The sequence below is a fragment of the Aulonocara sp. 'chitande type north' Nkhata Bay genome, linkage group LG11 (assembly GCF_057382095.1).
Source record: "Aulonocara sp. 'chitande type north' Nkhata Bay isolate Kocher_YH1m ecotype deep benthic linkage group LG11, A_spYH_male_GT1.1, whole genome shotgun sequence".
Lineage (NCBI taxonomy): Eukaryota > Metazoa > Chordata > Actinopteri > Cichliformes > Cichlidae > Aulonocara > Aulonocara sp. 'chitande type north' Nkhata Bay.
In genome coordinates this window covers 8250200-8322288 of record NC_141354.1, presented here as the reverse complement: position 1 = coordinate 8322288, position 72089 = coordinate 8250200, and the positions used below count along the sequence as shown (strand labels likewise).

The following is a 72089-nucleotide window of genomic DNA, read 5'->3' as shown; positions in this document are numbered from 1 at the left end:
CCTGGAAGCAAAGAGAGCGGAACTGACGAAACAGAATTCAACCCATGCAAATTGGTCTCACACGCCTCGCCACAGAAGGAGGCTGGCAGCAAGTGAATGCCTACACTGCAGCCGTGGGGGCCATTTTATTGATTCGTGCCCTGTTTCGACAAGAGATGTCACTTGTCAGTAATGGTAGGGGTACTGACAGGTGAGGAAAAAGTAATGGTAGGGGTACTGACAGGTGAGGAAAAAGTAATCCCCCCCTACTGCTCCTCATGATCCCTGCTAAGCTAGCTGTAAACACCTCCTCTCGTTCACTCTCAGCATTAATTGATTCAGGGGCTGAACAGAGTTTTATTGATCATTCTTTGGCTCAATCTTTAGAAATTCCGCTTGAACCTCTAGAACGTTTTGCAACTCACTGTCCTTGATAAAATACACTCTCTAACATCACACACAAGAGGCTGTCTCACTCATTCTCTCCCTGGAGTCTCCACTCCACCTCCAGACCTCCAGATCGCTCCAGACTGCACCTCCAGATCCGCCTGACCTTTCCTCCATTCCCGCTGTGTATCATGACAGGTTTCCTGTAAAGATCTTACAACGTCGCTACCACCTCACAGATGTAATGAGTGTGCCATGAGTGTCAGCCTGCCACACCTCTCCCCACTATTAGATTATACAGTTTGTTTAAGCCTGTTTAAGCCTAGGTGTTTTTTTGTGGAGAAAAAGGATACAACACTAAGACCATGCACTGACCTTTGTGGTTTAAACAAAGTTACTGTGGAAAATAAATATCCTCTGCCTCTGTTGTCTTTTGTGTTTGAGTTGTTACAGAGAACAACTATCTTCAGTGAACTGTATCTTTGCAAAGCCTATCACTTGTTAAGGATTAGGGAGGGGGCAAGAGGAAGAAGGCCTCCATCTTGACCTTACACCCACGACTCCACCATCCTACCACTGTCTTGTGTGGTCGGATCCCTCTCGTGGGAAATAGAGTCAGCAATTCAAGGTTCCGGTCCTGGAACTGATTCCTAGGCTGTCTCAATGTGCCCACCTCAGTTTGGGCTAAGGTACAAACTGGGGACAAAAATGTACGTATGTTCCTGCCTGCACTGAGAACAAGTCCTCCAGTTCTTGTCTTGCAGGTTTACCAAGGACCCAGACTACACCTGGGCGTCCCTGGTCACACATCGCCCTTGACTTCATCACTGGCTTGTCTCTCTCAGGAGGTAAAACAGTCATTCTAACTATTATTGACCGCTTCTCTAAAACTGCTCACTTTGTCGCTCTGCCCAAGCTTCCTTCTGTGCTTTAGATTGGAGCCCAGTTCAATCTCAAGGCTGGTATGAATGTTGAGAATTCTGCTGAGCTCTTGGCACTGAGGTTACCATGTTTTCTAGTTTCCAGCCAGAGACAAATGGCCACTAACCAGGGTGGAAGCAGCCCTGCGCTGTACTGCCTAATCAAATCAGTTCAGTTGGAGCACGCAGGTGGCTTGGGTAGAAGGATGTCGAGAGACCAGTGGCGGATGAGAACCCTTTGAGTCATCCCTCGGGTACCAATGACCTCTGTTCCCAGCTGTAGAAGTTGAGCATGCTGCCCCATATGTCCAACACTATCTTAACTCTTTTAAGATAGTGTTGGACATATGTTGTCAAAGAGTTGCGTTTATAATGTTTATGATGCAATATTCTGAACTTGTGATCATCCTGTGATCATCTAACATAACAACTAACCACAACCTCCAACACTAAAACTAATAAAAGCTAAAAATCTTTGAAAATAGATTTTATATAACTACATAGCTTAATAAATATAAAAAATAATGATAATGGAAAAATACAATACTGAAGAGGTGATATTCTGAATCCTCAGCAGGAACACTGCATACGGCGGCTCACACCTTCAAAATAGTGAAAAGGGAAGCAGTTCATTTTGGCTTTCAAATGCCTGTTTTTGGGCGCCCCAATCCGCATGTAAGTACAAAGAAACTAACTTCTGCTACAAGAATAATCCTCACAACACCATGGAGTCCTTCTGTGACTGTATGAAGAAACATAAGACAGACTGTTCAGCTATAGTGAGACAAAGTAGCTGACAGGATCTGGTCTCACATATTTGCAAAGTTTGAGTGGTAAACGTATCTTGACTCCAACGCGGATTTACTTGACTTACTCATTTTCTGTTTAACCTCCTACCCGAACTCTTCCACGACATGCATTTTTAATTTCTCTTTGATATTTGGGCTGATTGGGGCCCGATGAATGTAAAAACAAAGAATTACCAGATTTTTTTTACCTTATTTTTGTTTTTAAGAAAAATAAGAGCCACATGTGAGAATATTCCTTTAAAATTTCGATAGAACAGTAGCAGTATAATGTCCTCGTGAGTGGATATCAGGCCCATGTAGAGCAAAATTGAGTATTTTGGTCTAAATAACCCAAAATGGGATGTCCACATATGTGGACACCAGGTCCTAGGAGGTTAATACTTTGTTTCTTGTTTACAACCCAAATGCTTTTTGATAAACTCAGGTACTTGTTCTAACACCACAGTGATGACGCCTAGGTTCTTAATAAGCATTTGTACTGGATGCTCCTCGATCTGAGCGCTGCTCTATTCTTTTCAGTAGGCTAGCCTCCATCGGTCTCTCCCATACTCCACTAGCCTGGTTTAAATCATACCTGTCTGGTTGCACTCAGTTTATTCAACTCAAATCCTTTACTTCTCAGCCCTTTCCTCTGACCACTGGCGTGCCCCAGAGATCTGTCCTGGGGCCCCTTCTTTTCATTATCTACCTTCTTCCGCTTGGACACATTTTCTGTAAATACAATATCCAGTTTCACTGTTATGCCGATGACACCCAGCTTTATCTGTCCACTAAACCTGATTCTGCTCTTCCCCCATCCTCCCTTACCCTCTGCTTAGCTGAACTAAATTCATGGTTCTCTTCTAATTTTCTCAAACTCAATAGTAATAAATCCGAGCTCCTCTTGGAGGTTTCTCTGTTACTATCAATAACTCGCCGGTCTTCGTTTCTTCCTCTGTGAAAAGCTTGGGTGTCATCCTCGACAGTACTCTATCTTTCAATTCAAACATTAATAATGTCACTCGGTCTGCATATTTTCAATTGCGCAACATTAATCGTCTCCGTCCTTTTCTCACCCCACATGCCACTGCCATTCTTGTCCATAGCCTTGTTACTTCCCGGATTGATTATTGTAATTCACTTCTTTTTGGTCTTACTCAAAAATCCACCCACAAGCTCCAACGCGTCCAGAACTCTGCTGCCCGTATCATCACCAGGACCCCTTCTGTCCACCACATCACTACTGTCCTGCAGCAGCTTCATTGGCTCCCGGTCAAATATCGCATCAATTTCAAAATACTCTTGTACACATTTAAGGCTATTCATCATCTCTCTCCTCCATATCTCTCTGATCTGGTTCAGATCATCGCCCCCATCTCGGTGTCTTAGATCTTCTTCTTCCCTTTCTCTCTCTGTCCCCTCCCCCCATCTTGCCACCACGGGGAGCAGGGCTTTCAGCTGCTCTGCTCCTCGACTCTGGAATAAACTATCTCCTGATTTAAGAAATATCTCTTCCTTCTCTCTCTTTAAGTCCCAACTCAAAACTCACTTGTTCAAAATAGCTCATCCCACATAAACTCTCCACTCCCCTATTTTTAATTTGTTTTATGTCTTATGCTTTTATGATTGTGCAAACTGCTTGCTTTTATGTTGCTTTTATTATTCTACTGTGTACAGTGTCCTTGAGTGTTCTGAAAGGCGCTTTCAAATAAAATGTATTATTATTGTTATTATTATTATGCTATCCCTGTTTTTGTCACGATTGCTCCTCACTGTTGCTCACACTTCTTCATACGGTATTTCTATGAATTTGAGCCTTTCTCACCTTTCCCCTGTAGCGAGAAACGCTACAGGAGTGATTTTAGAGTCTGTCGAGCTCAGTGGGGTGCTCGGAGCTGTAAGCCAGGCCTCATTGACAATGAATATCAACTGTAGCTTTTTGAATTCGCATGCATAAATCCACTAAAGCACTGTGACAGGTTGTGCAAGGTTTTTGGAAAAACTTACATGCCAAGTATTTTACCTGGGAGAAATGGTGCTGGTTTAAAGGTAAAGAGAAATCCTGCTAAATACGATATTTATAATATTTTTTTTTTCTGCAGTAACTTGATTGACTTGCAAAATATTAGATTATCACAAAGAATTCTTCCTACATGAAGGTGGTAAGAAAGCTGGTATAAAAATTGCAACCTGTCTGAGCTGGATTTTAATCCACGCTGTGGTTAGGCCAGTCTCCTGTGCTGCACTGAACTATACAGCAATTACAAGTACATACAGTAAAAACACAGGAGGGGAATTTAAAGGGGGTGCAAGGGCTGTTTGTGCCACTCAGTCACCCGCTAATGAGTAATCAACTTTCACAGCTTGAGTGTTGGGGTGGTAATTCGGGTTGCACACCATGTTCCCGAACCGTGGAGTAGCGATTCATTATCATGGAGATCTGTATAATCAAACAATTAGTGAATTTCTTCTCATCAACAAGGCCTGCTCCCTGTCTGATGTGCTCATGGTTGACGGGAGGGGGCTCGAGGGTGGAGGGGGGGATGATAGTTGCTGACAACTGGTTGCCTCCGTGACGTTCCCTGGCTGTTTTCCAGTTCGGGGCGTTGCGAGGGTTAAACAGCTCTGATGAGCACTCACACACTCTACGGATGTGTCAGACTGAGGAGGAAAACCACTGGGATGGTAATTGACAAGACAGTAAAATGTGAGCGCGAGGGAGGGAGAGAGAGAGAGAGAAAGGCTTGTTTATGGGAGATGAAGGCAGAAAGAAAAGAGAGGCATTTAAATGTTTCAGCCCTCGTTGCTTGTTTACAGCTTTGCTCCTGGAAACAGATTCATTTAAAGCTTTATAGCGCTGGGAAAAGAAAATAAAGCAACAATCTCACAAGATGTTACATTCTTAATACGCCTTGTTATTTCTCTCGTGGCAGCCTTGACATGAGCTCATTCTTTCAATAAGTTGAAAATAGTCTATCCGTTTTGATGACAGCCAGTCTCATCAGTGACGCTTTTTGTATTGAAATCTTTCTAACTAATAATGTGTCATTTTCAGGTAAAAAGTGAGATTTATTAATGTCTAAAGGCAGCAAGCAAGATGGGATGCCATTTATGTTTAGGGCAGCAGCAACACTAATTTGTAAGGAATAAACAGGAAATTACAGGAATAAGAAAGACGATACAGTAATTCACATAATGAGCTGACTTATTTGATAGATTACAAGAACGAAAACGTGTGACCCTGTTGGTCATAGCAGACAGCAATAAATGAATCAATTTACACAGCATCCAATGAAATGAAATCGCAGTAAAAAATCAACATAGAGAGAAATTGAAATAGAAAAGGCAGGACTCTATAGCAGCGCGTCTCACCTTTGTACTTGAATGCTTAAACATAAACGCATGCAGACACACTGCATGAAAGGAAGCGCTGCAGAGTGTGGCAGCGTCGCTAATCAGATTTCTCCATAGTGTCCAGTGTGTCGGGCACCAGGTTACCATTAGACAAACACACGGCGGCTCTCTGGTGACCGCTTGGCATCAGATATGAGAGAGATGGGAAGGCACAGTGGAGAGGCAAAGTGAGAGTGTATGTGTGTGTGTTTGAATCACAGTCACTGTTTAGCCTTCAAAAGATGTTTTGTATGTTTCTGGGTGGAAAACATCAGTCTCCTCTAGAAATATCTCTTCCATTCATTATTCCTGAACCTGCCTAAAAGTAAAGAACTATGCAACCACTTTGCTTATTAGCTAATAGGAAAATGCTAATATTTAGCATTTTATTCCTGTAAGAGTACCTCAAATAGAAACAACAAGCAATTACATGACAGTTGCTGAGCCTGAATAGTGTTGTGCTGCTGCTGAAGTGTCGGCCCTGAACTGACTGGATGAGGCTGTCTAAAGGATCACAAACTGCCAAAAACAAACAAACAAAAAAGAAGCATGTTAAGAGTCCAAACCTCCACCACAGCAGCTCACTCTCAGTTTTGAAGGGAACAGTATTATATTCCATATACATTCAGTTTCCTGTCTTTGTTCTTTTTTAAATGTACTTTAAGAAGTTTGCACTGCAGTAAAATTCAGATAAGAGAAGTAATGACAGAGGTTTACTTTGATTACACAAACGATTACTAGGTGCTGATTTGTACATAACTGGACATGAATAACATGAGCTTTCTATATAATATTATACTACAGTATATTTCTTACTAACTTGACAATATCTTCTTTAAATATAAAACATATTTGGGGGTCAACTTTAAAGAAATGCAGATTTGAAATGTAGACGTGAGGTCTGAGGTCAAGCATAACATCATATTTTGAATAATTCTCTGTATAACATTATAACCTTATGACCACCTGCCTACTATTGTGATGGTCCTACACTTAAAATCATAGTTTCTACTGTATAAGGCCTTTTTTGAGTTTTCAATCAATAAATCATTACGTTGACCTTGAAGACCTTGGTGGATGTTAGCCAAATTTTTAAGGACGGTTAACATGACCTCACTGTAAACTTCGACAATTCTATCAGAAATTATTCAAAAGTTTTTGAGATTTTGTGTGTTGTGGATAGAAAGAGATACACACACACACACACACACACACACACACACACACACACACACACACACACACACACACACATACATCCATGCAAATGCTACCAAAAACAAAGTCTCCTCAGCCAGTGTTGGTCAGGTTACTTGAAAATAGCAATTAGTTAGTAATTAATGATTACTTCTCCAAGAAAGTAATCCTGTTACTTTACTGATTACTTATTTTCAAAAATAATTTGTTACTTTATTACTTAGTTACTTTTAAAAAACATGATACACAATCTGAATACGTAATAAAGCAATAGACCTTTCAGCATATAAAATTGAATCAAATGAAAAAATATCTTTTTAAAAATTGTTTTATTACTTTTAATCTTTTAACTTTATGCACATTGCATCAAGCAAAAATGAAATTATATGCAACAGTCTCTCACAGAAAGAAATGTGTTTAACATTTAAACCTATTTTGTGCATATTCCAGCATATGAAATAAAAGAATGATTTGTGTTTATACTCACTCTTTCAAATAGATGCAAGTAAAACACAGCAATAAATAAATAAAATCAAAGATTCAAGAGATTTAAGAGTCCTGTCACTCTTAAATCTATTTTCACCTGGAGTGGGGTTGGTGGAGGTTTCACATTCCCGTGGTAGCGTGCTAGCTACTTGCTCAGATTTGAAGTTTAATTTTTCTTCCCACGCAGAGTGTACAGGGGACGCTAATGTTTTTGTCAGTTTTTACATTATCAAACTCAAGGTAATGTCAATACTTCCAAGCTTTAAACACTGCATGGTCGTACTCTCTCCCAAACTCCATATTATCCATTGTTGATCAACACACGTCTGTTGCTGCCACGGACGTCACACGCTCGTACGTCATTGTCATGAGTCGCTCTCACAAACAAAATCACAGTTTAGTAACGCAGTAATGCACCGGGCTTACAGGAAAGCAACAGTAATCGAATTACTTTTTTTGAAATAGGAATCCCTTGCTCATTACTTGAAAAAAGTAATCGGACTACGCGTTACTCCCCATCTCTGTCCTCGGCAGAGGCAACAAATAAATAGAAACACTGGAAAAAAACATGCCTGTCAGTCAGTTGTTTTCAACAATCTAAATATATTATAATTTAGACAGAGACAAAAACAAAACAAAATGAGAAATTTCAAAATGGAAAGCTTGTGGCGTCCACTGTTTCAAACAAAGTATCTTTTGTTACTCTTTTTCTTCTTCAGGTCGTTCAACACCAAAAACTGACATGAAATTCCAAATTTTCTTGATACGAAATTGTAGTATTACATTTCATTAAGGAGAGATCGTTAGAAAGAATGAAGATGATTTATTGATGAACAGAATACAGATAAGTGTTTGGTGGTTAAACTGTGATGGCCAGTCACAGCAGAACAGACCCCCAGCTGTGAAAGGAATTAGAGCAGGACACCCTGGAGTCTAGACACTGGTGGTGGAGAAGAAGGTGACTTGAATGGAGCTTGAGCGATGAGAGGTGGAGATGGGGAGGAGGTGGGTTGCACAAAGGTGCCTGCAAAAGAGAGTGACAGATGCAGAGAGAGATTTAAAGTATGCAGCATGAATGCTGATTGGCCTGGAGAAGGCCGGGAGAAGGTGATTGGACTAGACTGGTGATGCCACAAACAGCTTGACAGCGTGGGAAAATGGGAGTGATAAAGCTTAGATTTAGCACCTGGAAGCAAGATAGAGATGAGATAGATTTTCCTTATTGAACTTACGCATAAGCTTCATGTATATACACACATCAAACGATTTGAGTTTTTGTAGAAAATTCATCCTCAAAAAAATGCGCTGTGAAAATCGTAAAGTCGACATCATGAGATGACGAGCTGGCCCTGACGTTTCTAAAAAAGAAAAGAAAATGTTTCATACACATTTCAAGATGTCAGCGGGGCAGTTGGAGCTCTCGTTGACAGAGTTGGAACCACACCTGAGGAGGCAGGCAAATAAATTTAGACTAGCGGCGCACAACTTGAGTTACAAACGCATTTGTTGCCTGTCTGATTGGTCAGATCTGCTTATTTGGGTCTGAAAACTCGAGCTTGGTTCCAAAAAATAAATGCTACAAACTCATCCAGTGAAATTGCATGATTGGTGTGAACAGCTGCATTAAAGTCACATTACAGTTTTGTAGTGCGTAATTCCTGTTCATCTGTTCAGTAGGACAAGAAGACAAAACAAAAAGTTATCCTAGTCTTGTTTCATGCAACTGCATTGACATGGCCATCTCCTCTAAAGTGGTCTATGGATTGAGCATTACCCCAAATGTGCCAAACAATTTTATCAGATTCCATATTCTTGGTAAACACCCATATCTCGCCAGTTCTTGATGATCCCTTTCCTTATTGTCATAAGCATTACTGCCTTAGTAAAAAACAAAGCTTCTCTAGTTGTCGTTCCTCCATATACAGAAAAAACAAAGACAAAAAGAAGCGAGAGAGATGACACTATCTTGGATGTGTCAGCAAAGTCCACAATTTCTCCTACTCTTCTTTTTTTTTTTCAACAAAATCAATATTTTATTCCATGGAGGCAGGAAACCTCTGGAAAGCAGTGCATATTTTCTGTATAAATGTGGTCTGTCGTGTCGTGCAAGGTGTGGTGATTGAACACTGCCAGACAATAAAAGGAAATACAAGCCTTGGAAATCAGTTTCAGTGTTGCATCTCTCTAAAGACTATCTGAAGCTATTGTTGCAAATTATTGTTCTGTGAAATGTATTTCCAGCTGAATATGGGCACTCATAAATATACATTTTCATGTGGAAAAGGAAACAAATTATACCCACTCTTCAAAACTAATCAGCACAGAGCTGCAAATGGAAAAACACTGTAATCTCAGATGCAATAAAAAAACGCTGTGAAATGAGCAGAACAGGTGCATAGGTGAACCCAGATAAATATAGCCTGGCTTGATGAAATAATTTCTCTATCTGTCCTGGATAATAACTCATTATGTTAATCATAAGCCTTATTAATCATTTTCTCATTCGAACTGTCAGGATGTGATTGTCGCACACGGAGACAGTGTGAAGTACAACGAAAAGATTCGCCTTTTGCCATTCATCAAAGTCGTGTGGGCAAAATGATTTGAACGTCAGAGCGGAAATCAGCGCCAGAGCTTCTGCCAAGCGTTAGGCCAGAGCCGTAATAGAGCCTCATATCTGCAGCGCTAAAAGACAAAAGAGCAATGGTAACACATTTGCAACAGTATCCAACTCTGGCTATTAGATCCTGATGGTGCTGCAACAAAACAACAACACAACAGGAGTTGCATCAGCAGTAGCCAGGAGAATATCTGTGTCTCTGCATACTGTATGTGCTTTCCTTTGCATAGACGTGTCTGAATGAGCGAGTGTGTGGCATCAGGCTCATATATTGCAATTGGCTTATTGTGAAAATGCCCTACTGGGGTGGCCAGCTGTTCTTGTGCCCATAAAATAGAGGCAGGAATGTCTGATGGGATGAAGGAGGCTGCAGAGACATCGAGGGAGTCGCACACACTTGCTTTAGAGGAGCAGATGTAGGACGCACACACACAAACTGTACACATACATAACCGGTGCAGCACACAGTGTAGTCTTGCACATGTTCACACAAAAAAGAACTCCCACAAACACAAACACAAGCACACAGAACGCAAAGTCGCACACGCAACCTCAAATGCACACACAGAGGCAGTTTGATGGAAAAACTCATGCAAAGACACACCCACATTTAAATATACTTGTATTAGCACATGTGATTCAGCTTTACACACTTGCATCTAAATGCACACACACACACACACACACATACATAGCGGCAGCAGCAGGCGAGGTGGTGGAGGCGTTATCGGTCCATATCTGTGCTTGGAGCCACAGCAGTCTCCAAGGCTGCTATCAGCTCCCCCATTATCTCTGTCTGAGAGTGTGGTGGAGGAGGAGGAAGAGGAGGACAGCAATGAAGACTGGCCCCCGTCTCTCCACCAGCCAGCTCTCCTCATGGCTCCTGTGCAGACACACACACACATGCTAGCGCACACTCACCACCAGCTCGTTAAGAGGGCGGAAATGAAATGTCTGTCCCCTGAGTCGCCCGAAGAAGCAGAGCTGAGCTGCTGTGGCACAAGTTTGGTGTCTACAACAGGCATCCACTAATAAAACTACAGACAGGAAGAGAGGAAGATAAGGAAGGAGGAGAGATGGCATGAATAGGAGTAGAGAAACACAGATGATGAAAGAAAGAGAGAAAGGTAGAGGGGGGATGGTAGCGGGGAGGAGAAAGGGGTTCATCCTGCTGCATCCAACCCTACCCCAGGTCTCATTAACTTAATGGTCTCTGTGGAGAGAGGAGGGCTGAGAAAGAATGGAGGAGAGGAATGGATGTGCAATCTGTGTGCCATGTTTGAAGCTCTACTAAGACCTTAGTCTGGGCCCATAGCTGGATGGTCTCTGGTTAGTTTTGTTTCCATCTACCATGGATACTGAGCACAGGTCTGCTGACAATGCTTTTAGGTCCAGTGTGATGTTATTCATCTATTTGGATATTTATTTTTGTTTGAATCTTTAGTTTCCTCTGTTGCATTGATTATCAATTTTTACAGAGACTGAGGGTCAAAACAACAGCGTCTCAAAGTTTGCACTTCACTATGGGCTGAATGGTAGCTAAATACTGCATCTTTGCATTAAAAAAACATATTGCTACAATGAAGCAAGAACATGAGGATATTTGGGTAAATGTGTCCCTGTAGAACAGCGGTCCCCAACCCCCGGGCCATGGACCGGTACCGGTCCGTGAGTCGTTTGGTACCGGGCCGCGAGAGTTGAGGCTCAGGTGTGAAATGCATGGTTTTCAGGGTTTTTATCGGTTTTTAGCGTTATTTTGTTATCATTTTTATCGTTAACTCAGTGTCCCTGGGTGTTTTTCACGTGTGTTATGAATAAATCTTCTTTTTTCCGGTACCGGTGCTAGTTTTATTTTGTTGTATTTATCCGCGACACCTTAAAGGCCGGCCCGTGAAAATATTGTCGGGCATAAACCGGTCCATGGCGCAAAAAAGGTTGGAGACCGCTGCTGTAGAACACGTAGCATATGTAATCATCATTCTTGCTTTCACACTGGTCAGTACATAAACATTTACTGTTTGTGTGCTTTGTTTGTTTGAAATGTGTTTTTAAAAAGTCTTTTTGTAAAGTCACAATTTTCTTAATCGAGCAACAATAAAAAAAAGTTTCAAAACTTATTGGAAACTCCAGTTGAAAGTTAGTCGGAGAGCAAAGGTGAATAAAATTTCATTTTTATGAGCGTCGAGAAATTTTTGCAGGAAGGATGTGAGCGTAAGGTGCCTGTTTTTTGTAGCTATCAGCCATACAAGGTCAAGGTCAAGGTCAAATTTGTTTATACAGCACATTTCAAACAGCCGATGCTGTACAAAGTGCTTAACAATATAAAAATGTTATTAAAAAGCAACAAAGGTCTACTTTCTCATAAATCCATAATAAACAGCAACAAATTGAGTTTTGCCTTGTGGTACTTACGGTGGCCCCAAGAGGCCAAATGGACTGCAACTTAAGAAAACACCAGCAATAATAAAAACGCTGCAAAAGCACACAAAACACAACAGAAATAGGAAAAACAGAAACGAAACAGGAAAAAAGAAAACAGAAATAGGAAAAAACAGATTTCCAAAAGCACAAGGGAAGTGTTTCTGAGGAGACAATAACCCAACAGACCAGTTGCAGAAACCAAAATATGCGCTGGGAGACACTTAAAAGAAGTGGAGGATCTATCGGTTTTGTGAGGAAAGAAAAGATGAGAGGTAAGTGTGTTAGCCTAACTATTAGCCTAAAAATCTGTCATCAGTATTATATGAATCATGAGATTAAAACACACTTACCTAGCATGTTTTGGTTCCTGCCACTGGTCTGTCATGTTATTGTTTCCCCAAAAACACTTCCCTTGCTTTTGGAAATCAGTTTTTTCCTATTTCTGTTGTGTTTTGTGTGCTTTTGCAGCGTTTTTCTTATTGCTGCTGTTTTCTTAAGTTGCAGTCCATTTGGCCTCTCGGGGCCACCGTAAGGTACTTGAAGAAAACAAAAGCAAAAAAAGCCCATGAAAAACCCAGAAACACACATTTAAACACATCATTTTGCAGAATCAAGACAAATATTCCACACTAGGAACAGCATGACTGTATGTAAACATTAATGTTGTCTCAGCTGTTAGGTGTTAGCTAGATGCATGCATTTCTGGTTAGCTGATGTGGAAATACTTCTTAGATGTAACTGTTATTAACTGTTACTTACTAATATAACTGCTTGTAGACTTCTTTTAACATCTATAGCACCACAAGGCAAGCACCACCTGGTTTCCAAAGGGAAAAAAACACATAAATATAAAAGATTAGATGGTTTTTCATGTCTGTGTCGTCTTTACAGATGGCTCACTCACTTGAGTGTCACAACACTCTCAGTTCTTTTGTGCTGGTAACACAGCCGTCACTGCTGACAGGGTATCAGCTGGTATCGTCTGGACTGTCCAGCCACTGGCGCCACACTTACAGGGGCTTTTGCACGACCTGAGGTCAGACAGGCAGACACTCCGACAGGCGGCTTTAAGAGGGCTTCTGTTGGGAATATAGAAGCAGAACAGGTAGAAAGGCTGCTTCCTGGCACAGTGCTACTGCGCCGTAACATAATGTCATTATTGTGGTTGTAGGAAGGAGAAGAATTAGATTTGCAAAGACCAAAAGCCAGTCACTGGGGTTATTGACTGAAATGCTGCACTCACCATGGCAACGCGTCAGCTTTTTTCGCGTCCTCCCCTGTTTTCACTGCGCTTTCCGCGACACTATTAATCAGAGGTGTCAAATAAGTGTAGCGTGTAAAACAACCATTCGGTAATGTGAACTGGGATGGAAAGATCGTTCTTCATTTTCTAACTCTTTGCTCTGGTCTAAAAAACGATAACAGCTGCTGATGTGAAGCATGACAGGGCACAGGCCTCTGAAAGAGACCGAGACAGGCACGCCGAAGAATGAGACGGATGACAGGCCTCAAACTGTTCCACAGACATCAGGCTGCCACTTGGCAAGAAAGTGTGCAGGCTAGTGCAGATGAATGGGAGTGGGAGGGTGCTGAGGAGAACAATATTCAGTGTAGAGGGACCGGTGAAGGAGGAAGGTGACAATGCTAGAGAGCCCATATGAGCAGAAAAGCTATAATTCATGTGAAATGTAGAGTGAAATAATTAGTCATCGCTGTTTAAAGCACCTTGATCACAGCTGTGTAGGTCTAAAGGGGGAAGCCTCTTCAGAGAATTGGTTTTCCACCAATACAGCAACTCGCTGCATTCAAGTTAGCATTTTCATACCCAAGGTTTTCTGTAAGGTAATGCGACACAAGCAAACAAACGACACACTCCTTCTCTCTCTCTCTAGCTCTCTCTCTCTCTCTCTCTCTCTCTCTCTCACACACACACACACACACACACACACACACACACACACACACACACACACACACACGTAAACAAAGCCACACTGGAGGGACCATCTGACAAGGCCAAAGTGATGTTGCTTTCAGGGGACCGTGAGTCGGTCCCTCCACAGATGGGCCGGGGCCCTGCACCCTCTCCCTAATGCTCCATTCTGCAGCTGTGTGAGATTAGCTAGGTACCATCAATGCTAATTTGTGCTGATACAACCAAAACTTTTATTGAGATGAGGGGGGGGGGAAAGAGATAAAACATACACGCACACACAAACACATGCGGGTAAACTGAAGACATCTCCTTGAGTCTGCTGCAGAGGATGCACCAAAGGTATGCTCTGTACAGAGGCCAAGGTGGGCATTTAAATACATAATTATACATCATTATAATCCATCCATCCATTATGAAATCTTGATGTTTTGATTAAATTGCCAGATCCTTTTAGAAGCTCTGTAAGCTTTAAATCATGTAATTGCATGGTATTTATAGTGCAGTTTTGAATGATATTTTCATATCACTTTTGTGTTTTTTCAGTCATACTGATTCATTTATGCTCTTGTATTTCAACCCAGTCTCCCATGTAACACACATTTATTTAATTAGCTGTCACTGCTGCATCTACAGTGTTTTCCTTTGAAAAAGAGAATGAATGAATGAATAGATGGATGGATTTTAAAACTGAAAACTAAAACCAACACAGAAAGGTTGACATAGATTGTTATCCTTTACTAAAAGGTGGCATGAACCTAAACATTAACCTGACTTATGCTTCACCTGCCGTCATAGGAAATCAAATGTAACATACATGGGTAATAATAATTTCTGCCAGCCTTAATCAATCACCTACATGTTATTTACATGTATCTCAACAATACAAGACACCAAGTAATAATCATGTAACATATACATATTTTTGAGACATTACCTCATTAATCACAATGATTTAAAAAGTTAAATTCAGAGTTTTTATGAATTAGCTTTCGCTTTCCTGTCAAACATTAGATGAGAAGATTAATTCCAAAATCATAAGTGGAATACACGTGGAGCTGGAATCAGCAGCTTGTACTTGAACACCGGGAAAGTCTGTACCCAAAGGCAATAAACAGCATCTATCAACACAGCTCACAAATAGTGCACTGTACCAATGTCATGTCTGTACAGTTAGAGGTATATTAGTGATCTTCAACTTTGGCTGTAAGGAAATTAAATATTTCTTCACAGGTTAAACTATTACTTTATGAACTCTTAGAGTCTTATGGTTTTTCTTAAGTATTAATACCATTTGTCCTTACTAGTAGTAGTAGTGGGACCCTAACAATTAAGTGGTTCAATGGATCATGTACTTACTGGCTTTATATTTCCCATAGGCAGAAAGCCAGATTCCCTCCAGCTTTTTGATTGGATCCTAGAGTAAATTCTCATTACAAGGATGAATATGTTCGCATGGATGATCCCTTTAGATCTTCACCTCTTCCAATTTTTTCATCTCTTCGAACCATTTCGTCAGTCACTATTGTTTCTCTAAGGACGCGTCAAAGAAGGGTCAGAGACTGCGCCATGGAACCTGTGTGGTTGCTTTTATTGTGAAGAGGAGAATTTGATTTATATTGTCTTATTGCACAGCCCCAGCCCTCTAACACCACGTGCAGATCAGCTGTTTCCAGCTATTTACATATTGCATTTATTCATTTTCCTCCCAGCGTTTCAGTCACTGCTTCAATAACCAAAACACACAAAACACACACGCATACATTTTCAGTCACCCTCGTTCTTTTTCTAATAAACACATATACAGTATGCGCCACATATGGCTAACCATAATATGGTACCTCTGACTGAATACATTATTTATCACATGCATAATGTCTCCCAGCTAGCTTATTTCCCCCAGATAAGTAATATACAGTGTAATGCCATTGATACACACTCTGCAGTAGGAATAATGGGAAGGTTTGTTCACTTTATGAAGTGCTATTCATCACAACAGAGGCAAACAAATTTGATTTCAGCTGTGGAATATTCACTGGTGGAGATTGATATTGTTTTCATGCAAAACCAATAGAGAGGCATCATGTGGATGTTTTTATTATATTATCAGAGCTACAAATACAGTGAATAATAAAATTCATACAACTGCCTCACAACTGAATCATCACACAGCATGGTATATTCCTCTGGGGTTTGATGCAGCAGAACAACAAAAAAGAAAACAGTGATGGCAACTTGAATAATCTAAGCCCGCATCCTGATGATGCAGGACGATGCAGTTCTGCAGTTTGACCTTTTAGTTTGTTGGTAGTCAGTTTTATGGCGTGTATTTTGTTGCTTAAAATCAAAGGATGCACTGTTACTGTTAAAGTGGTAGATATGAACAAAAACAGGCTTGAGCAAAAAACATTTTTAATGACAGCAGAAGGGCAATACAATAAACCTCGTGCCGTGTATGTGAACACATCAGTAAGTGCAGAAAATAAATGCATACACAGAGCTGCAAAACCGTGGATCTTTTGTCCATCTCCCTGTGGGTCCCTGTGGCTTTGGCAAAACACTAGATGATTATGAATATTGAAATAAAGAATGGTTATCTTAATTTGTCTTTTTCTATGCTATAACTGACTATTGGTCATTGCTTTTCATTTTGCATTTACAATTTTAAAGATATTAGGTTCCCATATGTTTTATTCCATCCATCCATTCTCCTCCACTTATCCTTTTCAGGGTCGCGGAGGGGGGCGGAGGCGCTGGAGCCTATCCCAGCTGTCCTAGGGCGAGAGGCGGGGTACACCCTGGACAGGTGGCCAGTCTGTCGCAGACAGACAACCATTTGCACTCATATTCACACATATGGGTAATTTAGAGTCTCCAATTAACCTAACCCCACTAACTGCATGTCTTTGGACTGTGGGAGGAAGCTGGAGTACCCGGAGAGAACCCACACAAACAGGGGGGAACATGCAAACTCTTTGTTTGTTTGCTGTGTTGTGTTTCAAAGCAGGTGCAAAGTAGATGATAGTAGATATGAGCTTTACTATAAAAATGCTCGCTGGTAACAAGAACAAAAAGAACATTGAAAGCAAACTATTTTAATAATATTAGCTAAATAAGTTAATTTTAAACAAACATGGCAATATTCTAATTAAAAGGCAAACTTAAACTCCACTGCAGAATAGTCGCATGTAGTAAAATAGTAATTTTATATAGTCCTAAATATGTTTTTAGGCTTAATGTAGATTGTTTTTCTTAGTTAAATAGGGTTCTTTTATAATATCGGTTGTAGTAAAGGTTAAAACTAGAAGATGTGCAAGTTCAGTTTAAGTCAAAGGTTGTCACTGCAGGGTAGCCAGTGTGGTTTTTTAAACTGACCCAAGAGCAGACACTGCAGAAGACGCAACACGACTTTAACCAAGAGCAAACCTTTATTAGGGCTGATGACGAAAACAAACATAAAAACTGAGGCAGAAAAGATACAATAACTAAACTTAGAAACTAGCTATGAAAAATAGTGAAAACTATGAAAACTGTGACGTGAATGACAAGACTTTGATGGTAGCTTGCACCAATACAAGCTAAACATACTGAGATAGTTTGAAGCCCACTTTAATAACTAAATTATTAAGCTTAAATTAAGGCAGTGTGCTGGCTATCACTGTCGGCTCACAGCAAGAAGGTCCACTGGAGACTGGAGTCTTTCTGTGTGGAGTTTGCATGTCTGCACAGGATCTCTCCAAGTACTTCTCCCACAGTCCATGCATGGGAATACTGTAGGTTAATTGGTGCTTCTAAATTGGTCAAAGGTGAATGTGAGTGGTTGTCTGTCTCTCTGTGCCACACACTAGCAAACCGCCCTTTGACAACTTGAATTGGATAAGTGGATGATTGAAAGGACTGTTCACAAAAAAATACATCTACAAGTGATTGTAGATGCTGTGTTTTACTTGCATCTATTTGAAAGAGTGAGACCAAGCGGTATTACATGGTTTACAATTGTAGCCTAAAATACTTATACTATACTTGATGCAACGCTCAATTGTCTGGAGCAACCCATTTTAGCTATTCTCCCTTTAAAGCCATCCTTCCTTTTACGCTGATTGTCTCTAATTTTAAATCAGCAAACAGAACAGTTTTGAACAGTAAGTGTGTCTAACATGACTATAAGTCTGTTGCCTCTTTACGTGTCATAAAAGCCGAGAGTTTTTAGAACAGCCTGAACTCCGACATCATTGTTTAGTTTGTATGGAAATTTTTAGGAAAAGCATAATAATTCAAGCGTAGCTCTATAGGGCTGTTCCTCTGCACTGATTTTTGAGTGTGAAAGAAGTCAGAGAGTGTTGCCCCACTTAATGGGAATTGCCTCCATCACCATTACAACACCTCGATCCTGCACCAGTGAAGAAGTTTTTCCATGCTAACAGACTACAGGGCTCCACTGGAAGGAGGAGTCCTCACTATGTGTTAAGATCATTGATGTTTGGTGCTTGGAGATCTAAAGTGGTTGAAGTGGACAGATGTACAGTTTGATTGTAAAGATTTCAGCCTTGTTATCTGTCATGATAGTTCATCTGCGCTTTTGTTTGTTTGTTTGTTTTTACTGCAAATTTTCAAAAACAAGAATTTTATGAGATTATTAGCAGAAGATGCAGAAGTTTTCTGTCATGTTGGAGGATAAAGTTTGATTCCAGAATGGTTTCAGTATCTTGTCTTGGAATCTCCGGTGATGACCAGCCTCGTCTTTCCAGAGAGTGAGATGCTGCTCCTCACCATCATACTGTCAGTGTTAACCAGTGCAGCTGTCACCATAAAGCATTCTCCACATCTTTTCCACACTCTAAGCTTACCATCCAACTGTCATACGCAGAATTAATCGCTAAACATAAGGTTCCTCCACTTCAGGTTCCAATGCACATGCTGCCGACACCAAATAAAAACAAGTGTTACAATATGACGTGACAAAGGGCAGGCATGGCAGGCCTCCTGGAAGCCCAGCCCTAGACTGGAGATAGGCAGTCTGCAGTCTGTTCCAGATTAGTCTGGGTAGAAAGCCAAAGGCCATATCTGTCTGTAGAAGACTGCCTGCAGTTCCTAAGTGCTGACAGGGTGTCTGTCTTCTTTGGGAGTCTTCATGTGATGCCCACTCTCTCATATGCTCCACTAGGACACCTGTTATATGGAACTTGACCTTCAATTTGAAGATGATACTAGTGCTCACTCCTAATAATGCTGCAACTTGGTTTTCCAGAACGCAAACATTTGGCAAGTTTTGCATGGGCAGAACCCACATACCCAACTCTGCTGCTCAACCCACAAATGCATTTTTCTTACAGGTGTGACACCATTTCAATAAACAGCTTTTCCAACAGTATAAGATGTATCACCCAGAAGCATTGTTACAACAAAGAAATAATTGATTAAACACAAATTTCCTTACTTTTGGAGTCGATACACAAAATTTTAATTTTACATTATAAGACTTCAGTACTTTAAACATTTTAAAACTCGTTTGCGATGTACGTTTCTTTAGAGAAAAATTCTCCATCAACAGACAGGTGTCACAGTCTAGTCATCATAAATGGTTCAGATGTTGCAAAATACTAAAGCTTATTTATTGTGTAAATGTAACTTTATTGAACTGCAATTACACAGACTAGAGTAGGGTGGCACATGGTTCTGTGAGGGGCACAGCAGGGTTAAGAGAATCTTCTATCACACGTGTGCCTTTGGGGAAACAGACCCAGGTGCTTCCAATTCCACTAACGACCCAGCACCTGCACAGAGAGCCAGCAGTAATTACACCACTGCATCAAGCTGCATACATTTTAAAGAACCTAGTCATTTTCTTTATCTACTGAAATACTTTAGAGGTTATAATTACCATCAAATATTAGTTTTATGATAGTTTGAACTGACCGAATCAACAAAATCCAGGATTATTGCAACAATTCTGCTGTGCATTTGTCTCTATTGTTACAGTGATATCACAGTCAAAGTGGGGTTGCCCACTCGCTGTGTTCTGTTTCCCAGTGAAATAGCAAACCAACATTTGCAAACATAAACATTTAGGAGAAAACAAACAGCAGATAAAACGTTTTCAGGTGGGCACATAATTTATACTATAAAGGCCTTTACACATATGGTATTCTTAATGTAATGCAGTAAAATATCATACTATTATACTAAATGTATTTCCCACACTACAATTACAGTTCTATCATAATTACATTACAAACATGCGTCATTGGTGGATAGAAAGTAAAAAGCAATTCTTTCTGTGCAGCTGATACAATTGTCTGATTTCAGTTTCTGTGCAGGGAGGAGAAAAATGATAAAACTTTGAGGATTTGGACATTCATTTTATTTCTGTTGCATGAAAGGACAAGAACACCACGGTAAAGTGCACACTATAAACTCCGGGCCAGAAACAACTGCATTATGCTGCTAATGCAAGTTGGCTTTTTGTAAGAATATGCATACTTGGCATGCTAGCACAAAGCTGGTGAAGAACACAGAGAGATGTTAAAGGTACAGTCTTATTTTTAGGCTATTTAATAAAAACAAACAAACTCATAAATATACATTGATTAGTGTGTAATTACATCCTCCGACAAACTGATGCGTTCTCATAAACTTAGAATGAATCCATTAAAAATACCTAGGAGTGGACGCTGGATTCTGGAAGCCAACATGTTGAAAACAGTGGCCAACACAGACATCGCCATTCTGCCTAATCTTGTTTTGTGTATGTGGCTATAAATCGGCAACATTTTCGAGGAAGATTTAAATTTTTGTCTGCACCTTCGCACTGGATATGAAGGATCATATCTATGCTTTATCATCTGACAAGGGGTGCCCTTCATCAAAGAAGTGAAAAGGTGAAGGAAAGAGATAGCATGATTGACATCTGGATGAAATCTCATCCTCATCCTTCCTACACACCTTAAGCCTCAGCTCCTTACTGAACTCAGAGCTCAAACAGAAGAAAACGTGTATAAACATGCTTCTTTATTATTTATTGTCAGGATTACTTTCTGTCAGCAGATAGGAAATGTGACAGACAACTGACATGACCTGGCTAAACAACAGCAAACTAACATTAGCTAGCATAGCTAGAGCATGGCTAGTACTCTAAAAATCACACTTTGCCTCTGATTAACAATTTGATTACATTGTAACATTGTAGGAGAGCCTATTCGCTATGTATCCAACAACAATCATAGATCCTCTCCACAAAGAAAGTTTCCCTAATACCAGCTAACAGCAGCTAACAGCTAAAAAATTGTGATAACTGTAACTTAGTTAGCACAAATTTAGCTAGCTATTGGAGTACATAATATCTATTTGATATTATTACAATGTGATGTCATACGTCTTGCAGTGGAGGCATCTACAGATTGAAAAAGTCCTCAGTTAATTCTCTCAGTGTTTACAGGCAGTGTATTTGTTTCTAGTTAAAGCTGCTTTGGTATGACACACACGTATCTGTCAACAAATTTTAGTATTCATGTCCTGAGCATGACTGCAAAGTTGTATGCAACAACAGTATGCCTTTAGTTTTTCACTTCCACAAAATATATAAAGAAATGATTCTCCCGAACTATTAGTTTCTGCCATCGGTTCAGCTCTTATAAAACATACCCCAGAAAAGGTCTATACTACAGACAAAATGCTGGCATATACTGTATGTTAGCCTTTATTGATTTCAGTTTGACCACTGTTTTGAAACGACACACTCTAGTTCGTTAATTGGAAGCTGAACTAGCTATGTGGTTGTTAAATAACAGTTTTCCTGTTTACTTCATTGGTGTGTAGTAAGTAAAAAAAAATTCTATAATCATTATTAGAATTGTAAAAATATTCACCAATATTTGTCATAAGGCAGTGCTGTACAAATGAAAGCTGTAAGTGCAACAATAACGGTGCATATGGTAGAAAAATATTAACGAGGTAAAACAATTGCCAGGGTTAAGGTTAGAATCACGAAAATAAGACACTAACTGCAATAGATCTAATAGAAACCTTTTTCAGTATAATGAATTTTACAGACATAGTGACAGAATAGCCTGTGATTTAAAGTATGACATAAAAAATAATGAAATGAAACTTTAATTTTTTTGTTATTAATGAGTATATAATACAGAAGATGGGAAAAGGCATAACACAGAATGTAGACCGCTGGCAAAAGGAGGACATGCTCTATGTGACCTCTTGTAATTATTGTATAGACCTTTATTATTACAAATGGTGTCACCTTGATAGGTGTAAAAGTTGCTTGCTGGCACACCTTCGGTAGGCAAACTGCACGAACATATCAGGGAATTGTCTTCTTGAAATGCACTGCTATGTCAGGCTTTTATTGATATCTGAGTACAAATATACTACATGAAATACCGTAAGCTAATACCAACAAATCTATGTGAAAGTGGTGGTTCTGGGGTGTTACTTTTGATTTTTGTGGTTACACAAGATGAATAATGTGCACAGACTCATAAAAATGATGACTGCTCTCCCTTCAGTACCTGTTAATTACAAACTAAGGCGTTAGGAGTGCAGGCTGGATTATCAAATAGGGTTACTGCAAAATGTTTGAATTCCATTTCTTCTATTGCTTCTACTAAGTACCTCACATATATTGGCTGTCTTCTAAATAACACGAATCCTGCACTATTCCCTTTATGGTACATTAATAAATTGGTCTTTATGATCAATGTTAATTGCTTGTTAACTTATTCTGTTGTTGTCATGTGTTCTCAAAACCCTGGAAATATGTCGAAAAGAATTTTAAAGTACAGAGAAGTAGGCATTGCCAGATTTCAAAACAATCTTCACTGGGTTAAAAAGTAAAAACTGAAAAGTTGTTTTCAAATGTTATTGGAAAGATCTCTAGAAGAAGGCATCCTTTCATGTCTGAATGGTTGAAGAGTAGAAATACATCTCTTCAACACCTCTACAAATTTGTCAGGTGACTGGATAAAGTCAATCCGACGTCCTTCTAAAACCTTTCACGTTGAAACCAAACTGAATTTGTTCCAGTGTCCTGAAAAGTCAACCCACCTTTCAGTTTTCAATCAAATTAAAAAACATAAATGTCATCCCATCCCAAAAGCGTCTACCATGGATGCCTGAAGCTTGGTGGGAAAGTTCTTGAGTATAAATTTCTGATTGTGAGTTTGCATGGTCTCTTTGTGGCTGGCTCTGGGTTATATGGTTAAATAATGCTTCTTAATTCGTCCGGTGTCAGTAAATGGATGGATGAATGGCTGGTTGACTGGATGTGTAATACCACATTTCTGTAAAACTGTATGACAGCCAGAGAACAGCTTATAGACCGAATAATAAATGGAACTGAAGCAAAAACAATTTTGTGAGCTACAAATGTTGTGTTGCATTAAAAATCTGGCTGCCACTTTTTATACTATGAACAAACTACTTCTACTTTTGATTGAAAGTCATACCGAGTCAAATTGTGAGAAGAAATACTTTTCATGCAAGCAGAAGTTCTCTCTAGCCTGCCAGAAGACCCCTCTGTGGGTTCAATATTGAATACTGAATTAATGCACAAGGTAAAAGTCTAGCTGCTGCGCTAACGCCATCTGATATTATGCAGTTTTTTTTAGTACATCACAAAGCTTCATTCTATCCACACAGAAAACAGAATATTAAGTTTGCAGAGACTTTTAGAAAAACTAGTTTTTCTTAAAGTCTTGTGTCTATGAAAGGTCATTCAAAGTCTTTACTTTCTTCTCTTTGTGTGTCTATGTGTGTTTGTGTGTGGGTAAATCTGGCTTTGTGAGGACCGGTTTGTTAAACCTTGGAACATTTGGGGTTTTTCTTTTTTTCGAAAGTGTGTACATCATAGTCTTCACTATCTGACATGTCTTCAAAGGGCTGTTTGAGAGTTCAGATTAGATTCAGCTTTGGGCGTTTATGGTGATGGTTCTAGTTTGGGTAAGAGGCTATATTGAAGAATGCCCTCCATAAGTGTCCTCACAAAGATACAGATGTGCCTGTGCTGCCCTGTGCTCATGCCTGAATCTGTTCATTAGTTGCTTATGAACTCACAGAGCTGAGACAGACAGTGGCAGTACCCACAATGCCTTGTTCTGGGGAGCCATACGCACTGGTGTTTTGCTAATGAGCACATCCAGGGGACATTTCTCGTAGAGGCAGACACAGAAACATACACAGACACAAAGATCTAAGCACACACACACACATACACTCCCTAACTACACAAGACTGACATTCTCCTCACACAACTGCAGAGAAAGTCTCCTGAGAAAGACTGCTGCCAGGCACGAAAATGGAGAGCGAGAGCGCAGAGAGAAAGAGCAGAGCAAGAGGTGAGGGAGAGAAATGTGTGTGGGGGAGGAGGAAGGCTGGGAGAAATGAAAATGCTCTATTTTTTTATTTTTATTTTTTTTTAACATCACCCCACTTTTCTTTTCCTCTCTGCAACTGCAGAGGTTTTGTCCTGGGTGCTCATGCCTTCACTCCTCGCTCCGCTTTGATAGGTTTCAGCGCACTCAACTGTAGAGACTGCGGTCTTGGCAAGCTTGAGGACAAATCAATTAAGAGCGTCGACTGATACAGTGTCTGTGAACACCCCCCCACCCCATTCTCAATAGTGAATAGGAGCAATTAAAAGCCGACTGTAGCACACGATATGACAGTAATGGCCATAATGGATCGTCGTCAAGGTTCAGATGCCAGATAATGTTGTTGTTTATCTTGATGATTGTTGTTGTTTATTCATAAGCTTGGGAATCATCCCTGCCAACCCCGCCCCCTTCTTGACAACCCATCGCCACCCGTACCCCGAGCCTAAACACAAACAGACGTCTGTGATATTGAAAGGTGGCCATCTGTCCAATCAGGGAATCAAGTCAATAAGGAGAACCAGTTTGAGGGCGAGACCTGATCTGGAAGACATTAGCATGTGAATTAGTTGTTGACTGGGTGCCAAAGCCAGCAGCCTAATCGCTGCCAACTAGATGACAGCATTCCCCTAATCGATGGCTTGATATCTATATGGAAACATATGGAGGTATCAGGAGCACGGGCTGTGCTGTTTTATTTCGATCCAGTTTTGTGATTAATTTCTCAGCATGTGAGAGGGTTTTTTTGAGCACCAAAAAACACCACAAAACACAGCATGCACTTTCAGAAATCTGAGGATTTTATAAGCAATCAACTGAGGCCTGTTGTAGCTGAACTGAACTAGCATATACACCTGATTGGATGCCAGTTTAAAGCACTGAATGTGTAAGCATTGTGACATGCAGTGCAGACGTAGTGAATTCACAGTCCACTGGCAGTCTGTGCATGGCCAGAAGTAGCTCAGGAGGTAGAGCAGGGCACCTGCTAATTCAAGGTTCTTTCCCTGGCTGCTCTAGTCTGCATGCCAAATATCTTTAGGCACGATTCTAACCCCAAGTTGCTCTCCGATGCAGTCATTAGAGTGTGAACGTTAGATGGAAAGCACTTAAGCATATAAAAAAGAGCTTGTATGACTGGGTGTGAATGGGTGATTGAGGCATGGTGTATGAAGCTCTTTAAGTGTTCAGGTAAATCAGAAAAACAAAATACAAGAATCAGTGCAGCTCTGCTGTCACATGGAGGAAGTGTACAGGGGCGATCGTGGCTCAAGAGTTGGGAGTTGGCCTAGTAATTGGAAGGTTGCCGGTTCGAGCCCCGGCTTGGACAGTCTTGGTTGTTGTGTCCTTGGGCAAGACACTTCATCCGTTGCCTACTGGTGGTGGTCAGAGGGCCCGGTGGCGCCAGTGTCCGGCAGCCTCGCCTCTGTCAGTGCGCCCCAGGGTGGCTGTGGCTACAATGTAGCTTACCATCACCTGTGTGTGAATGGGTGGATGACTGGTTGTGTAAAGCGCTTTAGGGTCCTTAGGGACTAGTAAAGTGCTATATAAATACAGGCCATTTACCATTTACAAAATATGTGCTACGACTGGTCAGTGAGCCACTCTTGCTTGTGCTGTTGTTGGTGAGCCAGTCTGTGAAGGAGAGTAAAGTTATAACATACCAAGAACTGTGAAGTGACAAGCTAGTGTTAAAAAGAATGAAAAGTGCCCACTGCAGCCATGGTCTGTTCTTTCCCTGCTGCACTTTTTATCTTTGAAGTTTTTTTGTGTTCACCTGTTCCTGGTGAACTCCGCCGTTGTGTCCTTCGCTATTTTGGCTCACTTGTCAACCGAACAAGACGTTTATGTCATCAATATGCTGTCAGAATCTTGGATGACTACAAGGGAGCATGTCTAAGTAGGATGAAAACCCCTGTCCCCCCTGTCCAATAACAAATGTTTATGCAGAGATACATAAATTATGCCTAAAGCTTATTTAGCATCCTGTAGGAGTAGAGTGAAAATACTGTTAAAAGTTTCCACAGGGCAAGATTTTCTGATGGTCAAGAAAATGTGACAATTAGCAACTGACAAAATGTGAGTGATGTAAGCTATAGAGCGATGTGCAACAAGTGATCAATTGCTATGTGGACTGGAAGGTTTTATAGTGGGTTCAGGCTATTTTGAAACGAAGAGGTGTCGACATTTGTAGCGTAAGGGAATTTTTTGCAAAGGTTGTTCATTTGCCTTTCCTGACCAAAACTTCTATTAATTTGTGTCTTCAGTTTAACTCTACAGTGTTGCACAAAAAGGCTTCACTTAGGATTTGGTCTCTGCACAGTAGTTTTATTCAAGCACTGTGCAGAGAGCATAGAGATGTTTGGCCCAAAGGAGGAGGCCCACATCTACAGCTTCTATGGTCTCATCTAGTTCAGACAATAATGGCCTGAAAGGTAGAAAAATATATTCCGTTACTGTTACTGTCACTGTCACGTGTTACTTTGTAATTAGTTTGTAATGTACAGTTGTTATTATCTGTAGAAATGTAAGAATATTGCTGCAGTGTGTTGTGTGTCATGATGTTGAGGTCTCTTCTGATAATGAACTTCTGGTTTTACTTTGTAATTCTTATTCTGTTTACACTGTTGCCAGTGTTACTTCCGGTTTCCCATTAGTTCTCCCTTCTTTGTCATTGTATATCTCACCTTTTTTGTACCACACCTGTGTTCAGTTAGTTAATCAGCCTCCTTAGTATACACACCTTCTGCTTTGCTCTACCCCATTGCCAGATTGGCTTTGTTGATGTTGTCAGGCTTTCTAGCCTCATGTTCCATGTGTATTTTTAGTTTAGGTTGAACTTTCTTGCATTCAGACCTTTTGCATGATTTGGGGACATTTCCCCTTTGCTCGCCTTTATTGTTTCCTTAAATTCCTTTCTGTGTATGACTGCTGCCTGGATTAAAGTGATTAAAGACCAGTTACCTTCCTCTATGTGTCCTGCGTTTGGGCGTTCATCTGCTGTGATTGCTACACAGTGCATTCACTTAGGGCTGTATCAGGTGACCCTGAATCCTCCCTTAGTTGCGCTGCAAAGATTGAAATTAAGTGTTTCTTCTTCTTCTTCTCTGCACCTTTTTCACCCCCTATGTGTTTATACACCACTTTGCATTTAATCATTAGCTTGTATTAATCTCTGGCTCTCTTCCATTCCGCCCCTTACCCCCAGGGAGATGCAGGCGATGGCCGTCCCAAACTGAGCTTGGTTCCATCAGACGTTTCTTCATAATAAAAGGGCGTTTTCCTTCCCACTTTCATTGAGTGCTTGCTCATAGGGGATCATCTGATTTGGGGGCTTTTCCTCTGTGTTATTGTAGGGTCTTCCCCTTACCTTAGTTTCTTGGTGATGTGATCAGCTGTTACAGCAGCAGCTGAATTGTTTCAGTCACAGACTAGGGTGAAGATTTCTGCTGTTCACATAATTTGCCATCAACATTAGTTTGGAAGCCAGTCATGTCATTCAACAACTAAACTGTATCTTTCACATTTTAAAAAATTATACGAATTTTTATTGAGAAATTACATTTGTGGAAAAAAATATTTCAGACAAACATTATTTGATCCTTGTAACAATCTTTGGAGGGGATTTTCTCTGTACCACATCTCCCCTCAGCATCTCTGCTCTCACTGCCTCTGCACCGGTTGATAACACAGACAAATATAGAACTCTGTGAACGTGAACAAATGTTGTCCTAATGAAATTGTAAACGATCTATATCAAAACCCATATCTGCAGCTGGATATGCAATCTGTAAGAAACTGAAACGTAGCATTGTGGTGAAATTAATTTCCCCCAATTCCAAATATAATAGCGGTAATGCAGTTATTCAAGGTCTCCATTTGTCATCTCAGACTCCAATGAGATTTCTGTTTGGTTTGATGTAGTTTCCCCTCAGGCAGTCGCTGAAATAAAATCCCCAATCTGACTTGGTATTCCCACTTCGAGACAATTGTGGCTGAGGGAATCTGATCGCTCATATCGAGTCCCAGAAAAAATTTCAAATAGCTGAATAATGTAGCCCACAGAATCCTGTCACTCTGAATCAAGTCAGAAGCCCTCATCTATCTATATATCTATCTGAACCTATTAGAAGTATTGTTATTGGTTGAAACTAAGCACACAGAAGAGAAAAAACAAAACTGAAATACAGAAAAAGTTAAATATTTCCCTGGGGATAGGAATCCAGGTCTCCTAATCTAAAGCACACCCATGCTCTCCACCTCTGAACTGGGATTTTGTTGGTCAATGTCAAAACACTCATCTATATTCTCTCTGCAAACAATTACATCATTTTTTTTTGTAAGTCACTGGCAAATGATCAAATTCTGTTGTTAAGATGTGAGGGCGTGTCTAAGATGATAGGCGTGAAGTGAAACCACAGCAATGCGACATAAGCCTGAAGACTGAACGTGTAATCTTTCCAGTGCACCTAGGAAGAAATTTGATTACATTATCTGTTCCTGGAGATCGTAGGACACATCCAGCCATCGCTGTAATGAGGAGAGACACCTTGGGTACAAAGAAAAAAGAGTAAGGTGGAAGCGAAAGTGACACCCACCTATAAATGGAGGTCCACTGCTCTGTGATGGAGGAAGAATGCTGAGATGCAAGGAGGAAATAAAAATTTTGTCTCTGTTATTCTTTTTATTCCAGCTGGGGTGGCTGTAGCTCAGGTGGCAGAGCAGGTCATCCACTAATCAGAAGGTCGGTGGTTCGATCCCAGGCTGCATCCTGGCTGCATGGCAAATATCCTTGGGCAAGATACTAACCCCGTGTTTGCCTACTGGTGGTGGTCAGAGGGCCCGGTGGCGCCTGTGTCCGGCAGCCTCGCCTCTGTCAGTGCGCCCCAGGGCAGCTGTGGCTACAATGTAGCTTGCCATCGCCAGTGTGTGAATGTGTGTGTGAATGGGTGAATGACTGAATGTAGTGTGAAGCGCTTTGGGGTCCTTACGGATACAAATGCAGGCCATTTACCAATATAAAGTTAGCTTCCTTCTACATAATTTTTGAAGATGACATTGTAAATAACTTCATGTAAAATTTAGCTTTTTGTCATTGCTTTTAAGCGACAAAAAAATCGAATGAATTTTCAAAACGGTCACGCGTAAACAGAAGTGCTTCAGGATGTGAAAACTTTAACAATAACGTGGACATTGGTGTGTAAGTGGACCTCCTGGAGATGTAGGTGAATGTGTGATTGTTTTGGGGTTTAGCCTTAGATAAAGCGGGATAACTTTTTCTTTCTTTACTCTTTTTCCTTTTACTTTATCTTGACGCTGGAGTGCTCAGCAGTTTTACCTGTACTGGATAGGAAACACTTGCCTACAAATGTGAGCTCTCTGTTTATCTGTCACTCATCTTATCTGCATTGCTTTTAAATTATCTGTGTTCTTGCTTCTTTGTGGTGTTTGAATTTTTAGTCTTTTTTTAATTCATGTGTGGGTCGTGTCCCAGGCCTCTTTCCAAGCTGATTAATGTAGTTTTGACAAAATATCACAAAAATACATCAATTTACTGTTTCTCTTATATGAAACCAATCATGCTGCTTTCAAAATAATAGCAATCTACTGATCATCTACTTATAACACCTTTTAATAAATAGTTATTTTAGTCATGATCATTAATATTTACCAATCATTATTAACGTTACAATTTACCACATTTCTGTTATTACTTTGTAATAAAGTAATTGTAATAAAACATAATATTTCATTAGTTATTTATGATATATTCTACAGCTGATGAGGAAAAATAAAAATTTTGATACTATTTGATAACATTTTATATAATTACTTAACCACTATGTTATTGTTTTGACCGTTGTTTTTGTTAATGATTCCAAATTGTTATTGTCATTTTGTAAATGAAGTTTCATTGATCCTGACATCACAGATAGACACGAAAGGTGTGACGCAGATACGTATGTGGACCAGCCATAATGAGACCAGTGTCATAGTTTAGCTGAAACTACAGTTTTTTCTACAGCTAACGTCTTTCTTTCTTTCTTTCTTTCTTTCTTTCTTTCTTTCTTTCTTTCTTTCTTTCTTTCTTTCTTTCTTTCTTTCTTTCTTTCTTTCTTTCTGACCAAACCAGCTAGACTGAGCCGTGGTCTCCAATGTTAACTACCTGCTTACCTTTATTTAAAACAGGTACTACAAAAATTACATTCAACTTTTTAATACCGTCTCAAAAAATGTTACTAATTCAAATAAATCATCTGCAAGAGAGATGCATCACACTTTATAGACCAGCCATTTAAAAAGCCTTATAAACACCAGCAGTAGCTTTATAATATCTAGGTAATGTTTATAGATGGCTATTAACTATTAACAAAGTAGACAATTTGTAAACATTATTATCTTCTTATTGTTTGTTAACAATAATTATAAAAAATATTTTTTTCACAGTGAGTTTATCATTTATTAACCGTAATTATTAGAAATGTTTTTGATCTAAAAAGAATGCTTTAATTTACACTATCTACCAATAATTTAGACAAAACAAAAAACAAGTGTCACAACATATTTTAAAAAATGATGAATATCATCTTCTTTTACGTATCCGTGTTTAAACAGACGAGGACCTCGTGTCATGCCTGACTTGGAAAGATACTGTTTCATTTGGTAGATTTAACACGTTGTTCCCTCTTTTGAATCAAACAAGTGTAAACCAAGCCTCGTTAATTAAGCTCATTAGGTGAACAGAAACCTGTTTGATTGGAGGCAGTTGGAGGCCTTCCGCTCTGATGCAGCAGCGGTATTTAACTCGCCATATTGGCTGTCTGATGGCTGCACCTCAGGGTCGTGTTCTGTGACATGGCTGTTGTCCCGGTGCCACCCTTGCACTCACACACACACACACACACACACACACACACACACACACACACACACACACACACACACACACACAGATCCTTTAAGGGGCTTGGCAGACCCCCGGTTCCCCCTTCTCTCTAATCACTGTGTTCTCCAGGGGGGGTGCAGCCATTCTCGTTGCTCTTTGCAAAAGCTTGGCATTTGTCTGAGATCTCATTTCTGTAATTCATCGCTTGTCTCCCGGGAGCCGCGGTTGGCACCGGTGATGCCAAGTCCTCCCTCCTCCTCCTCCTCCTCCTCTCTTCCCTCTCACACACTCTCTAACCCTATTCCCACTCTTTGCCGCACCTCTCCCTCTGGTTCTTCCTCTCTTTCCTGTCGTTGTTTGTTGTTGCCCTGAAAGAGGCTCTGACTGAAGCTTAAACTGGTGGGTGTACACACATTAACTCTCCTGTGATTGTGTTTGATGACCGCTCCAGGCTCAGATCACATAAACATGTTGAGTGTGTGTGTGTGTGTGTTGGTTGTTGTTTTCTTCTTTGAGTGTATAGAGTTGACAGAGGCTGCCAAATTAAAATGAATGACCCGCGCAGGAGTTATTGTTATTTCATATCTTCATATATATATATATATATGTGTGTGTGTGTGTGTGTGTATAAACATTAAGTGTCACATCATTAACACATATAAACACACATAGCTTAAATGAAGAAATAATTACACATCAATTATCACAAGTAATATGAACGTGGAAAATTTAACTGTGATTAATTAGTTATCTGTAAAAATGTACATCTGTTGCGTATTTGGAAGCAAAGAAGGTGGGTGTGTGTGTGTGGGGGGGGGGGGGGGGGGGCAAAAAGGATTGATAGCTCTGTATTATTGTAAATGTATCCATAAAACAAAGTGGGGTGTTGCATTTGCACTCACTTCCTGTGTTAAGAGTAAGAGCTAAAATATGCGCCGCAAAGTCTCCCAGCAGCACAAATCCTCCCGCGACTCTCCAAGTCTTACAGGTGAATTGCTGCATCTCACATTTTGTTTATGCGTAAACGGCTGTTGGTGGCAGGCATTTTAAGCTAATAGCTGCTTTAAATAGCTGCAATTACTGAGAAGCATGAGATATTTAATCACTCCAGACCAATTAGTCTGTAATCAAGTAGTGTCCAAGTGCGAGCATGTTTTTGTCCTCCACTGTTCCTCTGCAAGCACCCGCCATATATTTCTCAGTGTGCCGGGAAGAGCAGTGATTAACATGCAGGGATATAGGCCCCCGTGGAATGCCGTAATGTGGAGTTAAATCAGGGAGAGAGGGAAGCGAGACACCACAACTAAACCTGTTATTGCAGTTTAACATATGCAGAAGGTTAATTCAAAGCAGGGGTGATGATGAGTGTTTCACAGAGCCTTGCACAAATTTGTGGAATTAGAAGCTTGCAGTTTCATTCTTCCTTTTTAAGGAAAAGGAAGTATTTTGTTTTTCTTATTAATCCTTAGTTCCAGATAGTTGTAGTCAAATTCCCCTGGAAAAGGACAATAAAACAGCAGTGGAAATTTTTTAGAATAGCTGTCGTCTTTTGTGAGAAAGTCAAAAAAGGGGAGGGCACACCGATGCACAAAAAAGGAAACGCACACGCTTACACCTGTGCAAACAATTTCAGCCTGGGCCAGTTCCTTGTTTTGATAATCATGACACTGTGTTAATAATGACATTTCCGAGTGACTGCTCACAGAGCTGGTGTGTCCACTCCCTTGGCCTCGGCTCAAAGGTGGAAAACAGCCTCGCCAATATGTACCTCCTTATCAAACAGGAAGTGATGCTTTCCCACGATCTGGATCATTGAATGGACACAAACACACACACACGCATTGACTCACACAAGGAGAGGAAGGCCGCAGGTACAGGAACTCCGTTCCATTCGACTCTGTTGGAAAATGACAGAAAGATATAGGAGCTCACGAGTCCCTGTCCTGCTGCTGCACTCTTGTCTCACTCGAAACAGGGATTGTTTGGAAAATCCTGCAGTGCTAATGTCAGAGCAGTGCAGAATGTGCTAGCTAACAGCGAGACAGTGGGAACTGTGAGTCAACATATGGCTGCAGCAAAGTATAATAAGAGCGCGGATGAATAATGTATCTGGGGACGGCAGCAGTCTGGGGCTGCTGACTAACACAGAGTCAGACGTAGAGATCATGTAGCTGTAACAGAAATCTCCTGTCCTATGTCCCCGCTGTATTACTGTAGCACTGCACCTGTGATGGTCTTTCTGGACCATCGTTTAATAAGGCTTACAGTAAATGCGAAGCATGTTCTGTTTGTGTAAAGAAGCATCAGTGTATGACTGACTGGCTGCTGAATTAATGCCATATGTCACTGCCAGGATATAGTGCAGTTAAATTTTACAAATGCAATTTCCCTCTAAATGTTAAACCTCTGTTTTCTGTAAATATAAAACACATGACATGAGATTTGAATGAAGCAGTCGAGCCAATGTCAGCATGAGAATCGCTAGGTGGACTACTGTGAAAATAAAGCACGGTCAGCTGGTGAGTGTGTCAAGGTGTGGGCTAGGTTTGTTTTTTTTTTGCCACACAATCCTTAAATTCGGTAGCATGTCCTACAAAAAATAAATAAAATAAAATCCTAGTGAGACAGCTGAAGCTTTTTGTTTGAGCTCTCAGGCCTCTTCCATGAGAACCAGAGAATAATCTTTAATCATATCAGGAAGGTCTAACTGTCAAGCTGGCCACCTGTGCTTTAACACATTTTTTCATTTTCTTTCCTTTTTTTCTCCCACCCCTCCTTTTATCACTCATACACAGACAGGCACACAGTCGCTCACATTTCACATCACAAGGACAGGACCCGTCAAGGGCAGTGATGCCAGGTTCCCTTGGTGTGGACTATAAACACACACAGGTGGCCTGTGTGGCCATGCTGGAGTAGGATGTCTGCAAGGTGTGCTGCAGGGCCCTTAGGGCCACCTCTGTCGCTGGGGTTGTTGGTGTCAAACGGATGCTTTAACCTGCGTTTGGCAGGTTAACGTGGGGACAACCAAACAAGGGCCGGTGTGTCTGCAAGAAAAACCCAAGGCTCCGCACAAAAGAAGGCGGAAAGGAAAGATACTCCAGTGGAGCCAAAAGCTGTGAGTGAGATAGGTGTGGAAAAAGATACCCAGTGAATCAAAATAAGAGCTTTTTTTGAGCGGGCTCATAAATCACTAACTACAGTATGTGATTTTACTAATTTTAGAAAAAATGTAACTGTTCAAATATGGAGATGTATCTGGTAAATGCTCCCGTAAACCCAATGAGGCCTTGAGTTTCTTTCAGCCAAGAGTGTGAGTATAATTTTCATCTATACTGAATCCCATAATAATCAGCATCTCACCAGGCATTTCTTTTCTTCATTTGTTTCTCATTAAAGCAATAACACCATTTTTCTTTACTGACTTTCTTTCCAGTAACTTTATGCTCTCTTTCCGATTTTGTTTTAAATCCATCTACACTGTAAGGGAAGATGAGAAACATTATTTGCTGAACATCGTTGGCATCGTGTGTGGAAGTCTGAGCTGTAGATGCTGTAAATTACTGGCCTTCATTCTTCATTCACCTTCTGTTGCACCATGCTTTCTGCTGAAATTCACGTGGTGATCGTACTTCCTGCTCTGCAACATTTCTTCTCCATTTTTCTTTTACTGAGCCTCTTTAACGGGAACATGTTACATCACGAATTGCCAACTGCAATAATGTGTTTTGATATCTCACTAAAGAGATAGTATTATTTCTGCACGAAGGAGTGACATATATCCGACTTCTCGGCTGTCACTTGTGTTTGAGTGATCCTGCTGTTGTTGCAGCCGTGTGTGTGCGGCTGAATTAATAAAGGCTCAGAAAACAAAAGGCTTAAACCCTAAATCCTGTAAAGCAGGTTTAAGGACTAACAGTATGAGAAGTCTGCAACATACTAACTTTACCCTCCCTTTATTTTCCAGGGAACTAAATGAATAAATTACACTGCACCTCTCTCCTTCTCAGCACTTCAGGTGCCAGAGAAATAAACCGCAATGCGCCCCCTGAGACAACACTCGAGACGACACAATTCTTCCTGGAAACTTTTAATTGTTTTGACAACTCCTCATAAGCCAGTGAAGGTCAAGTCCAACAGTGCAGCTGACAGTAATGTACAAGTGCCCTCTCACACTGGCAGGAGGGTGGTGAGGTAAATTCGGTGTTCAATGTCATGAAAAATAAAGATTCTTGTTTTCTTCTCTCCACTTTTATATTAATAATGACTGGATAACTCTCCAGACTTTTCATGTCAGACGTCTCCGTTCCAAAGAACAACAACAGCAACAAAAAAAAGAGAGTCTGTTAATGTTCACATTTGTAACCAATTTATAACCAAAGTTTAATGATTTCTTGGCGTCAATCATTAACTTCTCAAGGAGAGGCTCTGATTGCACAAATCTGAGAGACATTGTGTTGCAGTGATTTTTTTTTACATCGTAAACACTGTAAGAAGTGCTGTAGTTAATATGATCACTTTTTAACAAGAGTGCAATGTAACAGAATCAAATTAAGCTCCCCTCTCTTTTTCTTTTCTTTCTTTCTTTTTTTTTATAGATCAAACAGCAGGCCCACCCATCTCTCTGAGTGGGTCAAAGCTGTCAAAGTAAATGTGTACAAAAAAAAAAAAAGATTCAAGAGAAAGCTGAGCAGGTCAAATAATCAAAGAACTCGTGTTTGAACTCCACCACATATCTACACAGGCAGGGCTGCTTCAGTGCACATTCAATATCTCTGCAATGAGCCTGACATGCTACATATTAAACTAGTCCAAAGAACACTGCAAAGAGTTAACTGATATCATCATGTGAGGACATTATTGGCAGAGCAAAACCACGTTCATTCACTAAAGTGTAAACACAATATTTACATAATGACAGGAAAAAAAAGGTTTTAATAAAAATATCTTATAATTACAATAGTCTATTTTAAGCATATAAGTCTTCCTTTCACATACTTTTATAGAACATTTGCGTCTCTATATTTACAATCGTATTTGTCTCGAATCGGAATTGTTCTTCTTTACAATATCAAACATTTTAAGAAACCAGGAATGGCAATCCCTGTTCAACACAAATCATCTATTTTAAACAATAGATGTCCAAAAAAAAAACATGTACAAGGATTTTTCGCAGTTTAGTAAAGCTTTAAACTGGAGTCATTTTTAGTTACTCTTTAAGCACAATTCACAAACAGTTTTCATAGCTGTTGATAGATGGGTTTCCAACAACAACAACAACAACAACAACAAAACTTGTCAGCATGGGGATCCCATATTTTCACTCTTTTTGGGGAAAAAAAAGTGACAAGAAGTGAGAGCAACTTAAGCAGGAGGAAGGATGGGGAGATGTCTACACACTGAGTCCTTGTTCAATGGAACAAAAAAAAACTGATATGAATAGTGATTTTATTTGGGTTTAATTCCTCCCAGCGGTTTTGAAATCCCCTTGTGATTGTGCCTCCAGTTGGGTGTGAGTCCCTGGCGAAGCTTTGCTGGCTTTGGAGCGGCTCTGTGCAGCCTGCACACCTGTGGAGGGGATGAATAGAGGCGAGGGGGGGTGAGCTGCAAAGCTCCAGACTGACTGGCGCCACCGACAAAACAGAGGCCATGCTTGATCAACAACCCAAAACAAACCAGGTCAAACCACAACCACACAGCACCTTGGGCTGTTCGGCAAGGCTGGCGAGGACCAGCCGGGACTCTCTAGAAGGCTGTGGAGTGTTTCGCTGTAGCACACACCACCTACATTCTCTTAGTCCTGTCCAGGTGTGTTTGAATTCAGTGCTGTAAATCTGGTTTAAAAGCCAGGAACTGAGCAGAGTGTATATGACACTGAGCCAGAGAGAGGGGGGAGGAAAGAAAGTGTGTGTTTGTGCATGTGTGTAAGAATGAAAGAGAGGGCAAGCTGAGGTTTTAACCCTCTCTTCTTCTGAGATTGCTACACCAGTGACAGTTATTGCGCAAAGCACAGCTGCATCTGAGACTGGTGCCAATTTCATGTTCCTCAATTATTATTTTCCCTGACATCTACTGGCCTCCCCAGAGCACTCTAGAGATTGTCAATCTACACCACATATAGGCTACAGTATTCAAATTACTGAGGATGTCTCACTAACCACCAAATACGGTTGCATTTTTTATGTTTATAAAAAATAAATGCATAAAAAATTAATAATGTTCACAAATATTTAAAATAATATAGCAATAATATTTTACACCCACTTACCAATGCAGTGCTCAAGTCTCAGCGACATAAAATCGAGTCCTCCGGCTTTTTGACTATAGACGTCCTCTACAGAAAGATAAAGAAGAGAAACAACACGTGAAACGATGTCGCGCTTTGGATGACAAAACTAAATAAAGGCAAGGCCCTGGAAATAATAATAATAAATGGCATACAGCAGAGCGGCAGAAAATTAGCCGGCTATATCTCCCATAATAAATTCTCTTATAGGCTATTGAATAACAAATTGCCCTTATTGTGCGCAGTGGAGTGGGCTGCGGGCTGAGGTACTTCACCAATAAGGTGGGCCTCTGACACACACTGCCATTATCATGCAAATCATACGGCCCGCAATCAAGTGCGCAATCTAACCCACGTCAAATGCGATTTTTACGCATGATTTTTCAAGCCTCTGATAAGTGCTGTATGACATTCTGATTTTTTTTCCTGTCCTTTTTCACTAACACTGCAAGAACAATGACACATAACGAGTATGACGTGCTTTGTCTGAGTCTGAGTGGCGAGCGGCAGTCTGGCACCGGGAGGTAAACTGGGGTCCCCCCCCCACCTCCTCCTCCCCGGTCAGTCCCGGTGAAAACGGGGCGAACCGAGAGGCTCCTCCTGACTCCAGCTTACCTGGTGCTGATCAATGTTGAGCACCGTCAGTGGTGTCCTGCTGGGGTTCGAGGCTCGAGGAGGGCAGGTCCCGGTCAACTGAGGCTGTTGTTTATGTAGAGAAGGGTGCGTCTCCAGGGCCAGCTGCAGGTCCAGAATGTAGTCTATGACATGCTGGAGGATCTCCACTTTGCTGACTTTCTTATCCTGCGGAATGGTGGGCACCAGGCGCTTCAGCCGGCTGTAGCAGTCGTTCATGTCGTACTGCAGGCAGAACAGGTCCTCTTCTTCCATCCTGCACCGGGCGATGTTGAGGCTCTGCTTCGACAGATAGTGCAGGGAGAGCTGGCTGCCGCTGGAGGAGGAGTCCTGGGGGCGGACTGGAGTAACAGCCTTCATCTTAGATAACCGACGGCTCAGAGAGAAGCAACGACAAATCGAGCAATTACACTACTGGTGTCGAGAGGTATTTTAAGATTATAGCACGTCGCTGTTAACACAGAAAAAAACTAATACGGCCGCAAATTAGAGAGAGAATAAGATAACGAAAAGGTGGAATTGTAGCCTGTCAACACATCCCGTTGAGCTTCGTAGTTCCTCCTACTTCAGCAGGCTCGATGTGAAAGGAATGAATAGATTTCCTACATTTATAGAGGAGAGGGGAGGCGCCTATCCAGCCGGCTGACAGATCAGGGAGAGAAGCTGGTCAATCACCAGCAGTCCGCTGCCCACCGACCCGACAACGGAGCCGAGAAAAAGGCGTGTCTCATTCTCTGTGCGCTGCGGTGGGCTGTCTATCGGTAGGAGGAGTGTGTGTGTGTGTGTGTGTGTACGCGTGACTGACTGAGAGAGAGAAAAAGAGTGGCGATCGAAAGCAATGAATTACAGCGACGGTCCAAAGGCAAAAGTCTCAATTTGTCTTTTCGACCAGCGGTACAAGGGGTCTGTCTTAAAGGAGCAAATATGGAATCGATCCTGACAGAGGTGATGGTATATATGCACAATTCACCAGGCTGATTAGCGCTGGATTGCATCTTTAGTGTCGTAGTCATTGATGCGTAATTACGCACAGCCTCGCTGGTATTGATCTCTCCGGTGACGGATGATCCCGAGCCAATCTACCTGCACATAAAAAAACAAAAAACAAATAAACGAAACGAAACAAAAGCTTTAAATAAACATTAGCGTCTGTTACAATCAGCAGTAAGTTTTCTGGTCCTAGTGAGATCTTTTATCAAATGAGGTGCTGTTAATACAACATTCTATTCGAATTTTGTTACACATATGTTTTTAATCAGATTTATTTTGAGAAAGAAAGAGAGAGAGAAAGAAATCATTCTAGTTCATCGTAATCGTCGACTGAATGAATTGTTATGACTTCATAAAACAAACAAAAAGACTTTTGTCTCAGCTTTTCCTGCAGGGCTGCAGCTCTAGGGGAGGCTGGACAGGCCAATTTGGCGGCGCCTCCTTGCCATTCCCTGCCCCAGCTGTGCGTTATTGTGCCTCCAGCATTCCTCCGCTCTCCGGGCCGCGTCGCCGCTCCGCTCCCTCCTTTACAGCCGCCTATTGAGTCGCCCCGCCGGGCAGACAGCCTGGCGCCACGCATCGGGACCTCATCCACTCACACCCAACTCTTCTTTCTTTCTTTCTTTCTTTCTTTCTTTCTTTCTTTCTTTCTTTCTTTCTTTCTTTCTTTCTTTCTTTCTTTCTTTCTTTCTTTCGGGCAAATTGCCAAGACAACATTAACGCTACCTTCCAGCTCCTGGGGACCTGAGGTCTGAGTGTAGCAGGGATGACACCCACCTTCTTTTTAAGGTTTAATGTCCCAGACTTTATGGGAATCTCTACATTCTCCCCAGTCATGAATATTGAAAAGCTTAAATGGCTTTAAATGGGCATTTTCCTCTTGTCTCCCACCCTCTGTCTCTCTGTTTTTTTTGTTGCCATGGGAAGTGACTATTCTGCTCAGTAATGTTTGCAACCATGTTTGGCTCAAGGGCTACCATCAAAGGGATCAGTGGTCTGCAGCTTTGACGGTAGTCCTTCCACAAGCAAGATGGTGCATGAAGTCTCCATACATGACAGGCAGGTGATGGACGAGGTCTATCAGCAAAACACTGTCCCATTTGGCCTCAGCAATGATTCAGTGATCCTGCTATTTTGACCATTTATGTCCATAATGAAATAAAAAGTTGGAGATTTTGCTCAGTTTAGATTCCAGGGTTCTGGCATCCTTACTTAAGGCTAATGGGATGCAAAATGTTGCCGCCAAGAAAACTAGCGCCCCCCTGTCGGCAAAATAATTCATCTTAAGTTTTCATGAAATTGTAAACGGGCTAAAAACAGAAGAATTTATGGGACTGATGTGAGGTATTCAAATGCATTTTTCTCAGGAAATCCTCAGTTGGTTATTATTTAAGGACTTAGCAACCAAACTGCAACATTTTGTTGATTTGTTAGGACCTTTTCTAATTTCATTGTCCTACTTGTGTTAATGCAAAAGCAGCTTCAGTAACTGCAAATGAAACACACTTTGATTATACTTGTGTATTCATGACTGACACTACCTTTGAAGGTGAGACGATATCATAGCAAATGAGAATCAGAGAAACGTTATTAATCCCAGAAGGAAACCGAGGTGCCATAGCAGCATACATACAACAGACAACAAAGCAATCGTATAAAATCAAGTGTAGGAATAGGGCTAAAAATAGATTAGTATAGAGATATAAATATAAAATTACATTACAGGTGTAATGGGTGCACGGGTGGGCAAATGTACCTTTTGGTGTACAGAAAGTGACAGAGTGCAGTGAGGTGTGTTCAGTCCAGTTCAATATGTTAAGGTCTGAGGTAGACGAGTTGAACAGTCTGCTAACAGCTTGAAGAAACAACGTCCTGTGTTGTTCCTTTAGACAGTGAGGTGGAAGGACTGTTGCTGAAACTGCACTTTGCATTGTCCAGTGTGTTGTGGACTCTTAGGTGGTTTTGGAGCAGGTTTGCAGATGATTAAGAAACAAGTATGAGAAGAGAAGATGGTACAGATGCACCTTTTTTTTTTTTTTTACAGTGGCAGGGCACAAAATAGCTCAATAACCATGCTAGCATGTTGCTAGCTTGAATGAATTGAGATACAGCCCTAGTCAGAGGACTTTAAGATGCTATTAACATTATCCTGTAAAGAAAAAACACATATCATGATGAAGATGGCCTCTTCCAGGATGACAGTGTCTGCCTCTGTCAGACTGGCAAAGGAGTCATTTAGGGATTTGATGATAATGAAAGTTGTTGTGGACTTCACAGTCACCAGGTGTCCACCCACAGGAGATTTTGCTGTGATATGTAAGTTGGGTTTTGTTGTTGTATTTTTGGATAAATAGTTTTTTTTTCTATCCCTCCAGCAGAGCAGCAGAAACTTTAGGAGTCAAGGTCCAAATATGTCATTATGTTGTTTTTCATGTGATGTGTCACCCATCTGTGCACCACAAGGACATCCTGGCATATTCTGGTGTGCCACCTGGATGACCGCACCTTGACGCAACCTCTTTCCCTTCGTTTGTTCAAGTATTTGAGGTTGATTAAGGTTCAAGGAGCAACCTTGTTATGGGCTTTAGAGTTTGCTGTGTCCTCTGCGTGTAGCTATTGTATGCATTCAGGAATGTAAACAAGATGCACTCTGACTCTTTGTGCTCAGTAACCTTGTTATATTCTATTCTTGCCCGTCTTTAGCCCTGTACCCAGTTAACGGTGCATGCATTGACCTCAAATTTAACACACGCAATAATTCACAGGGCGGAAACAGGGCTTTGTCTTTGTGTTTGCATTTGGGTGCTTCTGTTGCATGCACTTCTCTAATTGTTGCCCTTCTGGCTCTGCTTCCCCAAAGGTTCATCGCACTGTTGACTAGGGACTGGAGCTTGGTAACTAGAGACTCATTAGACCATTCTAGATAAGCATCTTAGGTGAACCTCTCTCTGTTGTGGCTACACAGTGTGGAAACACAGATCAGACTACTAACTTTGCCAGTCTGTTCTTCCTAATAAACTGCTTGTATGCAAAGTTAGGAGTGGAGCTAGTAGATTAAGTCTTGCACTAACAGCCTTTCGGCTAAATCCTCTTGTGGCGGGCCACAAGTGCAGCAACCATGTACAAAGTGGAAATTGCACGATGGCCACATCTGTGCAAGAGGTGGGATGTGGTTAAAGTTGCAGTGGGTGGTGACACACACACACACACACACACACACACACACACACACACACACACACACACGAGAAAGATGTGACTCAACACCTCCTATTGCATGTCTGTATTGAAACCATGAGATAATATCTTGAGGCGTCAACACCTTACACCACATTTGCTTTTATGAATGTTAGTCTTTTCTTTAGGTTATTTTCAGAATAAAAGTTCTGAGCATTAGAATCAATGAACAGTTCAAATTTAAAAAGGGAAAAGAAATTATAATAGCTTTACCGTAATGGTTCGGTATAAAACTGGCATTTCATTCCACTGGCTAAAAGGTAAATCAGAACCTATTAGCCAATCAGTGATAATATATTTGATCCCAGTGTGCATACCTAGACCACACCTTACATTCAGATATAAATGATAAATAATAGTTTGAACCTAATGAAAGCACAGAGCAACTGCACTCTGACTTGCTGTCATGGTTTTCAACAGCAGGTACACACACACACACACACAGGATAGCTCTGTTTTATTTGGAGTCAAAGTGAGCCGTTATCATGGCCCTGAAAGTGAAGCAACTAAATTTGGATCCAAACACTATTACGTGTTGTTATTTATACAGTGCCGTGCTTCGAGGTCATAATCAAGAGAGAACAAAAACACCAAATAAATGTGTATTTATATTACTGTTTCTATAGAGATCTATATATTATATATACTGTAAGTAACATATATTCTGTTTCTGTGCTCCCTTTCTTTTACACTATGACATCAAGGCAAATTCCTTATTTGTGTACAAACTTCTATTTCTGATGAACAAAAGTCCATAGTGCAGGAAGAATGGATATAAATTAAACTCCGGGGAAAAGCTGAGAACATATGGGAGCCATAAGGCACTGGAAGGAGACACACTAAATTCACACGACATAGAGGAGGGTAAGAAGGCAAAGGTGAACTCAATCAGGCACTATGGAGGACAGGAACAAAACAAAGAAATGGAAGTATTGGGAAGCTACGCAAAGAACTACCTTTCAAATTAAAACAGGAAGTATAATAAGAAAAAGAGCAGGAAGATCAAATCAGAAAAAAAAAACTGTCAAGAGAGAAGACAAAGACCAGAAGATCTGTTACCTATTCCTGAATCAGAGATCGAGCTGCCATACAGTGCTTTGGATTAGATTAGTGTTTTCATTACTGTGGCTAAATGTCTAGACTAAAAATGCACCACAAAAAGTATTTATATCCCAGTATCACTACATCAGTCTGTTGTAGTTGACACACCCTTTCCACCTCTCTCCATGTACATCATTAGAGGCTGTCCTTCAAAACTTGTCTTTAGGCCTCATCATATCTACAAGTCAAAGTCTCAACATGACACGTCATCTTTTTTAGAATGTTTTGCGCATCTCGCGGCTTCTGAACGGAGCCCCAGCTGGTTATCTGGTTTTGGTTTTGGTGGGTGAAAGTGTGGTCTCTCCATCCTCCTTCAGCAACCAACACAGCTGCTGTGCTAGTAGTACAGACTAAAGCTTGAAAAAACACCAAGCAGGCAGATGGATGAGTTTTCTGTTATTCTCTTTTGTCTGGTTTGTTGTGGGTGGTGACACACAGTTTCTTTGCATCACGTCCACTATCTCTCAGGTGCTGCAGGGCTGCGGGTATCTCCCGAACCCAGATCTGTCCGTGCTGGTTGCTTGTGATGGGTGGTGTCGTATTTTTTATTTTTTTGCTCTCTCCAGGTGACACAGTTTGCACAACATGCCTTATTCCCTGATGGCCTCCCAGCTAAACACCCTGTGTCATTTACACAGGTGCATTCATTGTTTACACTACGCAACCCGAGTAACCATCCACGCATGCAGACTAACACTCACACCTTTCTCACACACGACACAGAAATACATCACGAGGGCCGCTGGGAGAGATATAAGTCACATTAAATTTAAAAAACAAAACAAAAAATCCTTCAGATCCACTGATTTGAACTTTTTCACTGTAAAAGAAAAGAGGTGGAAAATCTGCCTCAGAGTAAAAACAGAGTTAAAAACAGGAACTCCACTCAGATCATTCTCTCTGCAGACATCAGGGACCACGTGCCGGTCCACCTGTGGGGTTTGTGTTTAGTGGCCATGATCTATTCTCATATTAACTGTGCTAAAAGCGGGAGCTATGATCTGGGCCACACTCATTTAGGTCAGCAGCAGTTCAGTCAAGTCTAAAAGCATTATTCACTGCTTTCTTGTCGTGGCCGCTGGGAGTTTTTCACAACTCTCACAGCTGCTGTTTTCACTTCCCCGTTTCCCACCGTGGTCACTTCAAACACTCCTGACCTAGCGTTTTGGATGCTTGCTTGCTTTTTGCTCTGTCCTGTTTGTACTCCAAACTGTGGAGAGACCCAGCAACATGTAGGTGCAGACACCAATTTGTGTTAAGAGCATGTTTTTGGTGCTCTCTTTGTGTTTGTGCTGGTTTATATGTGTGTGTGTGTGTGTGTGTGTGTGAGTGACAACAGGTGCACCTTTGTTGCATCCTGTTGCACAGCTGCTGCCCTGCTTGTTGTCTCTTCAATGAGTGTCAGAACATACAGCAAGCCATCGGTTCTTTCAGGTTAGAGTTTGTTATACCATTTTTATAGCTTATGCATAAAAACATGTGGGCTTATATTTTGGGTAGGGTGCCAGTTATAGGACAGAAAACGATCAGTGTCTTGCCCACAGCCAGTGAATATTCACAGCTGTTCACATCATGGTTTGCAAACTTTTGTATACTATAGATTAGGGGTGGGTTTAAAAAATCGATTCATCGATTAAAATCGATTCTAACTGGAATAAAACGATATCGATTCATTAAATCCGGAAATAGATTTTTTTTTATACATATGTAGTTTGCCGCGTATGAAACTTGCAAGCGGTTAACATGAGGAAGTCACGCGAGAGTTAAGTGACCTGGACGCATGAACCATCATGGCTACTCCCGGGAATGTGCCACTGAGCCTAAAGGCAGATGTCTGGCAACACTTTGGATTTAAGAACTGTGAAGACAGTGAAGAGCCGGACAAAAGCAAAGCCGTATGTAAGATGTGCAAAATGGAGGTAAAGCACTGTGGAAATACCACAAATCTCAGAAATCATTTAACGAGGCATCATCCAGTTATCCCGCTAGCAAAAACGGCCGACACCAAGCAACGCTCACTCGAAAAGGCATTTGCAATGAAGTTGGCATCCACTTCTCCACGTGCCCAAAAAATAACCCAGTCTGTGGCAACTTTCATATGTAAAGATATACGTCCGTACAGCGTTGTTGAAAATGATGGCTTCCAAAACCTCATTAATACGCTAGAACCACGCTATGTTTTACCATCACGCAAACATTTGAGTGAAGTGGTAATCCCAAACATGTATGAAAAAGTGAAACACGATGTTACAGCCTCACTCAAGTCAGCAGAGAGAGTCGCTATAACCTGTGACAGCTGGACATCCAGAGCAACAGATAACTACCTGACTATCACCTCACACCATATCGACCAGGAGTGGAGACTCGTGTCTCATGTCTTACAGACAAGAACCACCGAAGCAAGCCACACAGCAGCTAATTTATCTGAAATTATGTTCAAAGCAATCGAAGAATGGGAGCTTACAAACAAAAATCCAGTCATCGTAACTGACAATGCTGCAAATATGGTGCGAGCTGTAGAAATAACGGGCTGGTTGCACATTGGTTGTTTTGCCCACACACTCAATTTAGCTTCACAAGCAGGACTGAAAGTTCCAGCTGTTGCTCAGCTGCTTGGCCGAGTGAGACGCATAGCATCCTTTTTTCATCGCAGCACTGTTGCAAGTCGCAAGCTTAAAGAGAAGCAAAAGATACTGAATCTACCTGCCCATAAGCTGGTGACTGATGGGGTGACCAGATGGAACAGCACATTGGAGATGCTGGAACGCTTCTTAGAGCAACAACCAGCAATCTCTGCAGCTCTACTCTCACCTGAAGTGAGGAGAAGTGACAGTAATCTCTGTAGTCTTACAGAGGCTGACATAACTGATGGAGAAGATATAGTGAAAGCTTTGAAGCCGCTGAAAGCAGCCACACTGGTTATGTCTGAAGAAAAGTCCCCGACCCTTTCCATCATTGCACCTCTGCATGCACAGCTGCTGGAGAAGATGATCAGTGTCTCTCATGACTCCTCACTGATTAAAGACCTCAAGACTGCTGTATACGACAACTTGAAGTCAAGGTATGTTTATGAATTGTGTGTATATGCCATGAATGAGTGTAACTGTATGGATGCATGTATTACATGAAAATTCTTATTATAGTGAAAAAATCTATATATTATAAAAATGTTAGTTAAGCCCTCTTGTCTAGTAATAGGCCTTTTGATTTTATATCTATCTATCTATAGATGTTTATATATAAATTATGGAAACAAAGTCGTATATTAATGTTTCTGATCTTGCATGAGTGTATGTAACCATGCACATGTATATCCAACATAATAAACTGAGTTAAATGTGCAAAATCTCTTTTCAAGATATGTGGCCCTAAAGGACAAGCTCTACATTGCATCAGCATTAGATCCTCGCTTTAAGGCCCTGCCATTCTTGTCCAAAGAGACCTGTAACAACACATTCTCTCAGTTGGTGTTGGAAGCAGCAGGTTTGGAGAACGTGGACACAGCTATTGTGAGTTACAGAAACAAAAACAAAAAATTATTGGTTTTTTTGCACTACTCGAGTTAGAATATAAATAGTAATTTCTTTATTAATTAAGTTTTCATTTTTCTACAGCGACAGTCTGATGGTGACACATCTGAGGAAACTGCCCCTGACATCTCTCTTGGTGGTGTTGATGAAGTGGATTATGCCCCTCCAATTAAGAGGTCAAAGGACTCTGCATTAATTTTTCTCCTTGGGCCAGCCTACTCAACAAAAACCACAGCACCACAGAAAACACCAACTCAGAAGGCAAAGGAAGAAGTGAATCGATACAGGGACGTTGAGCCTGTTGCACTTTCTGAGGATCCTTTGATCTGGTGGAGGGACCATGAAAGGGAGTATCCTCTCTTGGCTCTATAAGCAAAGCAGTATCTTTCCATACCTGGGACCAGTGTTCCTTCTGAACGAGTGTTTTCAACTGCTGGTGACATTGTTACCGCACAAAGGAGCTGCCTGACTCCACAACATGTAGACCAGCTTCTCTTCTTGCAGAAAAACCTTACAGTCTCAAAGAAGTGAGAGGGTAGTTATAAATAAGGCTAAATTGCATTAGTTTCACAGAGGTTTTACAATACTGTTCAATATGTTTTCATTTTTTGAAGTATTTTAAAAGGCAGTTTTTCATTTTCTGATCGGTCAGTTTCTGTCAGTTCACTTGTACATGCTGTGTTATACTGTGTGTCTCCAAAACACAATAGTGGATTTCAGAAAAGCTGTGTGAGACACTAACAGCAAAACTATTTCTCTGAGGTTTTACTGATGTTTACAAAAGATGTGTTCTATTTGCACTGGATCCCTGATCCACTTGAAATGTATGTATGAAAAAATATATATACTAATGTTAATTAAAAATTACATTATTTAACTGCTTTAGTATCTGTTCTTAATTTTGAAATTTATGTAATTCATTCACAAGGCTTAGAGGGTTCTTTTGACAGTACATATACAAGGTGAATTATCATAATTTTATATATATTATGGTTCATATAATAATATTTCGGACTGATTCAAAATCGAATCGAATCGAATCGAATTGAATCGAATCGTGGATCGAATCGATTCGGGACCTTGTGAATCGGAATCGAATCGATTCTAGAAATCAGTGACGATTCCCAGCCCTACTATAGATGCACTAATAACAAAGCTCTGCAGTCACTCATCTGTCTGCAACCCTGCTAGTCTAATGTTTCCCTCACTTTGGTCCAATCGTGTTCTTGCCTGAGTTCTCTGAGCCAATCGGCCTCTAATCCACGTGTTTTAAATCTCAGTGCCCTCCTGCCATTCTGCCTTCCAGACTTTCTTTCATGTGACCCACCACCTCCCCATCTTCATCTCTTCCTGACTCGTTAAGATCCTCATTCAGGCCTCGACCCACTTTATCTTATCTCATCTAGACTCCAGCAGGTCAAATAATACTTCCATCCATTGCTCTGTTATGTAGCCTCATGAGTCTAACTGCCAAATAATTTATCCCTCAAACTCCAAATTTCCCTTATGTATGGCACACATCAAACATAAACATACCAACAAAACATGACACAATAAAAGTATTAAATAGGATTATTCTGAATAGGAAATCAAAGTTCTTTATTTTTTAACTATAGTAAGATGTTGCTATGTCTTGATGCATTCTCAATCATCCAGGAAAGTAAATCTCCAAAAGTTGATTCTGTTCATCTGGACGTAGCGTTTTGTGGGAGAAACGTTTCGTCACTCATCCAAGTGACTTCTTCAGTCTCAGCTGACTGCAGGTTTCCCCAGTCTTATAAACAGTACATTTACATTATGGCTGAAACCAGCCCACTGAAGGAACAATGGGCTGGGAGGTCAGTTCCTTAATCATAATTATGCAAATTCTCATGACCATTAATCAACAACCACTGACCAAAACCCACTGATCAAAGACCACTGATCAATGGCCATTGGTACCATTCACAGAGAGTTGGGGAATGGCTGCAATCACAGCATTGTAAGATGGCGAAAGACTTCTCACTGATCAATGGCCATGAGTACATTTTACACAAGTAAAAGCGGCAGCACGGTGGCACAGTGTTTAGCACTGCAGCGTCAAAGCAATTAGGTCCTGGGTTCAGGTCGGGTTCTTTCTGTGTGCAGTGTTCGTGTTCTCCTTGTGTATGTCCGGGTTCTGTCCGAGTACCTCTCACAGTCCAAAGACATGTAATTAGTGGGGTTAGGTTAACTGATGATTTGAAATTGCACACAGACAGTGACAGACTGGCAACCTGTCCAGTGTGTACCCCGCCTCTCGCCCTATGGCAGCTGGGATAGACTCCAGACCCCCTCGCGACCCTGAATTGGATAAGTGGAAGAAAATGGATGGATGCATAAAATAAAATAGAATAAAATAAACAAAAGCAGAAAGAATGAAAGCCAATAAATACAAATAAACATCTAGATATATGCATGGAAATCACATTTTCCATGCAAGTTGCCTGGAAATGATTCGATTTTGAAGTTTTCCTCAGTATTACATGCAGTGCCGTGGTTACAGGGTGTTTGTGGATTTGTGAATATATCTGAGTTTGTCTTCCTGTTGGTGTTTCATTCTCTGGTTTAATAATTTTAGATTCCTGTTTTGATTTTTTTTAAATTATTATTATTCCAGTAGTTAGATCTGTTTAACAGTGATATTCTTGAGACTTGGATTTCTGTTTTTACTCTGTGGATTTCCTAGTTGGTGTTTTGTGATGTTGTGTTTTCCATTATTATTCTGGCTTATCTCTTTAGCTCTGGCATATCTTATATTGTGTCTCTTTTTATTTGACTTTAGTTTGTAGTGGTGAATTTAGTTTTGTGATGTATTTAATTTTGATTTACGGCTTGTCTGTTATTTCTTGTAGCAGTAATTATAGCAGTTGCTTTCCCTTTCTTTCTGTCTGTCCCTCCTGTCTTGTTTCATTGTTTCAGCTTTGGCCCTTTTCTGTTTTCTTGTCTTACACAGTGTTAGTATTTATGCCTGTATGAATATTAACAGTTTGTTTATTTCCTCTTTTATTTTGAAGGATAAATTTCTTTTTTTCTAGTTACTTACTTCCTGGATTTTGCCCTTCTTTGTGATTGTCTGCTCCCCTTTGAGTGTCACCTGCTGTTAGCTGTTTCCTCAGGTGCCTGTTCCCTTCATAAGGGCTCTGCGTAAACACTGTATGGTCCTGTGTCTCCATCCTCTTTGTAGCGTTTCTGCTGTGCTACTCCACTGGTGATCCTGTGGTTCACCTGTTTATTGAGTCAGGACTTTGGATTTTTTTTGTTTTCTATGGAAGTTTGCCAACAGACTAATAAACGCTTGCTTTTAGCTAATTTGTCTGGATAGTGTCCTGCATTTGGATTCTCTCTTCATCGCTATCCTTGGCATCCGCTGACAGTTATCTTTATATTCATTGCTACTTACAATAATAAGAACTGCTAATGGCTGGTACAGCATGCTTTTAGAGGTATCACTTTGAGAAAACGTAAGCAACTATAGAGAGAACGGGACAACAGCATTAACTCTTTATTATCGACATAATAAGAGTCACTCAATGAGCTTCTAGGATGTGGGCCTCCTGATACTTTTTACTTTTCCATCATCTTTTTTTTGTTTTGGGGCTTTTTTGTTATACTAACACTGTAACCTTTGGCACTGCACTATACACATTAATATTGACATTTTCTACATGTGATTGAATTACATGATTTTTTTCACCCTGCAGATGAGGTGTTTTAAAGCTTTTCTTCTTCATAAAGGTCTCTAATCGAATGGTGGTGTGGTGGTTTCCCATTCACCTAACAGTAAGAAGGTCCTGGGTTTAAATCCAGGCCTTTCTGTGTTTGCATGTTCTGTCTGGGTACTCCTGCTTCCTCCCAAAGATATACATGGTTAGATTAGCTGGTGAGTCTAACTGTGAGTCTGACTGTGAGTGTAAATGGTCTGTCTCTGTAACCGACTGGGGAGCTGTCCAGGGTGGCCTTAACTCTGTGGCAGCTGGGATGGGGCCCAAGCCCACCTGTGGTCCTGAATTGGATAAGCAGAAGAAAATTGATTCATGGAACTGTTTTCTTTGACCATCCCAGTTTAAGTCTCAGACCATTTTGAGCTAAGACTCTTTGTCTTTCAAGCGGACATGAATTAAGAAATGGGACAACACCTCAGCTAGAGTTTCTACTGAGAGAGAACAAACAGCCGAGCCTTCCAAAAAAGCCAAGAATGTGTCATCAGCTGCAGTGCTACTGTAAAATAACACTTAAGCATATGTTATGTTAAGTGATAGTGGGGGCTTAGCATTATCTCAGCAGTGAAAAATGAGCTCTAAATGAGCTCCACTGAGCTATTAGGGTAATTGTAAATGATGAGCTGAGTCTTTTGGTGTGTGGTGAAATCTGGTAAAGAACAGAACACAACAATCACAAAGGTTCAAATTCTCACATCAGAGTGAGGTTGGGTTAATGTTCATGTATTACATTAATTTTTAAAAAAACATTTGTTATTATCTGACAGGAGTTTAAGTATCAGAATTCAATTCAATTCAATTCAATTTTATTTATATAGTGCCAAATCACAACAAAAGTCGCCTCAAGGCGCTTCATAGATACAGAGAAAAACCCAACAATCATATGACCCCCTATGAGCAAGCACTTTGGCGACAGTGGGAAGGAAAAACTCCCTTTTAACAGGAAGAAACCTCCGGCAGAACCAGGCTCAGGGAGGGGCGGCCATCTGCTGCGACCGGTTGGGGTGAGAGAAGGAAGACAGGATAAAAGACATGCTGTGGAAGAGAGACAGAGGTTAATAACAGATATGATTCAATGCAGAGAGGTCTGTTAATACATAGTGAGTGAGAAAGGTGACTGGAAAGGAAAAACTCAATGCATCATGGGAATCCCCCGGCAGCCTACGTCTATTGCAGCATAACTAAGGGAGGATTCAGGATCACCTGGTCCAGCCCTAACTATATGCTTTAGCAAAAAGGAAAGTTTTAAGCCTAATCTTGAAAGTAGAGATAGTGTCTGTCTCCCGAATCCAAACTGGAAGCTGGTTCCACAGAAGAGGGGCCTGAAAACTGAAGGCTCTGCCTCCCATTCTACTTTTAAATACTCTAGGAACAACAAGTAGGCCTGCAGAGCGAGAGCGAAGTGCTCTAATAGGGTGATATGGTACTACAAGGTCATTAAGATAAGATGGGGCCTGATTATTTAAGACCTTGTATGTGAGGAGCAGGATTTTGAATTCAATTCTGGATTTAACAGGAAGCCAATGAAGGGAAGCCAAAACAGGAGAAATCTGCTCTCTCTTTCTAGTCCCTGTCAGGACTCTTGCTGCAGCATTTTGGATTAGCTGAAGGCTTTTCAGGGAGTTTTTTGGACATCCTGATAATAATGAATTACAGTCGTCCAGCCTGGAAGTAATAAATGCATGAACTAGTTTTTCAGCGTCACTCTGAGACAGGATATTTCTAATTTTAGAGATGTTGCGCAAATGGAAGAAAGCAGTCTTACATATTTTTTTAATATGTGCGTTGAAGGACATGTCCTGGTCAAAAATGACTCCAAGGTTCCTCACAGTGTTACTGGAGGCCAAGGTAATGCCATCCAGAGTAAGAATCTGGTTAGATACCATATTTCTAAGATTTTCAGGGCCAAGTACAATAACCTCAGTTTTATCTGAATTAAGAAGCAGAAAGTTAGCGGCCATCCAGGTCTTTATGTCTTTAAGACATTCCTGCAGTTTAACTAATTGGTGTGTGTTATCTGGCTTCATGGACAGATAGAGCTGGGTGTCATCGGCATAGCAGTGAAAATGTATGCTATGTCTTCTAATGATGCTGCCTAAGGGAAGCATGTATAATGTAAACAGAATTGGTCCTAGCACTGAACCCTGTGGAACTCCATAATTAACCTCAGTGTGTGAAGAGGACTCTCGTTTTACATGCACAAATTGGAGTCTATTAGATAGATATGATACAAACCACTGCAGTGCAGTACCTGTAATACCTACAGCATGTTCTAATCGCTCTAATCGCTCTAATCGCAGAAGAGAAGACAAGCTATTTAAAAACAATGTGAAATATAGTACTATCTTTATTTTATCAGATTGGCGCTTCGATTGATAAATTTGTCAAATTTATTTTCTCACTGAGCTTTCAATTCAAACGGTGCACACAGAAATAAACCACCAAAATGTTGATGCGGCTGCCTAGAAGTTGTAGAAGTCATGTAGCATCTCTGCTAACAACATTGTGAGTCATCAATAACTGATCTCGACCCACGTCGACTCGATAGAACCCATATTTAAATAAATAAGCTGACTTTGTACACGTTCTGTCTGAACACACAGCTCCGTGGATCTTAATTTTTGCCTTAATCATCTTAATCTTTCACCTTTCATCATATAAAAGCTGTGCCACAGTAATAAGCAACAGTGTATTTTCTTATACCGAATCAGAGCTGAAGAGTGTTTAATTCCCAAAAAAAGGAATGAAAGGAATGAAAAATAAGGAAAAAGAGAAAGTGTCCAGAGAAAGGACAGATGAGGACAGAGTTAATGAGGGACTCGACCTTTGAACTGCAGGGTCATTAGGAGCTCTGTGATGCAGTGTGGTGACAGATTACAGCCCTTATGTTACTGCTCAGCTACTTAGCACAACAGACTGCTGGACCTGAAAAGGCGGCAGATTGACGGACAGATTGATTGACGTGTGGATTGATCGCTTTGGATTGATGTCGATAGATGACTTTGGACGGCTAAGTTGTTGTAGTTGGATTCTTAGTATTTCATTTTTTGTTTTGCTGATTTTGCTGATTCACAGAACACAAATCTGTTCCTGGATATTTGATGACACTGAAATTGTCCATAAACTTGGACATAAAGGCATGCTTTTCCTGTTTATTTTTGGCTCTGGAATGTGGAAATTCCAATGTAGACCCTCAGCCCCTTTTCATTTAGAAAAGTTCCCATAGCCAGCCTCATACTCTCCACAAGCCTTTCTTGCCGGAATGAAAACCCTCCCTTTCACTCTGTTCTTCCTGGAACCTCCCATTGCACCCCCCACAACACCCCACCCCCCTCTACACTAAACTTTTCTTTTTTTTTTCTTGGAGGGACTTTAAAGAGGAATGCCATTCAACACATTCAACCACGCGCCCCCAAATCTCTGCTGCAAACATGTTCCCACTGATTCTCTCAAAGAATTAATTGCTCCAAATAATCTCACCATCTGGTTGTGGAGGTTCATACTTACGGGGCTGCTTGCATAGCAGTGGCTGGGGCCTATTCAGATGCTCGCAACACTGCTGTGGTGCAGAGAACGAGAGATGGACAGAGAAAGGTGGCGAGGCTTGCCAGGAGGCTGAAAAGAGGAGAGAATGACAAAGACCACCATCTGCTCCTTGTCTTTTTTGTCGGCGACCCCAGACGCCAGCAGAGACCCGGCATCACTATGATCCAACTACAGACCACTGACTGGAATGTTGTTGAGAGAAAAGATGTGGAGAAGGAGCAACGGCGTAAGAAAGAAATGAAGAAAAGAGTCTTGAGAACACGAGGATTTCACATCTCTCATCATCACTTCAGGAGTTTCTTTCCACTTCGGGCAGGTCTTTGCTACACTTGTGCATTTCTTTAAAACATCATCCAAATGTTACGCAAATCAGGTGAAAATTCTCCAAGGCTAAAGGTTACATTTTTGTGTCACCCCCTCCGAAAATCACATAAAAACCCCAACAGATTTACAAGCATCACGAGAAGCTGTTGAGGCGTAGGATCCACTCACGAAGATGACTACAGACTCAAACCAAACTTTGGTTTATTTACTGAACTTAAAATCCACTTTTGCTACTTACATTGATGATTATTTGGAAATGTGAACTGTTGAAAATGTAGACGAAATCAAACATTCTCCGTTTGTCTGCAGGATGCCTGTAAAATAATGTCTCCATGAAGACAGAATAATTCATCTAGTCCAGTGAGCAACACACACGATGTTCATTTGATGATTTCGAAAGCCACACAGGGAGTCACACAAATAGAAACTAATGTGTTAGTTCCAACTGTGATCTGAACTCTCTGCTACATTAACACAAAAACTGCCAATTTGGTGGAATCCGACATGGTGGAAAGTTGCTAAATCTTGCCACAACGATGATGCCAGCAATGCCATCCTCATTAGCTGTATCTTTTAATAAAGAAACAAAAGTCTGAATCTCAAATTTCTGAATAGTTATAATCTGCAGCTCTACTTCACAGTACATCTTCTGTCCTGTCTTTGCCCCCTCACCCCAACAAGTCAGGGCAGATGTCTGCTCCTACCTGAGCCTGGTTTTTCCAGAGGTTTCTTACTGTTAAAAGGGAGTTTTTCCTTCGCATTGTCACCAAGTGCTTGCTCATAGGTTATATGATTGTTGGGATCTTCTCTTTCTTATAATATAAAGTACCTAGAGCCAACTGTTGTTGTGATTTAACAGTGTATAATTAAAATTGACTTGAATCGAACTGAATGGTTGGATATTCTGATAAAGTCCTAAGTGGAATTACTCATGGACGTGAAAGTGCTAATTGTTCAAATATAACAAACACATTTGTAGAAGGAAAGGTACCACCTGTTTTCCCCCTCACTTTTCCAGATAGAATTGAATAAACTAAACAGTGTTGAAATTTTCATTGTTATATAGAAAAAGGCCACACTAGAAGTGCTGTGTTAAAATAATATATATATATATATATATATATATATATATATATACATATATATATATATATATATATATATATATATATATATATATATATATATATATATATAAGGAATTGGCAAGAATACCAGAGGTGCAAAACACCAGCTACTGGTAGACAGAACAATCAGCCGAGACTGCAAGACCAGACTGACCAACCTGTGCACTGCCTGGATTGATTACAAGAAGGCCTATGACTCAATGCCCCACAGCTGGATACTGGAATGCCTAGAATTGTACAAGATCAATGGGACCCTAAGAGCCTTCATCAAGAACTCAATGGGGATGTGGCGTACAACACTAGAGGCCAACTCCAAGCCCATAGCACAAGTTACCATCAAGTGCGGGATCTACCAAGGAGATGCTCTGTCCCCACTGCTGTTCTGCATAGGCCTGAACCCCCTCAGTGAGATCATTAACAAGACTGGCTACGGATACCGACTACGGAACGGAGCAGTTGTCAGCCACCTCCTGTACATGGATGACATCAAGCTGTATGCCAAGAGTGAACGAGACATCGATTCACTGATCCACACTACCAGGCTATACAGCAATGACATTGGAATGTCGTTCGGACTGGAGAAGTGTAGTCGGATGGTAACAAAGAGAGGGAAGGTAGTCAGAACTGAGGGGATTGAACTACCAGAAGGCAACATTGCAGACATAGAGGACAGTTACAAGTACCTGGGGATCCCGCAGGCAAATGGGAACCATGAAGAGGCCGCTAGAAAGGCTGCAACCACCAAGTACCTGCAGAGGGTCAGGCAAGTCCTGAGGAGTCAGCTGAATGGTAAGAACAAGATCCGGGCCATCAACACATACGCCCTGCCCGTGATCAGGTACCCTGCTGGGGTAATAGGCTGGCCAAAGGAGGAGATAGAAGCCACTGACATAAAGACAAGAAAGCTCCTGACCATGCATGGAGGGTTTCACCCCAAGTCCAGCACCCTGAGGCTGTACGCTAAGCGGAAGGAAGGGGGCCGGGGACTGGTGAGTGTCAGCACCACAGTCCAGGATGAGACAACGAACATCCAAGAATACATTGGGAAGATGGCCCCAACTGACCGAGTGCTCAGTGAATACCTCAGGCAGCAGAAACCCAAGAAAGAGGAGGGAGACGAGGAACCATCATGGAAGGACAGGCCCCTGCACGGTATGTACCACCGGCAGATAGAGGAGGTGGCTGATATCCAGAAATCCTACCAGTGGCTGGACAAAGCTGGACTGAAAGACAGCACAGAGGCACTAATCATGGCAGCACAAGAACAAGCTCTGAGTACAAGATCCATAGAGGCTGGGGTCTATCACACCAGGCAAGACCCCAGGTGCAGGCTGTGTAAAGATGCCCCAGAGACAATCCAGCACATAACAGCAGGGTGCAAGATGCTAGCAGGCAAGGCATACATGGAACGCCATAACCAAGTGGCCGGCATAGTGTACAGGAACATCTGTGCCGAGTATAACCTAGAAGTCCCGAGGTCAAAATGGGAGATGCCCCCAAGGGTGGTGGAGAATGACCGAGCTAAGATCCTGTGGGACTTCCAGATACAGACGGACAAAATGGTGGTGGCTAACCAACCGGACATAGTGGTGGTAGACAAACAGAAGAAGACGGCCGTAGTGATCGATGTAGCGGTTCCGAATGACAGCAATATCAGGAAGAAGGAACACGAGAAGCTGGAGAAATACCAAGGGCTCAGAGAAGAGCTCGAGAGGATGTGGAGGGTGAAGGTAACGGTGGTCCCCGTGGTAATCGGAGCACTAGGTGCGGTGACTCCCAAGCTAGGCGAGTGGCTCCAGCAGATCCCGGGAATAACATCGGAGATCTCTGTCCAGAAGAGCGCAGTCCTGGGAACAGCTAAGATACTGCGCAGGACCCTCAAGCTCCCAGGCCTCTGGTAGAGGACCCGAGCTTGAAGGATAAACCGCCCGCAGGGGCGTGCTGGGTGTTTTTATATATATATATATATATATATATATATATATATATCCATGATTTTAGGCTATAAGAAAACCATTTTATGCTCCAATCGTTAGAACAATGGAGATGTTGTGCAATTTGCTATTTCCAGTTTAGCATTTATGTGAGAAACAGCTTTACTCTGTAGATATCTCAAATATAATATTAGATAAATATAATTGGAATTCAACGGTCAATTCTTTAATTTGAATAACAAACAACTGTAAGGAAACATTAATGGTTTATGGTGGTAACAACATCTTCAGAAAGCCTTGCTGTGCTGTTTTTTGGAGACTTTGAATTCAAATGTGCTTGTGTTGCTTAAATGTTCTATAGGCTATAAATAAAATAGACATGACTGTCAACATAAAAAGGTTCAGACATTTTTCATGGTGCATATTCTAGGCAAAAAACTCAAGAATGTAATACAGTTGATTGGGCTACATACTGAAGTTAGGGGACAGAAAAAAAGTATTGATCCTATTGCACTAGTATCAGTCTCATGCCAGTGTTGGTATTGATACTATCGACATTTGGATCGCTCTTTAACTTCCTCTGATTTATATATCTAAGTGACTATCTAAGTTACTTAAATCATTTTATTTTACATTTTTGACTCCTGGTGGACTTTCTGGATCAGGGTGGTCTCCAGAATATCCCTTTGGATCGCTGCCACACCTTTCCCACAGTGCTCTCTTATACTTCTAGCAAGGCATCCCTTTCCTATTCAATTAGGACTTTTGACCAAAAAAAATACAAGCGTGCGTGTGTGTGTGTTGCAGGAGGTGGAGGTTCAGATCCACTTGGTGTTGGAATGCGCTGTGGTATGTGGTTGAAACGATAGGGGCTGAACCAAGGATTCTTGCCCTATAGTCTGTGTAGTGTGGGCGGCTGCTGTTGCTGCCTTTCTTGTGTGTGTGTGAGAGTGTGTATGTGTGGGTGTTTGTGTGTGTTTTCTTTGTGCTTCAGGGTGTTTGTGCCCTCTACACCTCCGCACCCCTGGGAAAGTTTAACAGGTGTGCCTTGCAATACAACAGCAGCAGCAGGAGTGAGGGGATATCGAAGGCAGCCAGGGTGCTGAAACCTCCCTGTGGGTACTGTTTCCCAGCATGCATTCATGCAGCTGACCACCAACATCTCTGCCTCCAGTTCCATTTCTGAGAAGAAAAGCCAAAGAATGATAGCTAATTATCCATTAACACCACAGATGCACCAAGCAGAACACACGCGTACAATCCTCAAATATTTCATCTGCAGTGCTGCTCTCTGAACCCGCCTATGTCATCACCGTCGCTGAAGAATTAAACTCACTACAGAGTGTGTAGAGCTGGACGGACAACTCAATTCATTTTAAAGTAGGTTTTCATTGCGTAATATAATTCCCAGTTGTGTATCTTGAAAGTGAGGATTCTCAGTCATCCGAGTCATGGTTATATCCAAGAAAGTTTGGACAGGGCAGCTGGATTTAGATGCTGGAGGACATTTCATCGTTCGCGGATGGGGCAAAACATGCAACCAAGAGATCAATTTGGGATTTTTTTTTTTTCGGACACTATAACATTAACGGAAAAACTGACTAAATAATCAAAAGAGTGCACAATGAGACAATCTCAACCACCAATTCTGGAAGTCAAGAAAATAAACTAGATTTTACTTTTTACTGAAGCTGTTATTTATTTATTTTAAATTTTCCACATATAATCTGTGCGAGTCTGAGACAGTGAGTGTTACTCAAATACTGTTTTCATATTTTCTTGCTTTATATTATTGTGATTCATTTTTTAACTGCCTTTGAGAATTTCTGATCAACGTACTAGACAAAAAAAGGAGCTTTTAGCCTTAAATATGAGTATTAGTTACAGTCCTTATTAGATTTGCTGAGTCTAATTGTTAGAGGAAAGTTTTACTTGCTGTTTAAATACGTCCAAGGCTTTTCCTGCCTAAACGTCCACACACATCCTCTACTGTTACCCACTTGCATTTAAATAAAACAAACAAAAAACCCAACCATTTATGACTGAAGGCTTCACACAATCCACTTCTTCCAGGCTGGAAGATGTGAGTGGTGTGTGGAAGGTGTGATTGCATGAAATATAAAGACAGGTTGACGTACACTGGGTGTGCATTGCCTTCCAGCACAGTCCTCTGTTTCAGATCCCAGCACAGTGGCAGTTTGCTTTTTCAGTGCATTCATAGACAATCTTGTTGAAAACCTTGAGAGATTTTCAAAAGTGGACTTGTTGTGGAAAATTGTCAGCTTGGTCTTGAGTCCAAACAGCTTTATTTGGATGGAGAAAGCACCGGAGCCTATCTGAATTAATAGATGAGTTGTAAGAAAGGCTTATTTTCTTATGCCTGGGCTCAAAGTATGCAGCGTTAGTACCCTGAGCTCCGGGCGGTTCCTGAAGTTGTGTTTGCAGTGCAGGGAGAGGAGCCAGCACAGATGGTTAGGTACCAAAGGCAGCAGACTTTTTCTCATGCCTTTAAATGGGAGCACTCTCTTTCTTAGCTAATATTTAGCTCCTTCAAATGCTAATGGAGTGGCTTCGCTCTCCAAGGTTAGCATAACAACTATGGGAAAGCCTTTAGATCTCAGACATTTGTTTACTAGATGAAAGAGCCTGCACATCGTAAGAGCAGAGAGGGAGAGAGCCAGGACTCCCAGCTCTATATCTCCTGAAGCACCCCCAGCCAGTTTTAAGTCACATGCGCTATTTGGGCCTTTTTCTCAACACTTAATTTCCCCCCAACACTTATTTTATTCTCTGATGATTCTGAGAAGAAGCTGTTGTCATGCTTTTAATGTGACGTCTCATTGTGTGTGCGTGCGGGAAGTGGGACTGTATGATAATAAATAAAGGCTGGGAGAGTAGATAACTGGAATGGATTGCTATGATCCTAAAAAACAAATAAGTCGGGAATGGTTTGTATATTTTTCATATCATTTATTTTCATTGAATCACAGATTATTTGGATATGAGCAGGAAACAGCGTCCTCGATGTTGTGTCATTCTTGTAACTTGAGCTTCAATTATTTTTCCTTTTTTGTTAAAACCTCTAAAAATATCCAACTACATCTGAATTTTGAGTGTAAAACAGCAGATATTAAGGGCTTGTTTCTGTCTTTTCCACAAGCTGCTATGATTCTGTTTTTAGCTCTATTTGATCCATTGTTTAGTAGAAAAAAATATATTTATGTCACCATAGAAACACCAGTAGGGAGCACAAAATATTCTGAAGGAAAAACTTAAATGTCTTTTCTTAGAAAAGCGGCTTTGGTTTTTGATCAGAGCTCTCAAATGTTATTGATGTGCGCTGCTTCTATGACTTAAGAAAACAATCCTCCTTTATGAGTTTCCCCCCCTCCTCCTTTGAGGGCGAGCGAGATAACCTGAATTATTAAATATGTATCAAAAGAGAAGGAAAAAATAGAATCGCCCATAAAAAGGTCCACAGTAAGTAGCAGCATTTCCCCCCACTGAACAGTTTCAGAGGCAAACAACTCATATTATACTTCAAAACTGTAATAAAGCACTATCTTTCCTGCATCTCAGTTATACATTATTCACTTCTAGTTGCAAAGAGGAGACTCTAGAGGATGGTTAAGAGCCCTCTACAATATTTATGTGGCATACTGCAGTGCTGACACACACACACACACACACACACACACACACACACACACACACACACACACACACACACACACACACACACACAGAGCCCTATTAAATCCTAGTGTTTGTTGCCAAGAATCCATACCTACATCTCTGTGGATTAACAACATAAAACTCTCAGCACCGAGCGGACACTGTTACGTATATATATATATATATATATATATATATATATATATATATATATATATATATATATATATATATATATATTCTGTTTGTGGTATAGAAGACTGTATAATGACTTGAGGATTACTCCCTTTTATGTCACACTATCACTATCTCCCCTGCTTTGGCCCACATACTGTAGATTGTTTATGTCTGTTTTAGGATCCAGGCCAGCCATGACTACTTTCACTTGGGATTTCTATACCAGGAGCATTCTAAGTGATGATCTATTTGAAAACGTGAGATAGAAAATGCATTCCACAGAGATGCTAAATATATTTCTGAAGAGTTCTGGGAAGAAGGTTTGATTAAAGAGCACAGCCCCGTAGCCTATGTAGTGCATCAAGCTGGTAAAAGTAGCAGAGGAGGGTTTAACTTTGCAGATCATTAATGATCACGATGTATACTGCTGTATGGTAATGATGTTGATATTGCAGGTCGTCAGATGGTAATAATGGCTGCATTGCTTGCCTGATGAGACAGAAGGATCAACATCTTGTAGATGTATATAAAGAAGTCTATATGGTCAAAGCCCATGTATTTAGAGCAGCAATGAAATGAAGTTCATTTGCATTGCTAGATACTCGGTAGTAAAAGGTAAAAAAGCCTAGATTTCTTGCAGAAATAAGAAAAGACACATTTATACTGCTCCCATTAAACGTCTGTGTGTTAGTCCTTCGGTAGTGTAGATGTTGCAATCTGGGTGAACCTACAAACTCTGATCAAGCTGACGATTGAGAGCAAGTTTAATCTTTTCTCTTCTATAAATGAGAGTTTAGGTTTTTGAAACCAGAATGTTCCTGATTTGATCTTAATTTCAAATTAGTACTCTAGTAGCGACTCTAAAAATTACGTCCACATGAGGTGAAATCATTTTTTCCCACAATTTACAAGTTAGGTGTGTAATGGTAACAAAATTACTGCAGCTGACAGTGTTAGATTTCATTATGCCAGGATTGCCAAAGAATTATTTTAGCATGTCTAATTATCTCTTAAACATATAAGCTAGCAACTGTAGTTAGCTAAGACATTTACAAATATAATAACTTCATGACTTTCTCTATTGTCCACATAACACTATAAAACAAGTTCCATACCATTGAAATACATTAACTTAACATCCAAAAATCTGTTATAGCCTAAAACTAAAAATGTCGATATTTATCTAATCTGTGACGAATAGTTGCTACACATTCCCATTCTTACTGCTGAGTCAGTTCAATTCATATAGCAATATATTCTGTTATATGGTACCAGTTCACCACAGCAGTCATCTTAAGACTTTAAATAAAGGCAAACCAAAGAACCTAAGATATTAGACAGAGAACCAAAGCAATTAGACAATCCTGTGTCAGCAAGTAGTAGTAGTAAAAACTTTTAACAACAAGAAACATCTAATAGAACCAAGTTCAGGACATTTAGAGAGAAAATAGGAGCATAGAGGGATGACGAACACAAATAATACAATAAAACACACTGGTTGGTGGGACCAAACAGTTGATGCACGTTGTTACTTTTACTGTTACAACTACTATTAGTAGGGGTGCAACGATACACAAAATTCACGGTTCGGTTCGGTTCGATACTTTGGTGTCACGGTTCGATATTTTTTCGATGAAAAAATATGCATGCATTTTTAATTTCTCATTTATTGAAATTATAAATATATATTTTAACTCAAAAGTACAGTTTTTAAATTTAATGTTGCTGAAACAACAAAATAATAATAATAATTTAAAAAAATCTATCTGATCGAGAAATCCCTCATCTCTGGAAAAGAGAGTTTATTACAGAGAAATGTCTCTTTCCAAAATAAAAGCTATACTATACGCTTCTTCTGGGGTATATTCTCAGCAGCATATTAAACATATCAGGCCCCATAAGGAGAATCATGTGCTAATGGCTGTCTAAATGACTCGGGTAAAGTTTGTAGCATGCGTGCTTGTTGTGTTTGTCTGCTTCCACTTGTCTTTGCACTAGGATGATGTCGGCGTAAATGTGCAGTCATATTTGTTGTGTTCCCACTAGTGCTGTCAGCGTTAATCTCGTTAAAATGACATTAACGCCATAACGCAGCAAATCTCCGTTAATGAGTTACCGCGGATCGCCCCGTGCGTGGGGCTGGACGGCGTCAACACATTAACAAGCTAACTGCGCTAACGCACTAGTTCCCACCAATGTAACTAAGCATTGCGTGGCACATCAGACATACTGTTTGACTTTTGTCCATGACGCTTAACATCAGGGTCACATGAAAACCAAAATAGTTCCAAACGGCAGATCTGAATGAGGGTGGGGGAGGTTCAATTTGCCATGTTGCAACGAGCTTTGCTTCTGTCTTGCTAGCTTGCGCTGTGCTCAGTGGATCTGCACTCGACAGTGCAGCCTAGGCGGAGTAGTCGAACGCAGATCCACTGAGTGCTCAACACAGACAGCATCGTCAGAAGAAAAGTTGATAAAATAAATCAAAAATTTGTATTGTTCGATACATATGCGTACTGAACTGAAAGCACTGTATCGAATGGTTCAATATCGATACGAGTATTGTTGCACCCCTAACTATTAGTGCTGTCCTCCACTGCAATGCAAAGCCTCAATGTAAGCATTTTGGCCATTGTCGTGCTGTTTTTTTGGAGTCAAAAGTTACAATATTTGCATGAGAGGGTGGAGTGCTAACCCAGCAAACATGGCTGAAACCTTGACGTCATGTCCCTGATCAAAACTGGTTGCTATACAACGGCAAACACTGAACCAGAGACGTTGATGCTGTTTCCATGCAGAGCTGTCCTCAGCAGGTCAGCAGGGCCGAAAACAGATGGCCCCACAATGTCTTTTCCACATACACGGTCTAGTATTGCTGAAGACTTTGGAAAAAAGTCAGTAAAGTCAGTAATACTAGTCTTTAGTCTTCCATTACTGGCATTACAGAGGTTCTTGAGTTATCTGCACAGGCAGAATGGAAAAAACCTCATCAGAATGCAATCAGCTGATTTCAGTTCCTGTGAAGAACACAGGTGGTCTGTAATGTTTGATATGGACATTGCTTTTATTTTTACTTTTATTTTTAGTGTGCAGTAGTGTGCAGGACTGAAAGAACTGCATTGTACTGCTAACACAACATTGGCTGTTTGGAAGCATCTGCACAGACAGCCAACAAAGACTGGAAAAATTATTATAACAGTCAGAGACAAAGTTTCATGTGCGTATGACATGAGTATTGTATCTTCACTGAGGAGCATGCATATAAAATGATAAAACATCCTAGCATGCTGTTTACTGTCTCCCTTCATAACCCCACAAACCAAGATCCCAATCTAACAATGTGATCAGCTCTCTACACTCTCCACATCCTGATAAATAGAAGCTCTGAGTCACTGAGTCCAGATTGAGAGGCCTGATATTTTGCAGTCAGGGAGGCTATTGTGGCTATTTCAGTGTACTTGAGGTCAGGGCATTCAAGGAGCTGTCTGCTCATGGCTTGTAGAGTGAATGAATAAGAGAGCGCGGCTGCAGCAGAGATAGAGTGTGCTTGTGTGTGTGTGTGTGTGTGTGTGTGTGTGTGTGTGTGTGTGTGTGTGTGTGTGTGTGTGTGTGCATGCATGAGAAAGAGAGAGAGGCATGGAGACAGATAGATGGAGAGAGCAGGCGCGCACACGAACACAGAAGGGAGATAGGGCTCTTTGTGTTGATGTGTTCGGTGACCTTGCACTCTCAGTGATGGGCCTCTATCTCCACTCACACAATAGAACAGCAAAAAATAGGATTCTTAGATACATCTGCGCACAGTGGAGCCAGAGACTGGATCTCACTGATGCAGTGGGCCATAACCAAGGCACCAAGCCAGGAGGGTATGTGTGTGTGTTCGTGTATGTGTGCTTCGATAGTGAATACAACAGAAATAGAGAAAAAGGAATGCCATCAATCACAAAAGCTGAGAGGCCTTGGCAGAGCCTCGGGGTGCTTATTATTTTGCCCACAGTGTGTGGGCGAGCTATAGCACATACAGGCTGGTAAGACAGCTCACAGATGTAGATCCGAGGTGTTGCGCTTCAGTAAAGGTGAGAATCACATCGAATGCTCAGTGTTTTATTGATGAGGATTTATATATTGAGAAGCCCATATTGTATGTTATTAAAAAAACAAACTATTTAGACTTTGATCGTGCAACACCACGTGCAATGGCAATGTACTGGATATGAACTATATTATAACAGCACACCACTTTGATAGGTAATAGATTTTCTTTTTTAGGCTCAGAAATAAACCTAATACATTGTGTCTCTAAAATCTCGAAATCTTGAAACTTCAGAGCAGATTGCCAGTGCAACAACGTTATTAACTCATTTTAAACTCTATTTCCAATTTCAATGCACTTATCTATATGTCAGAAATATTCTTCTTGGTAAAATTAAGCCACCAGTGACGTTAAGACCACTTTATATAAAACACTATCTTTAAACATGAAGCCGCTCCACCATTATTTTACAGAATGGGTTTAAATTAAATGACTGTGTGTGTGTATGTGTGTCAGGTTGTTCTATTCATGGGCCAAGGATGTATTCACATCTTTTACTTAAGCAAAAGCAGCAATACTTTATCATACCAATGCAAGACGAAAGTAAAAGAAGCATGATTAGGAAATTGCATTGGAGAATTGTATAAAGTGGCTGCAATTCAAAGCATTGCAGGATTACTGTCTTACATATGTTAACATATCAGGGGACAAATTGTAACAACATACTTTAGCATTGTGCATTTAGAGTTACAACACTGTAAAATCTTATACTTAAAAAAAGGTGTATATGTATGTTCAATCTTGAAGGTCATCAGGGTTTTCTGATGGGTTGTATCTTATGTTATGGAAATTGATAGCTCAATAATTTTTGAGTTTCACTAATAGAAAGTTTCTAATCGTCAGGACATCTATAAATCCTTGGGCTTCATAGAAATTCAGTGCTAAATTCTCTTTATTTTGCTAAGTCACATTTAAATATTGCATGGAAATCTGACAGCACGTCTACCTTCTAAGGCAGGTATATAAACATTTAAGGGCATCTAGGTGTCAAACTGTGTTAAAACTTGTATCTATCTTCTGACCACCGGTGTCTAAAACTAAGCTCTCAGTTCTGTAAGGTGATACACAGAACGCTTCAGGACACATGCTGTGGCTCATGCACTCTAACGATACATTTTGCACATAAAATAAATCAAGAATGCGTTCTGGCTGATTTGTCTAAAACCAAATTGTGAATAAAACGCTGCACACAACACAAATCACCTCTCTATTTTCAACTGTTCAATTTGTGTAGAACACAAGCAGGGGAATGCAATTCTGCCTCCTCTCCTTCTCCCCCCTCTCTGCACTCCTTCTTCCATCATATGTTCTTTTAGCCGTGATGCGATGGGACAGGTATGGCTACTCCCACGCTGGATACATCTTGATACATGGTTGGCTCTGTGGCGCGTAAACCCCAAGGTCTTTGTGCTCCTCACATTGCGCAGATCAATCTCCTAGGCAGGTTCCCAGGAGGAACACAAAGCCTTACAGCTGAGACACTACTGTCCCTCAACAGCAGAGAGAAAGAGACAGAGAGAGACAGAGAGAGGCATGGAGAGAGCGACCAAGGAGAGGAGGGAGGTGGTAAAGGGGGAGGTGGGGTGGAGGGGTTAGGGATTAAGTCTTTTCTTCCAGGATAAGGACCTGTCTCTGAGAGAAAGAATAAGAGAGGCTCTCTTGGATGGGGGAGAGGGTTTGATCCTTCATTCCCCCTTCACCAACCCCTTCTCCTCCGCTACCTCTCTTCTTCTTCCTTCTTTTGTGTTCCCCTCCTGCTCACTGTAATCTGACGTGACACAGTTACAGATGGTCTATCAATGCCACAGCTCATCAGAGTCCTGTTGAGGGGATTGCTGGGGGCCTATGGGGGTCTGATAGGCTGTCCAGAACCCTGCCTGCATGCCCACGTATGCATGTATGTATGTGTGTGTTTGTGTGCACCTCGTTCATGTGGGACCAGCTGAGAGGCCCAACACATCAAGCATTTGTGGCTTTGATGTCAGTGATGGTACACACCCACACACACATAGATAGATAGATATGTATATCTATATGCTACGGTCCAGTGAGGTGGTAGTTTGTCTTGATTCAACAGATTTGTTTGGAAGCAGGTGAGAAGAAATCAAGTTAACACTTTGATGGATGGATGCAGAGCGTTGTGTTTGTGAGAAGAGTCCTCCTGTTCCATCTCACCATGTTCCAAGCCCTTTGACTACATGTATCATGCCATACATCCAAATCTGAGGTTTCATCTCCATGTACTTGAATAGACGAGTCTAATTAATTATTTCTGACATAACAAATAATATAGCTCTTTCTTATGGCCATGAAGCAGATTAGAAGCTTCTAAACTGGATTACACAAACAATGTAATGATCCTGAATGTAATCATGAAAAAGGAAGCTTCAGAACCAGTGACTATGTCGGGTATCTGTTCTTCCACTATCATTCTGTTGTTTCTTTAATGTCATTATATACTTTTCTAGGCATTTAAATGGATACTGCAGCAATCTAGCATCACAATTTAAACAACTGGAAAAATCTGAGACTACTTAACAGAAGAAGAAGAAGATATTTATGATCTTTACTCTCCACTTAAGTTAAAAGGTAAAAAGCTGAATACTTTATCCTACATTTCCCACAATGCAACTCTTTCCCTTAGCGCCTCTGCTGCTGAGTAATCAGTATTTTTTTAACCTCTCATAGATTCCAGTCATGGACAGCAGGACAATGTTTGCTTGTTATCTCTGGTAAGGTGAAGAGTTTTTGTATATACAGTGGGGCAAAAAAGTATTTAGTCAGCCACCGATTGTGCAAGTTCCCCCACCTAAAATGATGACAGAGGTCAGTAATTTGCACCAGAGGTACACTTCAACTGTGAGAGACAGAATGTGAAAAAAAAATCCATGAATCCACATGGTAGGATTTGTAAAGAATTTATTCGTAAATCAGGGTGGAAAATAAGTATTTGGTCAATAACAAAAATACAACTCAATACTTTGTAACATAACCTTTGTTGGCAATAACAGAGGTCAAACGTTTACTATAGGTCTTTACCAGGTTTGCACACACAGTGGCTGGTATTTTGGCCCATTCCTCCATGCAGATCTTCTCGAGAGCAGTGATGTTTTGGGGCTGTCGCCGAGCAACACGGACTTTCAACTCCCGCCACAGATTTTCTATGGGGTTGAGGTCTGGAGACTGGCTAGGCCACTCCAGGACTTTCAAATGCTTCTTACGGAGCCACTCCTTTGTTGCCCGGGCGGTGTGTTTTGGATCATTGTCATGTTGGAAGACCCAGCCTTGTTTCATCTTCAAAGTTCTCACTGATGGAAGGAGGTTTTGGCTCAAAATCTCACGATACATGGCCCCATTCATTCTGTCCTTAACACGGATCAGTCGTCCTGTCCCCTTGGCAGAAAAACAGCCCCATAGCATGATGTTTCCACCCCCATGCTTCACAGTAGGTATGGTGTTCTTGGGATGCAACTCAGTATTCTTCTTCCTCCAAACACGACGAGTTGAGTTTATACCAAAAAGTTCTACTTTGGTTTCATCTGACCACATGACATTCTCCCAATCCTCTGCTGTATCATCCATGTGCTCTCTGGCAAACTTCAGACGGGCCTGGACATGCACTGGCTTCAGCAGCGGAACACGTCTGGCACTGCGGGATTTGATTCCCTGCCGTTGTAGTGTGTTACTGATGGTGACCTTTGTTACTTTGGTCCCAGCTTTCTGCAGGTCATTCACCAGGTCCCCCCGTGTGGTTCTGGGATCTTTGCTCACCGTTCTCATGATCATTTTGACCCCACGGGATGAGATCTTGCGTGGAGCCCCAGATCGAGGGAGATTATCAGTGGTCTTGTATATCTTCCATTTTCTGATGATTGCTCCCACAGTTGATTTTTTCACACCAAGCTGCTTGCCTATTGTAGATTCACTCTTCCCAGTCTGGTGCAGGTCTACAATACTTTTCCTGGTGTCCTTCGAAAGCTCTTTGGTCTTGGCCATGGCGGCGTTTGGAGTCTTACTGTTTGAGGCTGTGGACAGGTGTCTTTTATACAGATGATGAGTTCAAACAGGTGCCATTCATACAGGTAACGAGTGGGGGACAGAAAAGCTTCGTACAGAAGACGTTACAGGTCTGTGAGAGCCAGAGATTTTCCTTGTTTGAGGTGACCAAATACTTATTTTCCACCCTAATTTACGAATAAATTCTTTACAAATCCTACCATGTGAATTCATGGATTTTTTTTTCACATTCTGTCTCTCACAGTTGAAGTGTACCTCTGGTGCAAATTACTGACCTCTGTCATCATTTTAAGTGGGGGAACTTGCACAATCGGTGGCTGACTAAATACTTTTTTGCCCCACTGTATTTTGTTTTGTATATTTAAAAAAAAAATGAAAATGTTATAAATTTACATTAGAAAATAGTATTAGTCACTTGAGTTTTTATTGAAGTCTTTCTTCTCTTTTTTTAAATTTCTTTTTTAATTGAAAGAAATCCAAGTCACAAGTAAATTCTGTTCAGGAAGGTGTTCTGTTCTGTTTTATTTATTATAAACAAGCCCCTAAAAATAATCAATGGTCATTGTTAGCCTCTATGGATTTCTTTTAGCACTATTCATGTCCAGCTCCTTTTAAAGCTCAGTTTTTTTTTAAGGCTTATGATGTAACTATAGCTCACAGGCTCACGGGCAGACACCAAATATTTGAACATGTCAGAAAATAATCTTTTTTTGTAACTAAGATTTGAATAGGTACATGAAGCTAAGGAACAGGAATCGACCACATATACAGTATATTATTTAGTATATTAATGGCTAACCCTGCGCTGTTGATGGAACATCTCAGATGCTCCCCTGACTGAAGTTTGGCTGGTTTTCAGCATCTTTTTCCTGCCATATGATTGTCTCTGCCCAACAGGGACTTTCACATTAACTTTAATTAAGGGAAAAAAACTCATGTTCATCCTTCAGCTTCACAATGCTAATGTGTTTATATTATGCTAACCATAGCTCTGTAGCTACCCAACAGGTAGCACACCATTATATACCAGCTAAACCAACTTCAGTAACTCTACAAACGTCACTGCTGTTTAGTTTTCTGTTTTATGTCTGAAGTGACAACAGAGTTGTACATTTTTGTTTTTAGAAATCCCTCAGTCAGTACATGATATATCATCTTTAGATGGAAACTAGCAAGCTAACTTCCTGCTAACTTCTAACTCCATTAAACTTTGTAATTCCTGTTTTTCGTGGATGCCTGGATGTTAAACTTTGTTGTAAAAACCATGAGAACAGCCACACTGATCATTTTACAGAAGAGGAAAGACTTTAAACAGTTTTTAACTCTCAGTGATGCCACAGTGTTTGTTTAAATCTGGGAAACCGATGAAAAGTTTTGTCCCATAAACGGCTAATGACGTCAGACTTAAGAGGTGGATTATTTGACTGTTTATGATGTTTACTCTTAATAATTATGAATTTTTAACACAAGTCGCAAATTATAAGCAAGTGTTGAGAGTGAGGGGAACATTGTTAAAAGCTGCATTTATAAAAGTCGTGACTTAATATAAAAGTTTTCCACAAATTGCAAATGATCTGCTATATGAAACATGTTTGTACTGGAAAACCAAGGCTTAATCATGTTTGTAAGTGCACAAGTCTTAACACCAAAGACTGAAATTAGACTAATGGAGAGGTATGCAAAGATCCATTTAGTCTCATTAATGCTGTGTGTGATATAGTGAAGCGATATGGTTGAAACTACTCTGTTTTTACCATCTGCCAAAGTGTGAAGCAGACTTTAAGAGGAGAAAATGATTATGACACATTAATGACAGGGAGAGTATACGACTCTTTAAATACAGTGTGTTTAAATATATGTGTTATATTCATACTTCATAAACTGGGAGATCGTCTCAAACTTGTCACAATCACACACACACACACACACGCACACGCACACACACGCACACGCACACACACACGCGCACACACACACGAGGCACTCAATAAAAGTGTGATTCACTACAAATTTTTAAAGAGCAAAGGATAATGAGGAGGAAAGTGGGTGAGAAGGCAAACTTTTCATACAGTGTGTGCATGTTATTGTGTGCAGTCAAAGTCCATGTGTGCATGTATGCATGTGTGTGACACTGAAGCGTGGGGTGCTGTCTGCCACTCGGGGCCCCTCTTGTCGACTGCTGGCGTATCCCAGAATCCTATTAGGAGCAAGTCACACTTGGGTGGCACATTCATCATGGGCCCTGCACATTCAGATTGCTGTTATGAATATAATTAGAGAGGAGCACAGA

The 72089-nt window shown here is 40.9% G+C and overlaps 2 protein-coding genes across 2 annotated transcripts; one reads left to right on the top strand and one right to left on the bottom strand.

Annotated features, from left to right (window-relative positions):
• Positions 1-35463: 35463 nt before the first annotated feature.
• On the bottom strand, positions 35464-38975 carry id4 (inhibitor of DNA binding 4). Its single transcript, XM_086310363.1, has 3 exons — positions 38291-38975; positions 37658-37723; positions 35464-36957 (listed from the first exon to the last, which is right to left on the bottom strand). Exons 1-2 carry the CDS (start codon positions 38666-38668, stop codon positions 37676-37678), a joined length of 426 nt encoding a protein of 141 aa, XP_086166489.1. The 5' UTR covers positions 38669-38975; the 3' UTR covers positions 35464-36957; positions 37658-37675.
• Positions 38976-45391: 6416 nt separating this feature from the next.
• LOC147318430 (E3 SUMO-protein ligase ZBED1-like) lies at positions 45392-48118 on the top strand. The gene is made up of 3 exons (XM_086309834.1): positions 45392-46697; positions 46995-47145; positions 47251-48118. The coding sequence occupies exons 1-3, from the start codon at positions 45427-45429 to the stop codon at positions 47536-47538; spliced, it is 1710 nt and encodes a 569-aa protein (XP_086165960.1). The 5' UTR covers positions 45392-45426; the 3' UTR covers positions 47539-48118.
• The last annotated feature ends 23971 nt before the right edge of the window (positions 48119-72089 follow it).

What these genes read in the sequence shown, in the direction of transcription:
- LOC147318430 (XM_086309834.1), top strand. Translation starts at nt 45,427, where the DNA reads ATGGCTACTCCCGGGAATGTGCCACTGAGCCTAAAGGCAGATGTCTGG. An exon ending in TACGACAACTTGAAGTCAAG is followed by an intron (nt 46,698 to 46,994) that starts GTATGTTTATGA and finishes TCTCTTTTCAAG; the next exon opens with ATATGTGGCCCTAAAGGACA. An exon ending in AGAACGTGGACACAGCTATT is followed by an intron (nt 47,146 to 47,250) that starts GTGAGTTACAGA and finishes ATTTTTCTACAG; the next exon opens with CGACAGTCTGATGGTGACAC.
- id4 (XM_086310363.1), bottom strand. Translation starts at nt 38,668, where the DNA reads ATGAAGGCTGTTACTCCAGTCCGCCCCCAGGACTCCTCCTCCAGCGGC. An exon ending in TCAACATTGATCAGCACCAG is followed by an intron (nt 37,724 to 38,290) that starts GTAAGCTGGAGT and finishes ATCTTTCTGTAG; the next exon opens with AGGACGTCTATAGTCAAAAA.